Below are 70,958 nucleotides of genomic sequence, written 5' to 3' on the forward strand. Positions count from 1 at the left end.
GCAATGTTTTCCTTGCAAAATAAGCAGATCCATGTTTTAATTTCAGGCTGGCACTCTAACCAGTGGTTTGGGGTTTTTTTTCAAAATTGGTTCCTTTGCTGCATGGATTCCTGTGATCTAAAACCACAGTGAGATATTTCCCCTGTTATCAGTATGCCGCTGGTTGCTTTAAATCACTAACTTCTGAAACACTTTATCAAACGTGCCTGAAATAGAATGTTTCATGTGGAAATAAATGAGTTTGTGAAACCCTTTTAATTATTTTACTTTAGTGAAAAGATTAAAATCTAATTCTCTCTTGCTCCATGTTGTAACCTAAAAGAATATAAGAGAGATTAATCATTTTCATGCCAAAATGAGAACAAAGTCTATTTTTCCGTTTCCCCCACACAATCTGAAAGCCATCAAATTCGCCCGCCCACCTACTGTGTGTATGAGCTGAACATTGTCAAGTACAAATTAAGGATCTGATCTAGCAATTGCTTCTGAAAGCAGTCTTACAGAGTGGGGCTGGCTGCGGTGGGGAACCACAGGGTTGATTTAAAGCTTGCAGATGCACTTCCCTAGCACGCTGCGGATCTAGGCTCTCAGAGAAATGAAAAGGCTCTGAGTCTGCAGATATGGCCCATCTCTAGTTGTACCTGTAATAAAGAATGTTACTGCCTCAATTTTAGAAAAATGTAACATCATCTAACAATGAAACAGCATGATGAGTTTTTGGAAGGGAGGATGTGCTTGTCTTGAGGGGCTGTTTGGGAATCAGGTTGGTGAGAAACTACACCTTAAGAATTGTGTCTTTTTGAGTTTATATTCAAGGCTCAAGTTTGAGCCTTGTAGTGCCATTTGCTCCCAGTGAACCTAGTAAGACTTCTGCCCCACTCCCAAGGAAGCCAGTTCCTGGGAATAGATTAAAGAATAAGGTCTTATATGTAGTCTACTGGCCCTGGGGCTACAGCTGGTGAATACCATGCCACACACTGCAGAGCCATGAAAACCTTGATTACAATTTGGTTTGCTGTAATTTGCACTTTCTATTTGTATTATGCATTTTAAATCAGGTGTGCATTCATGCGTCAATTATCAAGAATGAACATCACAGTGTCGAGCTTTTTATGAAGATCTATTCAAGGCTAGCAGATTTTTAATGTGTGTGATTAGTTGCAACCAAAATTACAGTAATTGAAATAAAATTATATACAAAACAGAATAGGAGGCTTTTACATAAGAATGGGGCAAATGATACAACAAATGCCAAATTGATTTCTAATGCCAGTTCAAATAAAATGTTTATAAGAATTACTTACGCTTTGATCTCAGTACTGAAAAATGTGAAGATTTTGTTTATTAAAAAATACTTGAAAGCTATTAAGCTCTCTGTTATAGGAGGGCATGTCCATATTTGTATATGCTTTAGAGTGACACTAAAATTGGGAGTTTCTTTTATGCAGCATAGTGAGCATCATTCACAGCAACAGAGGAATCCCAAATGTTGTGGGGAGTTCTGTATCTCAAAGTCTCCAGCTCCCAAATGTTGAGTCTGTTCTCTGAAAACCGTAATTTGAGCTGAGGATTCTACAGTGCTGGTTTTGCAAAAGGGTTCTAGAAATCATGAGGTCATATGCTGTGAGGCAGCCCACACATTAGGACTACTCCTAGGTAAGGAAATTTTGACGTCTTCAGGAACACTTCTTTTGCTGAGCAGCCACAGAACAAACAGGTCCTAGACATTAAACCTAGTAGGTAACTTGGTGAAAAAAATCCATCCACTCGTTCAGCGCCATTTTTGTGTTCCTGTGGATATTTCCCAAAGCAGATATATTAAATATATATATATATTTGCTTTGATTAATTGTTATTTCTCAGTCTTGAAAATGCTGCTAAAGAAACTCCCAAGCAGCTGTCTTGTGGAGGCTTTACACAAGAAATAATACTTAGTACCCTTGAATCCAGTCCTAAGCACTGCACTGCTTTAGACCAATTTATCCCCAGAATCTTCTGTAACATCTGGCTGATTGTTGTCTGTTTTCCCTGGCTCTGCTCCATGCCTTTGAGTAATTTCTTTCACCAGTTCACTCAGTGGCTTCACCATGAAGAGATTTCCTGCTAAGTTTCAGATTTTTCCTGTGCCTCTCAGGTATTCTGGGTTACCTAATGGAATTAGTCTGGGGCCCCTGGCTGTGATTTGACTGATAGGAAAAAGGGTTTCTGTTCCTTGGACTCCATATTTGATGTTTATTCACCTGATTTTCAGTTCATGCCTGCTGCATGTATGTTTCAACACATTTCATCACCTGCTTTCCTCTGAAACACTGCCAAATGCCACTTCACTTTTATAGGAATGTAAAGGAACTTGCATTAAACTTGCTTCTGACCCCAGGGAAGCTGACTTCTTCTGAGTTAACCCGTCTACCTCACCTCCAGTCTCTGCAGCTGGAGGCATTGACATGACTCTTCTCCTCCCTTCAGAAAAGACTGAAGGAGAAAGGCACAGAGATCGCCACAGAGATCTCACTGCCTGATTTTCTTCCAGTACTGCAGGCCATGGAGCTGGTTGGTGCTTTAGAGCCATGAATCCCAGAATGAGCTCCAGCTTCAAGGTGCTTTGCCAGCACAGGGTGGTAAAGCAAGGCAGGCAAAGGGGCTGGGGGCTTTGGGCTAAAAATGCTAGCCCAAAGATCAGGGGTTCACTGTTACCTTTCCTCCAAGCATCCTGTGTCCTTCAGCATGTCAGTGCAGGTTAAATGATACCTGTGCCAGGAGATCCGCCTAAGTACTTATCTGGAGTATTTACCTGCAATGTACCTATTTCCCCATGACTATTAATAATCTAATTAACAGTGTAACTAGCTACTCCTTTTTATCTCTAAAAATCATTGTAAATTAGAGCTGTTTGAAATACCTGGAAAAATTACTAGTAGAACTCTACTTTGTAGAGGTACTGCTCAGAGATACATGCATAAAAGTTTGTGTGGTTCTCAGCTCATGTCCTGGGGGCTGTAACAGTATCAGAGGCAATTCAAGCATGGAAAAATACTAAAATGTGGAAAAAGTAAAATCAATAGGCTACTTTCACATACTTGGGGGTAGGATGTTTGTTGCACATTTTAGAGGTTGACTGTGAACTTGTTTATCAAGAGAGACAGGCCTATGACACAACTAACCTTTACTAGAACTATAGACTCAACTGTGGTGGTAAAGGGGATCTGCTGCTTTGGCCCCTGGGGAGTAGCTGATATAGAAATGACTCTGTGCTTATTTAGAATTGAGCATGTAAAAAACTCCCTAGGCCATAGGAATGAGGTTTTGAGCCACTGAGGCTTGATTAAAGCCTGAAACGTGTATCTTTTGTAGCCCATTTTGGTTTTGTTTTTTAAGGAAGGCCAAACCCTTAAGAAGTTTCTATTTGATGTCACCTGCTTATTTCTCATTATTAAAAGTAAGTTCACTTATCCTCCCTGCCGTAACAAGTAACAAATGCAAGGTAGTGCATAACAAACGCATATTTCAGAGCACAACTTCACTGCGCAATTTCACTTGCGACGCTAGACGAGATGTTAGTCTGTCACTAGAACGATGCCAGATTGCAGCCAGTGAGGATCTGACTGCTAATTTTCCACTCCGAATGGTCTGTACTATTTTGAAAAGAAATGATTTTTAAGGAAAATTCCATTAACATTTTTCTCTTTCACTACCGTTAGCTAAGAAGGTTCCGTTGACTTTATTATAAAATCATCTTTCAAATAAACTTATTCTGATGTCTTCTTGTTCTGGTGATGAGAAAAATCTCTGAAGAATGTGAGGGGAATAAAAATGTGCTGCCCTTCTTTTTCCGTAAAGAACATATTGTAAAAGATACCAGCTCCACCAGAACCACTTCTGTGAGAGCATTTGTGGCTTCCTTGATAGCAGGGCTGTAAGACAACTATTTTTTCCATCTCAGAATGGCTCTCTGACATATCCCATTTGATACCTGATGAGATTGCACAGCCAGTTTAAAATGTTCAGCACCAGATCCTCAGCCTGTGTAAAAAGCCCCAGCTCCGTTAACTTCACTGGAGATGTGTCTATTTACACCAGCTGGCATAGTGTGAAATGCAGCTATTGTCTGTGGAGCGGAGAGGATATGAAATGTCAGAGAGGCAGCCACTGACAAAGAGATTATATTTGACAACAAAAGAGGAGCAGAATGAAATCTCCATTACTTTTTTTAGTGCTGCTACTAAATGCTTTCCACTAACTAATGCCACAAATCTTTTCCTCCTACAAGCAGCAGGCTTGTGTTAGCACAGATCACAATTTACAGTGTGCCAACAACTTCTGAGTACTCTTCTAAGGAAAGTCTTAAGGTTTATTTAACTCTTTTACATTTGCAAGTTGCAACAATATTAGACCTAAGATCCACAAGTATTCATCCCAGATGTTAAAAAGTCAAAATTTTCTTGTCAAGGGTAAAAAAAGAGCTCACAGCAAAATACCTGGGAAGCCTGTACACCTACTGAAGAGTGTTGGGTAGGCTTCTTTGCTTTGGCCACACCATGTTCTTGTCCAAGACAATAAAGCCCTGGGGGCATACCATAGAGGCAGCAATCAGTTCATCCCAGGCATGTCCAGCTGCTCATTTGGTGGATGACAATAACCCTAATTCTCAGCAACAAGCTCTTTCTCTCTCTAAGCGCAGTGATTCAGGGGAGCTGAATCTTTGTTTTCTTTTTATCAGATGACATTCTCTGTTTCTTCTGCCATGCAGCAAGGAGCACATTGCTGATTAGAAAATAAAGGTTTTTATTGCCTCCTCTCTGCAAATGTGATAAGGTATGACAAGGTACACATCACCTTTATCCTTTCTGTCCTGCTAATGAGTTGTCTATATGTTTTTTTGCAGTCCAAGCTGCCCCTTCACTGCAATGGAAGTGGAAGGTGAGGCAAGAGCATCTGCGGCTGCAGTCAGCTTCAAGCAGAGGAGAAATCTCTGCCTGAGTTTGTTCCTACTTAGAAGCCCATGGAATGCATTCAGTCATCTCCTTCACCAGATATGGGTCAGATTTATGAAGAATTGCTATTTTTGCATCATGGCAATAGGTCAGTTTAAAGGTCTCCGGAATTGTTTTATTGATGAAAGCTAAAATGGTTGAAAACTGCAAAATTAGGAGACCTTAACAGCCTTTGCCCTAATCTCCAGATCTGTTGTAGGTCACATATGGGGGAATATGGTTTCACACAATTATAAATTAATGAGGAGTATGTTATTAGTGACAATAAACTCTTTGTGGTTTATGGTTTGCTGAAGAATGTTTTTAAAAAGAAGACTTTGTGCTCTCAAAGCAATTTATGTTGGAACAAGAGTGTCTGTGAACTGCAGGTGTCTCATTAAATTCTGCTGGTGATTAGAAGAAGCAGCCATGTGCAGAGATGTTCATCAGGGGCTCCATGGTTTGTGCTGTCATGCTCATTTTTTCCCTAATAGTTACACATTACTTAGCATCAATGCTCAGCTGCTGTGAGCAGAACTCTGCAAAAACAGTCAGTTTCCACTCAGAAGCGAGTGGCATGGAGCCAGCTATTGATTTATAGACTGACACATACCCCTTCATAATGACCATGAGAATGTTTGCTACTTACCTGTTACCTTTCTTCAGGAGTGCATTAAAAATAATTTTCCACTTGGTAAACATAAGCACACAGCATAATATTTTTACTGTTCATTTTCATAGAGAGATCTGCAAGGGGCTGCTTTATACAGAGAGAGAGGTTGAGGAAGTTTGTCAGTATTCCCAGTTCTGGTTAAATGGTTTGGCCTGAAGGCAAGATGGATACATGCCCATTTCTTCCCAGCATCAACATGCGTTTGAAAACAGCAACTTGGCATAATGCTTCAAAAAACCCAAAACTAAACACAAAACAGCAACCCTTTTGTATCTGCCACATATTCTACTTCTTGGGGGTGAAAAAGCAGTAGTATTCAAGCTTCTAACAGAAGCAATACATTATTTAGAATCTTGTTATGTCTTACTCATCTGAGCAACTAAAAGGTACTTATTTTTATATTTCTGTGGAATTTAGTTTATAATTCTCTGCTAGTCACATGACAGCTACCTTTTGAAGTCTTTGTGCCTCCAGTGCTTGGCTGGTCCCTTTTTGTCCTTAATCTCGCAATTGTGCCTAAGATAAAGGAGGAGCAGTGGGGTTTTCTTACCACTGAGGTTCTGTCTGGGAGGAATAATCTAAGTCACAGTAAAGGGCACAAAACTATTTGGCTTGATTCCAATTTTTTCTGATGTTGAGGTCTTTCAGTGGACACAGATTATTCTCTTGCCCCTGAAGTACTTTTACAGAGCAGGTCGGAGGGGTCCAAATGTAAATGTATACTCAGGCATTACCTATTATTGCCCCTGTCCAGTGCCTAGCACAATGACGCCCTTATCCACTTAGCCTAATACAGTCAACAAAATGTTTAAACCATGACCAATTTGTCCTAGAAGTTCAGATGGTGACTAAGTTTTGGGATTCTAGAATTTTACAGAGGATTCATCCTGTTGGCAATGCAGTTCCTTGGCATTCATAAAACTCTTGTTCTCCCCATTCCTCAGCTTCCATAGGGCCTGAGTTGGCTTTGGCTAGGCCAGAGTGTGAAATCTGTGCTTCAGCTTAGTGTAGAAGATGCCTACAAACAACTGCATGGGGCATTTGTTAGATAGAGACCAAATATGTGCTTTTGGCTCCTTCCCAAGAAGAATAGCCACTGTCACAAGAAACATTTGGTATTAATAGTTAAAAAAAGACCATTATGGTTCTCTGATTTTTAAACCATGGTTGGCATTTTTGAAGGACTGCATGCTAGCAGTGAGACATGGAGGTCCCCTAGTCCAACCTCCTGCTTAAAGGGTGCCGTATTAGACCAGATTTCTCAGGGCCTCGTCCTGTCAAGCTCGACTATCTCCAAGGACACAGAACCCACAACCTCTCTGGGACCCTGTTCCAGTTCTGAACTCTCTTCACAGCATAAAATGTTTTCTTAGAACTGAGCGGAATTTCCCATGTTCCAGTTTGTGCTGGTTGCCTCTCATCCCACCACCACACACTTTCAAGAAGAGTTTGGCTCCATCTTCTTTGCATGTTCCCATTAGCTGCACACAGCAGTCACTTCTGAAGGCTAAATGAGCCCAGTACTCTCAGCCTCTTGTCATCCTTGTGCAAGGGAGAAGCTGTATTCTTTTGATATGCCTTTTTTTTGTAATGAATAGACACCATTATCTTCTGCTTTTAATAGCACTTCAGAGCACCAGAAATGTCCACAGAGATGCACACAAGCACCCTTTAAAAGCCCATACCTACTGATGTGGCATTGCTCCAGCTCTGTTCTGCCCTCCAGTATCATTTGCAGCTTGAGAATATGTACTCAGAACAGCTAGTTTAAATATTTATAGCTGTGTAGGTGCACACCCCAGCTACCACACTTTCACCCAATGCCCTAGCAGGTATGTGTGCCTGCACTGAAATCCCTGCTGGTTCCAGAGAGTCCATGTGACCTGGCTGACAGCTTTGTGAACTCCTGGACTACAGATTACACACAGCCTTGCTATTCTTTGCTGTCTATAATATGAAAAGATAAAGGCCAACAAATTCTTTCTATTCCATTGCGCTTTCCAGAAAAAATGCCTTATTTTGTAGTGATTATTCAGACGATTCTTATCTGTTTCCCACATGGAAAAGCAGATAATATTAGATTCACCACTCTAATCTTTTTGCAGCATGCTATGTATGAGAGTAGGTCTTTCTCGGCAAGAATTGTGTGAGGATGTCAAAATTCTGGAGCTGTGGGAACAGGATGTACTAAATAGATGAGGAACTTCCATGGTGCCACGTTTGTGTACTTTCATTGCCCTTTTGACATGATGCGGTGTTCCTCTGAAGCAGCAGTCTCAGTGTGGGAAAAGCTATTGAAGCCCACTACAGAGGAGCAGGAGGGCAAGAAGTGGGGTGAGCTCCCCACACAGAGCCCACCATTGAACTGGGACTGGGAAGACTCCCAGTTATTAGACTTTCCTGGAGGAGACACCTCAGCACTGGGAACAGTGCTAGCGACTCACCTTCCAGCACTCTATGAAGATGCATTAGAGAAGCAGCTTTTATTTTCCAGTGAGCTTGAACTGAAGGACTGAGGGAGTGAATGCTTGTAACTGCTTAGTGATCATCGCTATTGATCTGTCTGCTCAGCACCCAGGTGGAGAAAAGAAGAATCCATGCATGCCCCTGAGCTCCCTGCCCTGCCCTCCAGCCGAGAGCAGGTGTCTGAGGTGGGAGCAGAGTTGCAGCCTCATTGCCTGCATGCTAGGTGCCATCACTGAGCCAGCAGTGTGGAGTAGTAGTGATGGACTGTGTCATGGTCCTTGAGGAGCATCCCTGGATTTTTTCTGGGGTGGCACAGCCGTGCATTGTCTTTTCCACAGAGATTTAAGCTACGGAAAGAAAAAAAGCTCTGGGCTATAGTTCTGTACTCTCACATTTATTAAATAAGCTTATTGTTCATATTACTCCTACCTCTGCCTATTTAAAACACAAGGAGCTCCTCCTCTCCTGCTGAAGTGAATCACAGAATCATAGAATCACAGAATAGTTAGGGCTGGAAAGGACCTTAAGATCATCTAGTTTCAACCCTCCTGCCATGGGCAGGCACACCTCACACTAAACCATGTCAAGGCTTTGTCCAGCCTGGCCTTGACCACCACCAGGGATGGAGCATTCACAGCTTCCTTGGGCAACCCATTCCAGTGCCTCACCACCCTCACAGTAAAGAACTTCTTCCTCATATATAACCCAAACTTCCCCTGTTTAAGTTAAAACTTGAACAGGGGCACACACCAAAATGGCAGTTAGTTATGCTGGTGCAAATCCAACTTGAAACTTAAAACAGGCTAGTATCACATGTGAATTCATGTAAGTACGTATGCAAGGGAAAATGAATGCAAAATGAATGAGGTGGGGATGAAGATCTGTCCCTGCAGAGCCTGTTTGCTGGCATTTCAGTAGTGCTTATCAGTTCTCTGTCCAACTTTTGGCTTAATTTTTCTGCTTTGAGAAGTATCTATTGAAATGGCAATGGAACTTCACGCAGTATACTTGCATTATCTACTGCCTCTTCGGTGATATTGCTTTGGCCAATATGATACTATTCATCCAATATTTTCTAAAAGTTGGAGACTAGAATCTGATCCAAGAAGCTTAACTCTTTAATCACTTAGGAAGGCTCAGTGCAATCAGTGTTAAAAATGCAGAACTTGATTAAACCTTCTGTTAATTGTTCATTGTTTCTATACACTGTCTTATGCTCATTCACGTTGCCAAATAGTCTTGCATTTTCCTAATTTATACAGACTGTAATAGGAAAAATAAAAATACCAAGCATTTGTGGACTATTCACTGAGCATTTGTAATATGAAGTTACAGTTCAAAGAACAGATTCATAAGACTCTCTGTGTGCACATACTGCCTTTACTCCACAAACAATTGAACATGATGACTAAAAGAAAGAACATGGATATAAGTTTGTAAAGGTTATATTTTTTTCCTCTATGCTCCAGTTGAGATACACAGTCTTACCAAAAGTCAGTTGCCTCAATCCAAGTGAAAGTGTAACAGAACGTAGGTTGGGCAGAGCATTTACTTGTACATATGTAACCTGGACTCAGACTGGGTAATACTGGTATCTTTACAATAGAAGTAAAGTTCTGAGGTCTGGAGTTATCACATGGATATTTATTTATTTATTGTTACACACTGAGTCCATATTTGTTACACAAAGTCCTGCTTTGCATAATAAATATTTAGCCACTGAAAACTGTCATTAGATTAGAATAGTGCTTAATAACCCTTGAACAAGAGAAAAATTTAAAAGCATATTTTCCCAGAAATTCATTTTCATAGGATAATGGAAAAAATTAATTTCCTAAGGACAAAGATATAACCTGAAATATCTGACATAGTAATGGGAAAGAATTGACATACCTGTAAAATGTGGAGTAGTAAACATGTTTTTCTTTTTTCATTTTCTTTTGAATGGGAAAGAAGCAGAGGGCTTTAAATTATACAAATACAGACAAATGTTAATTCATAAATGTACATGGGGTATTGGTTGAAACATGATTTTTCTCTGCTATTTACATTTAGCCAGAGAACTTCTTTAGAAATAAATATTCACCTCTGTTCTTTCCTGCAGCTTTGCATGTCGTACCTTTAAGAGAATGAACCCATCCTGAACTTGATGCAGTTTGGTCTTTTCCTGCTGCTGATGAATCTTGGAGAGATTATAACCAATTTAAGCAGGATGGGGGATTCTGTTTCTAACTAGCTACAAGCAACCGCCAAGGAACCAGCGAGGGAAAATGAGAGGTATTCACAACAGTCTCCAGCTTGGATTACATGTATCTTGAAAGCACTAGCAGCAGATGCTTGTGGAAGTGATTATGCACTGGATCATATGCACATCCTTCTGGCTGCTGTCACTACTTAGGCACATTTGCAGTATAAGAAGAAGCCCCTCCAGTTTACAGAGAAAAGAGCTAAAAGTATATTGCAGAAGGCACTTGTAACTGCGGAGTTTAAAGGAGACCAGAAATCACCCTGCTACTTAGGGGCCCAAGCCTGCAAGATCAAAACTTTAAACAAACTACAGGATTATGGACTGCAGCCCTTCAGGGATTTCAACATTTCCACTTATGTTAATTTATAGACATAACAACATTTCTATTGAGAAAAACACTCTTTTCTCCTTCTTTGGGGGGGGGCTGTTACTAATTAGGGCAGTTTTCTGGATTTATGTAAATAGTAGTTCCAAAAGCTTTTGCTAAATTGTTTTATTCTGTCTACCCTTTAGGCTGAAGATGTCATTAGCTCTGCTTGACAGATCCTTAGACACATAGAACAAATGGCTTTGGAGATGCCTGCACTATATCCCCTGTGTGCTGCACTGTTTCATTTTAAAGAACTGTAATAGAAGTGTTTGGGATTTTTTTCCCCCAATCAATTTATTGACATTCACTGATTTTTTTAGTATTGAGTCTCTTAGTTGCTTTGCTGGGTTTTCATTCTTCCAAGCAACTTATTCTTTCCCCTTCTACGTATTGCTGACTTTCTGCTACTGAAAGCCTAGTAGCCTTTGTCCTGATTTCACTGAGGATCCAGGAAAGTGGCAGTGACGGAGGCTTCCGCAGAGTGATTTCGCTTATTGCTTGGACTTGCTTCAGGTCAGCCCTGACAGAGAGATTTCATCATCCGTCTGTAAGAGGCTTCCAAGAGCATGTGCTGAGATTGCTAATCTGATTGTATGCTTCCGCTGATACTGGTCATGGGGTTTTTTTACAAGGCTCCAATGTTACAGCCTGATACTCATTAAAAGCTGCTGTTTATCGTCTTCCTGCCCATTACATACAACAATATGAGCTGCTGAAAGACAATCATCATGTTATGTAGCTTCTTCAATTATTATTTTTTTTTTTAAACTACTGAAAAAAAAAAGGCAGCTTGGGTCTACACTTTTTAACAAAGGAAAACAAATGCTATCTGTGAGGAGTCCCTAACTCCTTCCAAGTCATGATCCCATTTTTCATAAAGTCATAGAATCATAGCATGGTCAGGGTTGGAAAGGACCTTAAGATCATCCAGTTCCAACCTGTAGACAGTCTTTCTTTCATTCAGTATTTCTAATCACAAGAAAACAAACCCTTCCCTCTCTTTTTCCCCAGTCCCAAATATGTAGTTGCTGGTTGCTGCTACCAGCAGTGTATCTGTACGCTGTCACTGGAGGTGGCAGTCTGTGAATTCACTCTAGGGATTAGTAACCTCTACTATGGCTATAGCAATGACCTGCTCTTCTGTGTTAGTCACCATTAACTCAGCCTCAGAACACAAGGAGACCACGTAAGTCCTTTGGGGCAAGGAGTTTTGCTCTGTTTCACATCACCCTAGTGCAAGACTATTGTTTGCAGATGTTTCTGCAGAGCATAAAATGCCAATTGGAAAAGAATCTGCATTTGAGAAGTTCTGTGAAAATCTTGAACAAAAGGTTGAATTTATCATTCCTAAAGATTACGAAGTAGACCTCCAACTGGATTCACCTTTTGTAAAATGTGGGAAAAGACAGTGTATTTAGATTATTGCAGAGTTGAAGCACATGCTGCTGAGATGCAAATAAGGAATAAACAATGACTTAATGCCATTCCTATTTCATAGAGAGCTATAAATATGGGGAGAAAGTTGCTGAGCAAAGCACTAATTCAGCAAGTGGTAGAAATTAGTCGATAGTGCCACTTTTATAGAGTAAAAAGGATTCAGGAACAGACTGACCGAGCAAAGAGATAGGGCTGAGATCAACTGAATGGGAACAGACTTCTTGGACTAAGTGGCCATTCCCCGCCAAATGCTATTAATGAACCTATATAAGAAGAGTCATCTTTCATATGGAGGGAGTGAACAGGATGAAGAATCATAGAATCATAGAATAGTTAGGGTTGGAAAGCACCTTAAGATCATCTAGTTCCAACCCCCCCTGCCTTGGGCAGGGACCCCTCACACTAAACCCTGTCACCCAAGGCTCTGTCCAACCTGGCCTTGAACACCGCCAGGGATGGAGCATTCACAACTTCCTTTGGCAACCCATTCCAGTGCCTCACCACCCTTACAGTAAAGAATTTCTTCCTTATATCCAATCTTCCCCTGTTTAAGTTTAAACCCGTTACCCCTTGTCCTATCACTACAGTCCCTGATGAAGAGTCCCTTCCCAGCATCCTCAGAGGCCCCCTTCAGATACCAGAAGGCTGCTATGAATCTTAATGGTCTGCGATTTCGCAAAGATGCAGTGAGCTAGATATGAAACAGGGATGCCAGGAGGCAGATGCTTTGGAGATACCTGCAAGTAAGTGAAACCAAGCAAGCAGAAACCCTTGCAGCTCAAGTTCACAGCACAACCAGTATGCAGAAATGAAGTGAGAAACAAAGGTGACTTCAAAGGCTATACGTGGACCTTCCCTTTTCTGGATCTGTCCAGTGGGGTTAGGTGAAAAAGTCTCTTTAAAAGATTTTGAGTTTTTGTGAAGGTCCTCATCTAAATCAGGATGAAAAGTAAACATCAGAAAATGCTGAAGGTACTAAAAAGCTTCATGGTGTAGATCAGACAAAATACTGGGTTTTAAACTGTGATTCTTTTCAATCTTTGTCTTTTTGCTTTACAAACCTTTTCAGCATGAAGTAACTAAAATTGAGAAAATAATTTGCAATTTTTCCATACAGAAACTGTCGGAACTGACAATGTTAGCCATTTTCAAACTGATGTAGAGGAATTTTAAATGGGGAGTTTGGGTGTTAAAAAACCCCAAACAATAAACAGCAAACCAATACTCCTGTAGTACATGATTCATTTTCTGAACACAGACCAGGAATGCTTCTCTGGAGAATTCCCCAGCTATCATTGCTGGCTGCTGCATTGCAACAAATGGTGCCAACAGCCCAGGTTCAACAGCACACTGGACTCTCATTCAGTACCCATCTGACCTGGCCGTGTCCTCTGAAGTACATGCCAGCGGCATATATCCCTGTGCCAGGGCTAATTTTGGTGGGCAGTGCTGCCAAGGCAGTATGAAAAGGTCTTTGTGGGAAGGGAGCACCAGGCCACTTTAAAAAACACCTATGGAGGTATTTACACAAAAAATGTGGATGTAAAATAATACAGGCTCAAGTGATTGCGGTTTACACTTGTCTCCTTAAGGTCAATGGCAACTAAACACGTCTCCATCTTCTTTTCTTTCTATCCCAAGGAAGTAAAGCCACAGCTACTGTTTTATTCCTGGTTTGGTCATTGGTACCCTGCCAAATAAATTGAAATATTTAATTTCCTTCACTGGTAGTATTCTTCTCTTCTTTTTCTCAGGTTTGAATGACTTTACAAGGCACATGGGGGGCAGTGAACAATCAAGCACTGCATTCACACAGCCTGTCAGACTCTTGTCTTTCCACTTGCTGATGAATGTGTACCAAAGCCAGTCAGAGCTGGCTGCATCAGTGGTACGCAATCTCTCATCCCAGCCAAGTACAAATGACCCATTTGTGTTGCTCTTCAGAGGTTCCTGAGGATTATTCTCTGTATCCTGAAAAGAAGAAGTAAAACCTAATGACCTGGGAATGTGTGTGGTGTAGGGGAAGGACGTCTCTGCCAGGTGGACGTGGCTGCAGGCAGGTCCTGCGGGGCTTGGAGAAATCTGTCAAAGGCAGATTCCCTTCCTAAATCCTGCCAAGAGGAAGGGCCTTCTGAACAGGGTGACATTCCACCAGCATCTGGCTGCCGCCAGGTTTCATTTTGCTGTGCTTTTTTCAACCTGGTTTAAAACTGAAACATTGCATCTGACAAAAACTCAGCCTGTTTGAAATGCAAACCTGAGAACGGGAAGGAGAGCCCTGCCATGGTGGAGTGTACACTGCTCTGTACCCTCTGGGCTTGGGAAGGAGGAAAGAATTAATGGAACCAGGGAAACAGGACAATGACAATGTGTAAGATCTTCAGGTTCCAAGTGGTGTTTGGCATATATACTGCATCACTCCTGAACCAGCAAGGATCAGTGCCTTCAGCAGGGCGGTCATGTGGGGAACACACAAACCCTGATCACACCACCAGCCTCTGTAGCATCATTTCCACAGTCGATCTCTGTGCCTTCCCTTCTCAGGGAACCCCACGGATTTGCTCATATAAGGTAAAGGAGGCTTACCTTTCCCCTGTCTCAGAAGGATAGATTTAATTGTGAGGGAGTCACAAGAGCACAGACATAAGCTGGTAATAGCAGGATCACAGGACTTGGAGATGAAAGGCTACCTCAAGGCAGGATCATAGATGAAGCTGCATGTACGTCATTCCTGAGAGGCACTCGCTCTTGCCTGTAGTTAAAAATCACAGCTTATGAAGACTGAAGTTTTCCCAAATGATCTGTGCCATATCTCCACTGTTACTATTAAAAACCCTGTAACAAATGTCTAGCCTGAGTTTCTCCTTGCTACAGCTAAAGCTCATTGCTCCTCATACCCACAAAGAATATGAATGGGGCAGTTATTTCCTATTCTCTTTTTGTCAGCCTTTCTGTTTCTGAAGAGTGTTAACATGCTTCTCTTCAGTCTCTTCTACCTCTCACTAAATGCCAGCTTATCCAATCTTATATCATAAACCATGTTTTCACAAAGCAGGCCATATTTTTAACCTATGTCTTCCTATTTCTCCTTCATCTCTGATTCCTCATCTTCTCTCTACCTGATATTTTACCTGTCACAGAGTCACAGAATAGTTTGGATTGGAAGAGACCTTAAAGATCATTTAGTTCCAACCCCCTGCAATGGACAGGGATGCCTTCCACTAGACCAGGTTGCTCAAAGCCCCAAAACTACCAGGGATGGAGCATCCACAACTTCTCTGGGCAACTTGTGCCAATGTGTCACCACCCTCACAATAAAGAACTTCCTTATATCTAATCCAAGTCTAAATCTAAATCTGAATAATATATTACTGAAGCAAGCAGCAGCTTATCTTCAACAGCTCCAGGCAAGGCAGCTGCCCTTGCCCTTGCCACGAGTTTTCTGAGGGCTTGCAAGTTTTTTAAAATTATGGTAGTTTATTGCAAGAAATAGAAAAAGCGTGTGAACATTTGAGCTAGTTTTGGGTAAGTGCGTGCCAAGGTCTGCTAAGCAGATCACGTTTTTCTGATCACAAGTTTGTGTGCAATGAGTGCTCACAGGCTTCAATACTGTCATAAGACTGAGGGATACAAAGACAAAAAAAGACCAGGTGTTGTTATGTGTCTCACATCCACAAACCAGTATTGTCACTGTTAACACTGGAAAGTCCTTCTGAGCTGAGGGCTGTCATAACCTGTTGGGTTTTCTTTTTGTGGGGTTTTTAATGTCTTCATGCAGTAACCAGCTCATGAATATATTGAACAGCACTGGTCCCAAACACATGCAATATCTGAACCCATGTGTTAAGATTCTCCAGCCACAGCTACTCACACTTGAAAGGCAAATTTAATATCTTAAAGTTAATCAAGGGATCTTTATTTATGTAACTTATTGCAAGATAATGAATTGTTGCATAATTTTTTCCTTTAGAGTGTTAAAAAAATACTGCGTAAGAAACCTCCTGGTCTGGATATTGTTCTGTTCAGTGCAAAGGACAGATTGTTGGCATTCCTGGGTAATTCAGCTCTCTGGCAAAGGAGTGCTTCTTATCAAGCGCTCTGATGTACAAGTGCCTGAGGGCTTGTTCACATGGGAAAATTCAGGGGCATTATTCATACCTCTCCACTGCAGAATATGAGTACCCACATGGGAATTCAGCAAGGGTATTTTGCTCTTGAAAAGTCCTAAGTACCGTTATATAATTTCTCCCCAGCAAGGTAGCTATGGAAAAAGGTAATACAACACACCAGAAAAAATGCACCTGGGGACATCAGAAAAGACTGCTTTGTACGAAAGCAACTCTTGACTTGTGTGACAATACATTTCTCTGTTTGAGCCAGTTTCTTACTCTGAGCACTCCATCCCTACCTAAAAAACACCCACCCATTCTACTGAGAAATTAAAACCAACACGATGCATGTACTTATGCACACCCAACCACCCGCTATTTTAATTATTGATATTAGTTTTACTGCGCTTATACTTTTCTTCTGTAAATTCATCCTTACTCTGAGCACCACACTCAGATAGATGTTATCTGAGCAGTGACTACAGCTTTTGGTAAGCAAGCAATGTGCTGAATGCTGATGGAGAGGGCTAAGGTTAGCTCAGGAAAATAAGCAAGAACAGAATCCAGGTAATATAAAACAATTTCACACTTGAAAAGATATTAACAAGACATGCTGCACCTGCAGCCATGAATTTCGTTTGCATAGAAGAAAAACAATCTGTGTTGTAAATGCAATACAATGGGTAGGAGGGATGGAAGAAAGGAAAAAGAAAACACAGGCTGCCTCATACACAGTGTTCCTTAGCAGTGGCTGTGATGTGGCCTTTGCAGTTCTGCCTTCTGTGTCTATTCTGCTCTTTGTAGTTCTTGCTGAGAGACCCGAAGCAGATGGTATAGCTCGGAGAGAGATTTCAGAGTCTTCTGGTGCCCAGCAGCACCCACGTGCCCTGGCTCAGCACACTCCTGCACAGCTTTCTGCAGCTGCAGCTGCAGGGGGAGGGAAACCAATGGCCCTCGGAGACCTGGGGAAAACCAGCGACGGAATATTTTGTCACAAATTACCTGCGGGAAGGAGAAACAGCAGATTGTTGTTTTTCAGGAGCTACAGCTAATGTACTGTAGAAAATGTCGGCTGGATCCAGAATGCCTCCAGCCATTCAGACAGGAAGGTATAGAAAAGGAGCATCCACAAAGGATGAGGAATTGCTCTTCTTCTCAGACTGCTCTCACATTTCTGCATGACCAGTGGTGAGGGTGTAGAAGAAGCAGGCAAAAAGCCACCAGGCTATGGTCCCCCAGCCCCTCTGCTGCGCCATAGCCTTACACCAGCACAACCTGGGTGAGCTATTACACACCTCACCCTGGGCCAAGGACCCCATGGATTCACCTTTCCACTACATCCACCTGCTACATCTGTATTGTGGAGAACTACAGGCACTGCTTACACCTGATCAGCTCTGACTTCACCATTAGCAGAGACAGCAATACTAATCCCCTTCCACTATTTCCTTCACTCCCCTCTCTGAGGCATTGGGCTACCAGCTACACAAACCCAAAGCAAATAAACACTAGTGAGTATAAAGATCTGGTTTGTGCCCCAAGATGGGATTTCTGAGCAGGACTGGCACTTAGGTGGCCATGTTTAAAAACATGACTATATTCATCTCACGGTCTCCTGGTACGTACCACACATTTTATAGTCAATGTGACTTTAAAAGAAATGGATTCATAAAGCAGCTGTGTCTACTCACTTGCAAGTTGTTATTGGCTCTCTGTGCTCCACATTTTCTGATTCTCAGATTGCACTTTGAAAAGCAATCAAAAAAATTACAGTCTTCATCTCCCGTGCAGTTCTGTTCGAGGATGTCCCTCATTTTGGGTTCAAAAAAGGCCATATCCACATCAATGGCCACCACCTGTGGATCAGAACAACCCATCAGACTTGTGGGACAAGGCTGAGCAAGCATTCCTTGCTGCTTGCTTTTGGAAATGCTGTGCTGAGAACATCTGCCAGTGGGGAACTGGAATCACAGTGAATGGGCTTTATTTTGCTTAACTGGGCTGTGTTAGTCTCATAAATACTACTTTTTAAGCAAAACCAGCCAATGCTTATGACACCAGGAAAGGGAAAATGATTTGTGGCCAATATGCAACCCTGAGGTCAACTGTGTTGGGACTTCCAACTTGAACATTAATTTACTTCTTGTTGCAGCATATGCAGATGGCACCTCAACATTTTAATTATATGATGGTGCAAAATTATCCACAGGCCAGATGGTATCATTTCATAATCCACCATTCCAACTAAACCCTTGACTTTACCACTATGGAGAAGAGCAGTGGGATGCACAGAATTACCTGCATCTGGTACAACTCCTGCAAGCCTGCCATTGCCTTTAGTGGGTTTGAGCCTGTTCAGCTGTAGAAAGAGATCCCCAAGGTTGTTGAAAGTTGGGGCTGCTTTGCCCTGTCCTTTTTCTATGGTTTGACTCATTCATTGCGCACGGTTCTTGTTCTGGTTGTCCAGAAATAGAGCCCAGCCAGCAGTTGGTCTCAGCAGAAAAAACAAGGACTGAACGGATCAACCACTTTTCTCACCCCGACATAAGGCTTGCTAAACAGTGAATACACAGCACAGAGGGATCTGCAGGGCTGCTGCCCATGCGAGGTTGCTCCCACTCTGGGAGCAAAGGGCTGTAGCCTCAGTTTCTGCCAAATGCCACTCCACTCATGAATACCTCCTCTAAAAAAAATCACGGCAATAAATATGGAAAGAGAGGAAGCCAGTAATGGGATAGCAGCTGCTTAGTGTGAGACAAGCTGTGGGTGACCACAGTGAACACAGCCTGCCTTCAGTGCGATGGATGGATGCAGCAACCAGTGTAGGTTCAGAGCTGCACTTAACACTTGACAATCGGGGCAGAGATATTCCTTTGCAGCAGCGGACACACATCTTCATGGGGGGAAATGTCTGAGACCTGGGCAAAGCAGAGTTACTTGGGCTAAAAGGGTAGTCTCATTTTTAGGATTCAACCTCCCATGTAACAGGGGAAGCTGAACTGTGTGGCTGAAGCATCTGGATCAACCACAGGAACAAAAAACGTCTGGACTGGTAGAAGGCCAAATAAACCTTCCACAGGCAAAAGAAAGAACACAGTTTAATCTTCATTTTATTCTACTCTTTTCTCCCTGTGGAAAAAACAGATGAGGCATAGCTTTAAAAAGTATTTTTAAGCTTCTTGGAGAGCTTGATAATGACATAGCCTAAGGAATTTTACATGTTTGGACAAGCAATTTCTTCTTTTCTTTTCTTCTTTACTTCCTTAAGCTCTCTGCAGTCTTGCTGTTCACTTCTTTGGAAGGTTTCTCCAGTCCTAGGGTTGCTGCATCATCTCCAGGTGTAGTTTCTGCCAGCACCAAGTGCTTTTGACAGCCTGATTGATTACTCCTCTAGGAAAACCAGCCCTGATTCCCAAAAGTGCTGCTGCCAAAGGGTTCAGTGTTTTCACTGAAGTTCATCTGTTACAAAAATGTGCGGGCATGCAGCCAGACCCCGCAAAGATAGATTTGGATGACATTCTACCTATAACCAGCTACATTTTGGTGGGGTTTGTTATGATTGTAATTGATGGTGAAAGTAGATGAGGAAATGCAGGAAGGATCCAACTGATTTTAAGTCATGTTTAAGGTGCTGTAATCTTTCTAATAGAGCACTGTATTCACCCAGACCTCTTCCTAGCTCTGTAGCTGCATAGCAGTTTAAAATTCTCCTGGATGATCTACCAGGCAGTGATCTCTCCCCTTCATGCTACAATAACAGCATGTAAAGGCTGGAGTGAGGGCTGGAGGCTTATCCCCTCCATTTCAGAACAATCCTCAAAGAAAAACTATTGCACTCCCCAGGCACATTTCTTCGAGCATTAGCAGTCTCATTACTAGGATGAGGAATAGTAGTACTATTATGGGTGTTTGTTATTACCCTATATAAGGCACAAGAAAGTGAAAAAATTGCTTGAAACAAATGTATGTGACAAAAAAAAAAAACAGACTGCTTTGCTGTGTCCCCATTCTGGAACTGGTTGATAAAATCATCTAGAGCTTCTGCTTCTCACTCTCCTTCCTTCACCGATCAGAAGGTCTCTCTGTCCCATCCTGACTGTGTGTATCTCCTGTCTCCCAGTCCAGTGGGGTGAGAATGGGTGATACCAACAAGCTGTAAGTAATGTATAACTGGGAGAGCCATGTGTGAGCAGCAACTCACATTTTTCTTTAATTAGTTCTCCTAAAGCACTTAATTAGAACATTTTCCTATACCAGAAGGTGACTGCTGTCTCTTTGGACCCAGAACTCACAGGAAGATCCTGGAGAAGCAAGCCTTACCAAAAAAGAAAGTTCATAAGATAACATAAGGAAACCGTCCATAATATACTATAAGGAAAGAGTCTTCCAATATCTTTCTCTTTTCCTAAATGAAGCCTCTTTTCCTATAAGCAGGCTGTAAAACAGATGCTCTGGTGTGTGGTCAGCCACATGCAGTCACAGTCCTGCTTAACTGAAAAAGATGGGCAGAGCCTGCCTTGAGAAATCCCCGCTGTACCCTACTCTGCCTAAGTACTGGTACACATGCAGTTTCTTGCTGTAGCTCCTCACATTCCTCTTTCTGCTGCTGTATTGCACCTGAATAAACAATGGGTGGGAAGAGAAAGGTGAAAGAAAAGCACTCTAATTGCTCCTAATGGCTGTATGTTTAAGCAATGTTTGTCTAGTACTCTGAAGATGATGTTATATTAACACTCTGTGAGTACTGAAAATAGCATTCACTCAGAGCTCAGAAACTCCGCTGATGTCACTGCAAATTGTGAGGCTAAGTTCTAATACACACTCACTGCACAGTGCCCCCAATCCCTACACACAGCTTGCACCGAAACCGGTGGAATTTCTGTCTGCAGTGTGAATGCAAGATACCTGCAGCAATGTGGTGCTGAGCCTCATCACTACTTGGAAAACATGCATCGCTATTCAGGTCTGACTTACAGCTGAGAAGTCAAAGAATAACGGTGCCAGCGAGTTTCAGGTCACTGTCCTTGGATCATTTCTATACCAGATAAGCTGAACACTAAGCACAAACAGGTGGATTTGGATGGGGGAGTTCCTCTTGTGTCAGGACAGAGAATTCAGCCTTAACTTTCAAATTCAGTTTCTCCTTTCAGCACCACTCACTACCAGAAATAGTTGCTATGATTCAAATTACATCTTCATTTACAGCTTTTGAGATCTCCTTGCCTTCAGGAGGTATCCCTCACCACATCCAAGGGACCCTGTCAGTACCGGTACCTTTGAGGAGGTGAAACAAACCAGAACTGAACAAGCTGTTCTCAAAACAAGCAGCAGGATTTAGTGCTCAGAAATGTGGCCTCACAAACTACAAAGAGGAGAAGCAGCAGAGAATCTCCCTTGTTGCTTGTAAATGCATTGGCTTTGCAAAACCTTGGCCAAAAGCTGCATGAGAAGTGTCATTTTTATATTTCTAGTGTCATTTACACTGGAATTTGACCTCACCCTGCTGCAGCAGCACCCCAGAGACGCAACTCACCGTGAGATCATGCCTGATAGCGAAGTTTTCTGGTTTGATGTCACACAGGTGAAGTGGGTGGGAGAAATCATTATCAAAATGTTGCACCATGTCCAGAAAGCTGAGTGCAATGTCAACGATGGCTCTCACCCTGCTTCTGCGGCCAGCAAAGGTGGGACTAACCACATTTTCCAAGGGAAAAAGAGTTTTGTGCCAGGCATGTCCAGCTGTGAGATACTCCACAGCATAGAAGTGTCCACAGGAGCCAATAATTCGTAGCACGTGTTTGCTGAAGTCCTGCAGCAAACTGAAGTAGATATATTCTTCCTGCTGGAGCAAGGACCACATGCTGGCCACCTGTGCTTTCCAGTTTGGTCCCTTCTTCCTTGTCCACAGGGGCTCCATGGTATTGTTAGACAGTTCTAGCCCCAGGACGTTTTTGACCTCCAAGGCTACCATCAGCAAAAGCTCTGTTTCAGGAATATCTTCTGTTTCCACTTCTTCTAGCATGCTGAGATGCTGGTAGCTGGAGAAGATTTCCTTCTTGGACTTCAGGATGATGGGCTGGCCTCTCCAGTCAGCTTGGATGACCTTCTTACCTCTGTCATAGTAAAGGCAGTGTTTATACACAAGATTCTGTGCCACACACAGGTCCTCACAGAGGTCACCAGTCAGGGCTCCACTGCTGTAGTCAAGGCACTGGAGAGAAAGAGCAGAATATTCATAGAAGGACCATATGCCCATGGACCACACAAGAGAAAGGCAAATGGTCAGAAACAGTTCTAAGCTTGAGAGGCTTGCAGCTGTACTGCAAGAACGCACGTACAACCACTGGTGTGCTCACCACTGATTTGGTGTTTTTTCAGAAGTCTATAGAGACCTTTTACTAGCAGGGGTTTTGTTCCAAGACAGGGATTCTTGGGATGGTAAAGGACAGTTCTTGACACGTATGAATTCAGTGAAACAACCTTTGAACACACTTGGCTGTGCTATGTGAGATTCTGGGCTGTAAAACTTTAAGGCACAGGAGATAATTTCCAGTGTAATTCAGGACTTTTCTGAGAGGTTCAGGGCAACAAAACTTTGACACCCCTCCTTAAACTACAGGAAAATCCATGGGTAACTGGATTGCTGGGATCTTGCGCAGCCCTGCATATTTTAGCCTTGCACTCAAGCTTCCCTGATTGAAGCTGTAAGAACCTTCCTCTGCACTACCACAAAGCACAGAGGTTGTGCTCAGTCCTCTTGAACCAAGAGCTTTCTGGATCTTTAAGTATGTAAATGCTGTAGAAAAAAAATTACTTTTTAGTTCTTATATGTAATTATCAAAAGTGACATTTTAATATTAATTGCTTAAATACTTATTTTAACTGAAAAAAAAAATCAGCTGGTGGAAACATAGGAACTGCTGCTTGATAGTTAAATGGTCACTGCAAATTCACACAAGAACTGCAAGGAATCCCTCACCAGTCCTTCCCTTGACCCATAATTATTTCCATATCATCATTTCCAAATGTGTTAGCAGTCAACATATTCCTAGGGGCATTCAGAAGTGCAGCTGCAGGGACTGCTTTGGGTGAACCAGTAGAGGGGATGAACAGAGGTCCCTGTTGGAAGAGGAATAGACTGTGGTGGTGTAGAAAGCCAAACATCTGGGAGGCAGCTTGACAGTGTCAGCCTTCCTCATTGCTTTCTAGCATTTGAACCTTCATTTAAACCAGCTGCCAGCTCCCTGTGCATGCGGAGCACTTGCAGTGGCTGCCTGAGTCCCACCCTGTTTGTGTGACTTGCTGTTATATACACAAGAAACATGATGACAAAACACAAATGATGCATTTGCTTAGGACAGTGTCTAAGATGTGCACCAGAGGAGTATGTACTGATGCTAGGCAGCCTTCAGAGTCAAACCTTAAACAGGACACTGAGGAATGGGTGGAGGATTAAGTCTGAAATCCAGGAATGGTGATAAATTGACTAAAACTGCTTACTGAGGGCAGTTCAGACAGACATAAAATTTATTTATACTCTGATGATCTCATGGGCCAAATGAGAACATTCAATTCCAGCAAGGAGAGCCAGGTAAGCAGTCTTTACCGTGAATGCCCTGATTCTGAGTCCAGGGTGATATACATGTGTAAAACACATGCATCTGCATGCACATCCACATCAGGGTAGCCTAGCAGACTTACTGGGCTGTCCACAGACTTCAGATTATGCATATGAATCTTCTTGTTTTTGAAAATCTATTCCTATGAATGTAACACAAACTTATGCTCCCCTTTTAAGGAGGAAATGTAGTTTCCCTGATAGCAGTTATTACTATCTGGAACTTTTAGAAAAATTACAAACTGAAGAAATTTTGGGGGTTTTCTTGGGAGCATAAGTACAACCACATTTAAAATCAGTGCCCTCCTATTGAGATCACAACCTAACTCTTCTTCTGCTACAGTAAGAGAATATAGGACTTAGTCCTGTAATTGAATCCACATGGGTGAACACTTGCCCCTGTGCACAATTTTACTGTGGTCCATCAGGTTCATTCTTAGATGGCCCACATGCATGGACCCCTGGCATCTAGAAGAATGCGTGCCCAGAAGACCTGTAGTCAAACATGTGAACACACAGCTTATTTTCTCATGTTGCCATCACATCAATCTGAATGACATTAAAAAAGCAAATAGTTGTGGAAAACAGTCTCACATTTCCCAGACATAGGGGATGAGTCATTTTTGAGCCTGGCTGCAGTTTAGGACTTGTCTGCTGTTCCACTTGAGCCCATAAGTCTTTGATTATTAACCTAGTACCTAACAAACAAGTCTCTGAATTGGATTGTTCTTACACTGAATGTATGCGGTGTTTTGCAAACTGGGATCTGTGAAAGGAGACTTGATCAAAGATTTCCTGGTTCCATAATGGCAAAACACAGATCAACCTTCCAGAAGTAACGCTCTCTCCTGGCGACCAATACAAGCAAGAACTTCAAAAACGCTTCCTTAAATAAACAGGCAAGAAGTCTGAACAATTTTCAAGGTGTCCCTCTGCACTCACAAAATGTAGTGAGCTGTGAGTCACTCAGTGGCTTTAAAAATCTCCTCACCCTTCTGTTCATTGTAAACTGACTGCACCTTCACGTCCTCGCTTTCCCCCTCATTGCTCCAACTTCAAGTGTTTTATGTTTGCCATAAGCATAATACACTAAGTAAGCTTAGCTCCCTCCCACGATAATCCTTATTCCTGCAGCCCCTGGATGATTTCTGTGGTTTTATTCCCTCCCTGCTTCTTCTCTTCATTTTTCCCATCCTCCAGCCTTAGAAGGACAGACATCGGAACTGAATGCTGTTGTCCAGTGCTATAAAGGCAGCCAACAGCTCTTTCCTGCTTCTTCTTTTTGGAGACATTCTGAGATTATATTAGCCTTTTAGGCACAGCCTGCACTGATAGTTCATGTTGAAGTAATTATTTGACCCCTATGTCCTTTCTAAAGTCATAGAATTTTACAAGACAGTCTTCCATCCTATTAGCATAGCCTGTACTCCTGTGCTTCCCAGTATAGTAGCTTGTGTTTTACTGTACAAAAACACATTTTGGTGGACTGACAAAGTTTAGCCAGGTGATTCAGATTACCCTGTTATGAAAAGATGGTCTGTTTATTATTTACCAACCTTTGCACTAACTGCAAGCTTCACCATACAAGATTTCATATCATCACAATCACTGCTGATAAAAAGAATCAATTCCCCAAAGAACTCTTCCAGAAAGGGTCCTCCACACTATTATCCCTGTCTGAATGACTGCATTCTGAGTTCTGTCGATGAGGCAATTTTAAATCTACCTAATGAGCACCCTTTGAATGCCTCTAAGTGCCAGATTTTTAAAACTGAAATATGAAAGTGATACAAAGCCAAAAGCTTTATGGGAAAGCAGCTATACTGCACAGAAATGCAAACACAAGCACGCTTTAGACTTAATAATCTTTCAGTTTAATTTGGCTAGATAATTTTAAATACCCTTAGTACACTTACCAAGATATGTTAAAAAAAAAAAAAGGGCTTAAATCAGCATAAAAGTTTAAGTTCATGTAAACCCAGCTAAGGATTCATAGAAATTAAAATAACTTACTGTACCCCTATCAGTCAGGCCTGAGGCTGAGTCCTGCCTTGTCATCAAGTACTTCTCTTACGTAAATGCAATACTGAGCAAGGCTTTGGAAGGCATCAGAATTAATTTATTTCTCTGGAGAAAACAGAAATTGATTGCTGTGATTTAGTGTGCTCAGTGTGAATGAAGATGAGACAGGTGTTAAGAAAGAGTAAGTAATTTTTTTGGAGAGTTAAAGTTCGTCTCTGCAAAATGCCCAGTGCTACTTTGGTCTTTCCAGTGTAGTGCACAGCTGTACAGATGTACATTTTGCTCAGAACAAGGAAATAAACCTTCCAAAATACCACTTGCAGGTGTGTGCAACCATGCAGTTTTCACTCACTTGCTTAAAGTAGGTCATCTTATCTCCTGCTGAAAATATGTCAGATGACAAGTAAAATAGTTTCTCTTGCAAGTCAAATTTTGCTTAATAAAAGGCATGAAACTGAAGCTATCAAATAATTTGTTTCACAGATCAGTTGCACTTTCTACAACTGCAAAACTCATGCTGTACTCTGAAGATGTATAAATCCTTATTTTGGGGCTGTTGAAGATGAGCTCATTTTCTGGTCATTCCACTAGAAGGACAATCGCTTTCAAATATCATATGGAAAAACTTGCTTGCAAACCTTAAATATGCTGTTGAAAACTCACCTATGTAAACAGATGAGCACAGCAATCTCAGCTACTCCTCCTCTGGAAGGAGGGCCTGAAACTGAGCTGTCACACAGTGACAGAGACAACTTTGCAAGCTTGTGCATAAACCTGATCCACGCCAGGGCTTTTGAAGCACTGCCTAAAGCTCTCCAAACTGAAAAACAGCAACAGGTCTCTGTGCATCTGTTTGCTGGAGAGCGTGATGGCAAGGGCCTGAAGTGCCCTGAGCTTGGTGGCTCTGTGCACCTCCATACCTCTGTGCCCTTCCCAGCCATGAAAGGAGCTGGCAAGATTCACTCCTTCAGCTGCAGTTCCAAGCTCAGCTGCTCTTTGAGATGGAGTAAAGAAACTGCATCTCACTGCCATTAAAAACACACTGCCAGGACTGCTGTCTATAGCTTCAATTCATTACACAGAATTTTAGGGAAGTGTATAATCAGTTTTTGCTTGTGGTAGTAATAGATTATATAGATTAGATTTAGATTTAAGAAAGGAATTCTTCAATGTGAGGGTGGTGAGGCACTAGCACAGTTTATCCTGAGAAGCTGTGGATGCCCCATCATGGCAGCGTCCCTGCTGATGGCAGGTGGATTGGAACCAGATGATCTTAAGGTCCTTTCCAACTCAAACCATTCTGTGAGTCTATGAGGTCACTTTCACCAGCATTACTCCCTTCCCACCTAACCACTGGCACTACAAATATCTTAATTAGGAAACAAAATTAAACTCAGAAGTCAAACCCACACTGCTCCACTTTTCAAAGTGTTTCCTGCACAATTCTAAATCTGGTCTTTTTTCCTTTCTTTTCTTCTATTTTTTTTTTCGAGATTTTAATGAATACTTACAAACCCTTTCTTAAATTTTTAATACCTACATCTTAAATGCCAGCCCCTGCCAGACGCAAAGGAGGCGTCACATGCTGCGTGGCATTTCTGAGAGGTGACTTCTGTACAAACACCTTTGCGGATAAATAAACACAAAAACCCAATAAAAAACAACCCGGAGGAAGCTTCCTCCCCGCTTAGGAGCGTGCGGGGTGCCTAGCAGCCCTTTCCAAAGCGCTTGGGAAGCTCTCCCGCACCGCACGCCAGGACCGCCCGGTGGCCAGCACCTGCCTTGTCCCCGGGAAGGCCGGTAGGGAGGCAACTGTACAGCCGCTCCTCCAGCTCCTCCCGTCGGGTGCTGCGGTTCCCCCGGGCAGCCGGAGCCGGGCAGGAGCGCCCCGTTGACCGCAGCCCCGACGGATTCCCCGTCCCTCAGCCTGTCGGGCCGGGCAGCCCCCGGAGACGCCCCGCGTCCCGCCGAGGCACGTACCAGCCTCCCCAGGATCCGGTGGCTCTTCTCGTCCGTGCAGCGCTCGGAGAAGACGCTCCTGTGGAGGAGGAAGAGCAGGGCGCTCACCACCACCCAGCAGGCAGCCCAGAAGAGGAGGAGCGCCAGGGTGCATCGCCGCCAGATTTTGAGCCGCAGCCGCTTCAAGCCCGGGATGCCCCTCATGGTCGCGCCCGGGCTGGGCTTGCGCGGCCGCTTCAGCCGCTGCGGCCCCGGGGGGGCTGCGCTCCTCTCCCCGCACTCGTGTCCCGCTCCTCGCCGGCGCCCATCTCCTGCCGCCCGCTCCGGCCCCGCTCCCGCGCAGCTCCCCGGGCCGGCGCTGCCCTGACGGAGCCCCGAGCGCCCCTTTTGAATTTAAGCCACGTAGTTCCGCCGGCTTTTGTCTGCTCTCCCGGTGCCAAGCGGCCCCTGCAGCCTCCCGTCGGCTCCTGCCCGCTTCCCCCTCCCTTCCCCTCCGAGTTTCTCACCCGAGAATAAAAGGGGGGTTGAAGGGTGACGGAGGCGGCGGTGGGAACCCTGCCCGCCCCATCCAGGCGGCTGCCCGACCCTTGGAAACAGGCAGCCTGGAGACGGACGGTTCCTTCTGGTCAAAGCTTCGCCTCCCGTCAAATGGGGGGAGGGAGAAAAACAACTTGTTTATTCTGGAGCAACTTCTCCAGTTTTATCCGATTGCCGCTGCCGAAAGAGGAAGACAGAGCAGTGCTTCAGGTGTTCGTTCACTAACGCGCCCCCAAGGAGGGGCAACTCCTTGGCCCTCCAGCAGCTTCCACAGCCTCCCCCGCCACCTTGGTCCCGGGGATGCAGGCTGGCTCCTGCCCGGCACTCCAAGACCCGGCTCCCTCTGCAGCCAGGGGTGGGGAAGCCAGCGGAGCAGCCCCTTCCAACACTTTCCCAAAGCAGGGCAGGGTATACAGGGTCCCAGGTTTTGGGAATGTATACAGGCTGGGTTTTGGGAATGTATCAAGCCAGAAAGACTGACTGGGCAACCAAGAACTGAAAATTTTTAGTTCCGTTTCTCAGCCTGATACAAAATACTGTCAGAGGCTATCTCTGACCAGTTTTGGATGTTCATTTGGAAATTCCTAGGGCATGGAGTGGGGAAGGGCAAGAGGGACAGTTGCTTAGCTTTTCATCTGCAAGGAGTACTAGCTACATTTGAACACAGCCAACCATCACTGGCTGCTGCCTAGGAGGTAAAACTGCAGATCTGCCATGCCTATGTCAGGAACCATCCTGAGATGGATGCAGGTGTGTTTCTCATGGAAAAAGGACAAAGCTGGTGGGGGAAAATCAAGCATCAGAATATCTTCCTACAGTTTGGTCCTAAGATGTCTGGGTACTAGTTTAGACACTACCAAAACTGTATCTATTTTACACTTTGTTTTTTTCAAACGTGAATCTTGACTTCTCTGTATGTCAGCATTCCCCAAAGGATATTATGCATGAGTATTTCATGTCCGTGAAATCCTGTGTATGTATCATTTGTTTTAATGATGGCTCTGAAAACAAATATTAATTGCTCCTTTCTTTGAGCTAGGAACAAAAGATGGAGACTTCAGATCTGGTTAGGTGTTGTGGCTGAGCTGCTCTGATTGCTACTGAAAGGAACAAGCATATTCCCTCCTTCTCCACCATCACTTCCCTGCTCTCCCCTTGGTCTTGCCTGCCTGCCTCCTCCAGTCCCTTCTCCCAGTGAAAGACATGTCTTGTTGCCCAGTGAGTCCTCTCAACTCACTGCCAGGCCAAGACTTGTAAAACCGTTCTTTGCAGAGATTATTTTCAGATGGGTTAGAAAGCCCCAAGGATGCCTCCAGGCACACGAGTAGGGCTGCTGCAGGGCCAGGAGCTTGGGGATGGTGGAGGCAGAGCTGTCCTGCGGGCTCAGCTGTGCTGGATGTCTGCACCTGAAGGATGCAATGCAGTCTTGCAGATAAGGTGATCTAAAAGGAAATACTTGGTGAAAGGAACAGTCCTGTTCATACAGTCCCTTATGCTTCTGCTGCTTCCCTGGGAGCTGTATCAGGGTAGTTAGCCCCGCAGGCAGAACCCATAGGTTTCTGAGTGTGCTTTTCATTTCTTCTTAAGATACCAGCAAAAATTCCCTGGATTTGGGGGGATGTAAAGTTCCGACATCCTTCTCTTTGATTTGGGAACAGCTGCTGCACGTAGCAAGTGCAATTCTACCCTTAACATACAGGTCTGCTGCTTTAACATTATGGAATAAAAAGAAACAGACTAAAAATGTCTAGTTTTAATAAAGTTTTTAACAGCTTTAATTAATAAAAACCAAAAGTACATGAAGCAAATACAAGTTGCATGACGCTCACACTAGACTGCTTACTGGTTTCTTTTCATGGTAAATACTACAGGAGGCATGTGAATGGAATACAGCCCTGTCTTCCCAAAGATTTTGATACAGCATTCAGCCAGCAGAGAGACTTTGTATCTAGTTGCTCAATCTCTGACCTTTCAAATATCCCATTGACTTTAGTGGGAGTGAAGAGTTGGACAAGCCTGGTAAACGTATGTGTGTACACCTACACTTATGGATGTACCTGCATATATATACATGTCTTCAGAATAGATCAAGAATTAACCCAGGAAGCTTGTGTTCAGGAAAAGGTAAAAGCCTAGGTGCTTTAGGATCAGGGGACTTAACCTTTAATAACAATCTGTTGCTAGCTGAAAAAATCAAAACTAGTTTTAGATTTCCCTAAATTCCAAGGTTCTTCAGACTAGCAGAATTAGTTCTAGTCCATCCTCTGGGAAGTATGTATCTAAGTGCCTCTCTGTCCCATAGGAATTTTCTTTTGAAAAAAACCTGCATCATAGAAACCTTGCTTCCTATACATATTAAAAGGTGACTTTCACGTTGCATTCTTGTATTCCTAAAGGAAGCGATGTTCTTGCTCTCATTTTAACTGAGAATTAAGCTTGATGAAAATTAATTAGTAGAAGTTGAATTAAAGCAAGTGATATCAAGGGCAGTAAAAATAATCCTGCATTAGTTCCTACCCAATTAAATTGCTGAAGCATTTGAATTACTGCTTCAAGCACGATGACAACATCAAGCTGGTCTCCTCTTCATGGCTGTGTTGGGCACATGACAAAATTACTCATCACCAGTAACAGTTCAGAGCTGGAATAACCACAGGCTTCAGCAGGCAGGAGTGTGGTGCCTTGGCAAGGCCAGGCTGAGGAGCCTGGAATGATGTCTGCCTCTACTGTCCACCTACATGTGGGCTCAGCAGCTCCTCAAGCCAGGACCATGAGGAGTCATGCCTGAGGAGCTGCTGAGCCTACTTTCTCACTGCCTTCAGACACAAACTCTGTTGCAAAGACTCAAGTTGTGTCAGGCTGTTAGTCCTTATTTTCCTGATTACTTAATTCATTATGAGAGTTTAGGAGAAAGAAAATAAATCTGTCGTTAAGAACCTTGGCACTCAAGTTAATGAAATATAAGACTGGTTCATTAGGAATTATTATTCTGTTTGATTGATTTCATCACCATCTGTCATTAGCACACGGTTGTCTACAGAAATAGGGTACGTTTCAGTTCATCTTTCAGAGGGCACACACGACTCGCTTATTTTCCTGCTAGAAGTTTAGGAAACTTTCAAGTGCTGTTCAAATCTACCTTGAAAATATATTTCAACATAAATATTTATTTCTGATTTCCTGTGGCAAAGCTGAGTTCCTGAAGAACATCACAAGGTTTAATGTAGGTTGGAACATGCACTATAAGCAGTAAAATTCCCCTGCAGAGTACTGAGTCTACCAGAGGAATCCAAATGTATTTTCCCATTTGTGCCATTAATCAAAAAGAATATGTTGCAAACTACTCACAAAAATTTTATTGCATCATTGTGCAGTGAGTTTATTGGGCCACATTACAAAACAGAAGCAGAAAAATGGCACAATATAACGTAGAGAGTATAGCTTTGTGGACAAGGGAAAAGCCTAGAGTAATTCACTGATTTAAACAGGGAAAGCACTTAGATAGAAAAAGCTTTCCTACATATATATAGAATAAAAAAAATTGTAATATATTTGTTCTGTTTGCTTTTTATTGTCAGCACATATTTCTTAGGCATAACTGCCCATGAAAGCCAAAGATTTTTATTTTCTCCTTCCCTTTTACCACTTTCTGGATTCCACACCGTAAATTTAAATCGTCCTATTCTTCTCATATATCCCCTTCCAATTAATCTCTTTATTAACCTCATGCCAGCTTTTCCCTGTCCTTTGGAAACAGTATTGCCTGAAGAAGCCAGTGAGATACCTTGGCAATGACTGTGGCAGATTGTGTCATGCTTATAAACCTTCAGATCGGATGAAGCAATCAAGATGTAAAGACATCCTGGAGTTTCTGTCCACATATCAGAAATGATGCCAAACACAGCATCACTTATTGTTTCTCTCCTCCATTCTTTGTCTTCTCATGCTACCAGTCACCAACAGGGAAAAGTAGCTTTATTAGCTGTAAGATGAAACTTAATCAGTTTGCAAGTGGAATTATAAGTGGAATTATCTTTGCCTGGGATTGGAGTTAGTGACCTGAGAACAAGTTTTCTAGCCTAGAGGATGCTTTCCAACAGAATCTGCTGCTGTGTGGCATGTTTCGTTTCTGTCCACAGCGTGTGAAAGGGAGGACAAAGAAGGGAAAATGCTGCGATTCTTTTTCCAGTCTTTCTAGATGCAGTTTCTATTCTCTGCACCAAGTTCAGGCCAAGTGATCTCATTATGCCAGTACTGACTCCGCCACTTTGTAGCCTCCCTTTATGAGTGTCTGAAGCAATTCCAGAATATTTTGAAGTTGCACTAAGGTTATGTAAAAGGAAAAAAAAAAACCCCACAGCATCTAATAAGCTAATTCCCTCTGGCCTCTTGCATTGTGCTGTTATTTATGTGAGTGATCTAAGGTCATTCAAGCAGGCAGATTATTTTACAATATACGCGTGGAATTCACAGGGCTGTGATCATTGAGATACGTGGTAACTCAAAAAGAAATAAATTGTCATCTTTTCTAGTCCAATGGCTAGATTATATATTTCAGTGTACTAAGAAGATGTTTTTATGGCTGATACTGTCTGGAAAGTTATCATGTTGTCATAGAGATTAGAATCAGTCCAGCTTCATGGCTGCAGACTCTGTAAAGTGAGTTTACTTTAGGAATTTGCACCAGGTTGGTTTTAAATTTGTTTCATGGGCAAGAGTAATTGAAGATAGCCATGGCCCACACCCTGCATCTTGTTATGCCATACATTTTAAAATGCAGCTCAGTTGTTCCCAGAGGTCTGCGTGCTCTCTCTTACTAAAAGAGGAATGGAAAGCAAGTAACTGATTCTTGGAGATGGAAACCGGCATCCCTATTGTAGGCACAAGTGACCACCAAGTGGACACTTTCGATATTGCACATTCAAGGTTTTGCAAGCTCTAAGTAGACCTTTCAAAGAGAATCTGTGTTGATTTTCTCCATTCACATAAGCAAATCTGAATTTTCTTTATTGCTTTGATTTGTTCGTTTGGCTCAAGGGCTGTGTACTGCATGCTTAAAAATCCAGTGAAATGCAGCTATCGCATGTGATAGCTCACAGCTCAGTTACAAGTGGGTACATCCATTTCCCGAGTTCTCTTCTAAACATACAAATCTGAAAAAAAAAAAAAGAAAAAAAAAAAAAGAAAGAGGATTTGGCAAGATCATGGATGCCTTTCAGTATCAGTTTTGTAAAACCTAATTACTTTCAGTTATTGCCTTGAAGCTGTTCTTAGCAGTTTCTTTGCAAATGATGAATGGCTAGACATGGAACAAGCTGCAAAACAATCCATTAGTGTAATTCAATTTTCTATCAGTCTTTGCAAGTAATTAGCTTTTCTTTAGGTAATGTATTGTTAGTTTGCAGGCATCCAAGGTTGTATGGCATTTGTTTAGGGAAGAGTAGATAACTCGGGTGCTGCATTCCTTACAACAAATATCTCGTAGTTATACCACGGTTATTATCCATTAGGATGAGTGACTCCCATATGTTACACCTGAGCAAGAAATATGTGTGTGGCATTCTGTCCAGGTGCCTGAGCAGTGGCAGTGCCCCTGATGTATGATGCTCCTACTGTTACATAGAAGCATCCCCCAGGAATCTGCGTGGTTCTTGTTGGCCAGGCCTGTTTCTGAGGGATCACTGCTACACAGGCATCAATACCCAATATAACAAACAAGGAATGCCATGGCACTGCCTCCTGCTTCAAGCGGAGTTGTCTGTTTCTGAGAAGCCTCAGAAGTGGGTTTCCATAGCTTCTTCCATAAACACCACCTTTGTAGCTGATGTAGCATTCCTCTCTATTTCTTCCTAAGCTATTTTAAAATCTGGCATTGAGTCAGCTCTTCCTACCAGGCTACACTGTTTTTTGTGAGCTGTCTTTTGGTGAGCAACTAAGTTGACTGAGAAATGCTTTATAAGGCAATAACGTATCTTTTGGACAAATTCATTATGTGCTGGAGCCAATGGTCACTGCAGTTAGTGGGAGTCACCCGATGGTTTTCAATTGGCTTTAGCACTATAGGTATCTTTCAGCTTTAAGGGTGTGTGATTGCAACACCCCCCCCCCCCCCCCTTAAGCTAGCTGTCCTGTTGTCCCTATCTACACTTATGCAATGGGTAATCAACATTTTGTCTTTTTTGTTAAAAGCAGACCTTCATATAAGCTTGAAAAATGCCTTTGTGTAATGAAGCTTTGGCTCCAGAACTTCTTATAATTAAATTGGCACTACTTTTTTGATTCTTTTTCCCTGAAGTGATGTGTTGTCATCCTTCTCTTGTCTTTTTTCTGTCATTTTTCTTCAGTAAAATCCCATTTTCTTCCCTACTTATATTTTTTCATTTCTCCTTATTCTCCAATGATTTACCCCTTCTATCCTTATTAGCCCTTAATTATCTACCTCCAACAGCATCAATCAGTCGTCTCTGTCCTCAGAAGACTTTGTGTGTTGTAGAGTGCCTCTTCCACATCCTCAGCAAGAGGCTTCTGAAGACAAAACCTGACACCTTAATTTTGACACGGTATCAGTGGAATTCATTTTTATTTACACTAAGGTACATAAAAGGAGGAATACACACAGATGACATTATTAGACAGTATTTAATATTCCTTGTTTTTGCAGCTCCCTGTTTCCTGCATATAATTAAATTGTGCTTTCAGCCCAAGCTGTACAGATGCACAGGCATCTGTTCTTACCCGAAGAGCCCATAGCAAGTCTCCCATAATGAAAAACAGGGATTGAATTATTCTGGATGTGATCCCCAGTTTAGGAAGAGGGGAGATCCACCAAAGGGTGGGGGAAAAGAAGCACGGTGAAACCACAACAGACACTGAAGAGCAGTCCTGCAGAGTTGCAATCCTGGAGGAAAATTCCAGCTGGGGAAGCACTTAAGCTCAATTTCATTGAGGAGAACATGCAGGACTGGCCAAGTCTCTTCAATATTTCTCTTTCACTTTGGCAAATCAACAACTTATAAAAGACTGAAATAAGGTCCCCCAACACTCCAAAATGTATTCAAGGAGAAATTGAAAATGATATCTGCTCATGCACATGGCATGTTCTATGCACTTTCAGCGTGGATAAAGAGGGCATGGTGTTGGGACAAAGCATTGGATGAGATACAGGGTAGTTGAGATTAAGTTGCAAAAGGGTAGGGGTTTTGGCATTTCATCTCTGTGGTCATTCCAAAGAAAAGTGCTGGACTGAAGCAGTCTCCAAGGGCCGTGGTTCTTATTTGCAGTCAGACTGCATCTAGCCAGGCTGTTGACCCTTTGCTTGCCTGTCTAATAGACTTGCTTGTGATATGACACACGTCCCACCGTTCACATGTGAGCCACTTCCTTGTTCTATTAATGCAGGGTATCAGGACAAGCAGGCAGAAGTAGAGTGTTTTGTGGACTCTTAGGCAAAGGAAGACATTGAGCAAAGGGACACAAGTGCCTTTTTTAGTCCTTTTAGAACACTGGCACATTGAAATCATTTGGCATGCCCATTCAGTGACTTTCCAAGATATTTTGGCTGTGCAGTTTGTGAGCCAACCCTCCAAGGTGCAGGGGAAAAACAATTTACTAACAGCCTCTCTCACTGTTCTTTCCTCTGTGCCTCAAAATCAGAAGAGGGAACAAGAACTGTTCACTCTGAGCCTAAGATCTCTAAAAAAAGAAAGACTTCCTGTTCCTGGCCAGCATTAGGGCAGTGCAATGGGGAATGTGCTGCCAAAAGCACATTGATATTTGAGCCATCTGTACATTAAATTTAGAAGAGGGGGTTTTGTGTGTGTGTGTGTCTGGCTTTCTGACACTCTCTAATTTGAGAGTCTCTCCAGCCCTCTAGACAGGTTATCTTCAGGTTTATCTCCTGACAGAGACATTTCCAACAAGTCACTGCTGCATCCTGACAAGAGGGTGTGGAAAACACAGATTGCAGTGAAGTGTACAGACTCTATACAAACTCTATACAGACTCTATACAGTGAAGTGTACAGACTCAAATAGCTGTTACAAGGAAAAAACTGCCTTTTATGAAGCTAGGAAGAAAGGAGTGAAGAATCATCCAGCAGTGCACAGCAAACTCCTTGTATTCTACTGTATGCTGTCATGGTTTGCAGATAAATCCAGTGCCTAAAGTAAGATTTATAGTGTCCTGAATTGGCTTAGTTAAGCAACTAGTGACTACTAAAGGCTTAGAGTAAATAAGTTTTGTTACTTTTTGGAGGCACTGGAGAATCTGAAGTTGCAGCAAGCTTCTGAATGTGCTTTTTAACAGGAAAATTACAACCATATTGATACAGGGGCTACCAGAGTTGCAGAGAGTCTGAGGCATCAATCACTGAGCCAGGAGGCAGGGGGCAAGAAGAGGTTTGTAGGAATCAGTGAGGAAGGAGAAGAATCCTGAGCATCCTGAGCAGCCCACCATTGCTGGGCACAGTGGGGAGCTCCTTGGCTCCTTGTGCCAGCCAAGACGGGAAGTCAACATAGCACAGCAGCACAAAGCCACCCTGTTGTAGTGCTGTTCTCAGGCAGGCTCCTCCGTCTGCTGCACGGTGGCCTCACCCTGTGGGGTCTCATGGGGGATCAACGCAGATGCCTCTGTTCTGAGATGGACTGGATGGAGCTGCAGGGGATATGCGCCATTGGAATATAAATCCTCCACTTGCTAGGCTCAGTGTAGTGAGATGACACTGGAGGTGATAAAAAGCGCAGCTAATAAACAGTGGGGGAGAGGAAGGAAAGGAGCAAAGAGAGGGAGAAGTGTCCTTTAGTATTTGTTATTACTTGTGAAGCTGAGCCATACAGGCCATGTTTTGTATTGGTGCCCTATTATACAAAGATGAGAAGCAGGATCACAGGATCAGGACTCTAGACTTAGATTCAGCTCTTGTCTCAGTTGAGCATTCGTCTGGGTCCACATCTTTATCCACAACAGCAAAAGCTGGGTGCATAGCCCAGTGCAGGACACGATTCACTTCAACAATATACTGACAAAGGACTCGAGCACACAGAAATCCCATGCTATGCTCTTTCACATAAACATCAGCGTTACCTACGTAGGATAAGTGTAAACTAACCCTTTATTTTGAATTAATTACTTATTAAGAAAAGAAAACAGTATTTTGTTGAAAGAAGCTTGTGAGGATCAAACTCATGAATGGCTATATGGCATACATGCATATACATAGACAAGGAAGGTCATGAACATACCTAAATATTCTGTACTCTACGATTATACAAGCCATGTAAGCAGCTCTGCTTTTTTTTGGAGGCCAGAGCAAGGCTACTTCTGAAGCCATAGTACTGACTGGAAAAGGAGAGTAAGGGATACTTTGATTTGGTTTGGTTTAGTTTAGGGCTATTCTTCTAAATCAGTTTGGACTCGCAGGCTACATTCTTCCTAGCTCTTTATTTTGCATGGTTCTACTAAGGTAGGTCACAAGCCCAACTTTCAAAACATCAAGAGCTCACACTACATTGGATGGATTGCTAGACTGGAAGATTATATCTATGAATTTGCAGAACAATGCTCTTACAGCTTTTTATGTGTTTTTTTTTATTTTTCCCTTCAGAAGTGCAGTAAAGTAGCTGATGTGTATTTATCGCTCTCACGAGAAAGGACAAAGAAACTGAGCAATGTGAGATTTTCAGATGCCATACACCTGCATATGAGATTCATTTCAAAAGAACTGAGGGTGAGATTTTGTACTGTAGCATCCATAGGAGCTTTTCATCAGTTCCCATTTAATTGTTTCATGTGGAATTTTCCAGTGAGGATGGCCGGAGCTATTAAGACAATGGTACCCATAGCCTGCAGCTTTCCTGCAAAGATGATTAACACAGTTGTCCTCTCCTCAGATCAGTGCTTAGGTTTCAGGCCTCTCACCTACTCAGCTGCTATTCCTTCAGCTGCCTCATACCCCCATGATTCAAAAGCAATGGCACAAGTATCTACAAATGATTTCTTTAGAACAAAATAAAAAGATAATATATTAAAAGAAGAAATAGAGCAGCTTAGATGTTTAGATAGCTTCACCTGGACCAGAGAAGGCTGAGCATGCCTATATTTTCTTTGAAAAGCATCTCGCTTTGTTACCTTCTCTCCCTAAACCATTTCTGATAAATGTGTCTTTTCCTACCTTCCTTTCTCCTCTGTTCCCGAAGGATTTTTATGTATGCATGAATTCTTTTCACCTCCAAATTACCAGCCTTGTAAAACAAAACTACATTTCATTAAAGACAATTTACAAGGCCCTCAAAGCTGATAATTGGGCCTGTTATCTTTCAAAAAAGTTGTTGATGTTTTCGATGGGGTAAGTTAATGTGTGGTTTCAGTGTTTGTTCTTCACAAACCCTTTGTGGATTTTAGATCAATACAGGTTTGCAGAAAACACTGATAAAGCAGTATGCAGTATTTTCCCTGTATGATTCCCTAATGCTTTTTATTTTTTCCCCTTTTCTGTTTTTTTTTTTTTCTGCTTGTGTCCTTGATTCATCCTTTTTGTTTGTGGGATTTGTTTTGGATATGAGAACAAGCTACCAAAATTGACTCCTGTGTAGGAACGTGGGAATGGAAATAGGTCACAAGGAATCTTTCCATGTCATGTCACACACCTTTCATAAACGCAGCAGACTGCTTTTTAGAAGCAATTTCTTTACTTCTTAAAAAAATCTTCTTCTTTCCTATTGCTCTCCCACCAACAACACGGAGCAGTGCTGGGTGTTGGTGACAGAGGCTCCCCGGGGTCTGGGGTGCCAGAAGCAATGGGGGTCCCCATGGGTGTCCATAAGGACAAGGCTTGGCAGCCAGGGGAGGGGATGCCCTCAGGCCCTTACAATCACTATTGATAACTACTTTCCTACCCCTTGTACCTTAACCCCAGCATAAAGCATGCTCAAAACCATGTCTTTTGTCAGTCTTTTCTGTAGGCTACTTAAACCAAATTCTTATGCTCAGAGACAATTCGCTTCTCTGACCATCTAAGTGGCACTCCAGAGAACTGTTGCTGTAGTTTCAGCCCACAGTCCATGGGTGACCGGAGCTGTGCCTGGCATTCCATCTGGCACTATGCTCACCACAGCCTTTCCCAAAGTCATAGCACTAACTTCACTCCCCCAGGCACCACCTGCCAAATTCCCAAATCATAGAATGGGTTGGAAAGGACCTTAAACATCATCTAGTTCCAACCCCCTGGTCATGGTCAGGGACACCTTCCATTAAACAAATGACATAGTTCTCTCCCCATGGCAGTCCCTGGTAGCTCATGGATTTTCCATGACCAGCTACTATGTCCCACTCCTTTCTAGCTCATGAGCTCTCAGTTACCTTTCTTTGTTCTGGTTTTATTTCTGCCATCATCAGGGTCATCACTCCATTTTCCAGCTTGATCTCAACAATGATCTCAACAAATTTTGTCAGCACATTTCTGTGGCCAATAGGTTGGACTGAGTGGTGAACCTTCCTCGGTAACCCAGGCAAATAATTATACTACAGCCTAGGGCCAATCCCCATTTTTACAGTTCTTTGAACAATATCTGTAAAACGGTATGAGTTCCCAAATTGTTACACCCATATATGGTTCACAGCTATATGTATCACAGCTGTTCAATTACCTGTGAACAAAAGCAGCTTCAGCAGTTCCCATCTTACAAGGACCTGCCTCATTTAGGTTAGGCAAAGGGTAATAGGAAGCCTTATCTGAATCTTTATACTTCTGCACATGGAATGACTTTATGCATTACTGCCATGGTTAAGTTCTAAGGAAACTCTTCACTGGGGGGAATCTTACTTCACTGTTGCATCTTACTCTTCATGTTACACTTTCCTTATCTAAACCACATCTAAATCGATTTAAATCTACATAATTTATCTAAACCACAAATGTAGGAAGGCGATGATGATACTTCCATCACTGGTTGGAATAATTCAGTTATCCAGGCAGACTCTGTCCAAGATCCCCCACATTTCTCCGATTTTATATTCACCTGTATGGTATCCCCTCTTATTATCTCCCATATAATATCTCATATCTCTCCCCTATTATTCACGTTCTTGCTCATCACTGGAGGGTGGGAAGCTCATTACAACTCGAATACCTGGAGGTAATGCTCCGCACAGCAGGGTGACCCCACCACCCACGGTGACACCCCCCCCCCCCCCCAGTCGTGGCCCCGGGGCGCTGTGGCGCAGTGCAGCCGCTGGGGGCGCTGCAGAGCAGAGCCTCCGCCTCCCCAACAGGGCGAGCCCCCCCCAGACCCCGCCCCTTCTTGCAGCAGACTCTTCGGATTGGCCACCGCGGCGTGCGGCGCGGGGAGGGGCCGGAGCGGGGGTATTTAAAGCGCCTCGGCGGCCGCTGCTCCCTACCTCAGGGAGCCGGGACGGTGCGGGAATGTGAGTGTGGGGTTGGCGGGCCGGGCCGGGCCCCCTTCGCGCTGTGCCCTTTCCGTGCGGCAACACCGGCGGCTGCCCGCAAGCCGCGGCCTTGCGGGGAGGCGCGGGAGGGTGCGGGTGGGCGGCATCCCCGGCTGGCCGGGCCTTGTCCGGCGGCCCGGGTAGGCGGTGCCTGCCCAGCCTCGTGAGGCGGCCGTGCGCCGTAGCTGCTCTTCAGAGGAAAGGTGCCGCTGCCCCCCCGTTCCCCACGCTCGTTCTCGGGCCCCGTGAGCCTCCCTCCTCCTTCGGGTTCGTTTCTCTGCGGTCACAGGGCTCGGGGCTACGGAGCTTCCCTTTTCCTCCAAAACCGTGTGAAGTCCTAAATCTGACTTTTTAAGCCAAGAGCAGGGCCTGTAGCGTGGACGTGAGGGTGTATGTGTGCTGCTGCTTTTAGTGGAGACTGGTGAGTGCTGTGGGGTGGCCTTTCCTGACCTTTCAGACTCGATTAAATGCATTCAACTGAGGTACTAATCTGGCCTGTGGCTGCAGGTGGCTAAGTTTTTTCTGGGAAACCAGGTTTCAGTGAGAAGCATTCCTCTAACTTGGTTATGTCTGTATCGTGCACTGATGACCCTTTGGGTTATCGTATTTCATAATGTAACTGTTTCAGTGGTGTGAAAAAGGTAGAGCTGTGGAGCCTGTTCCGTATGTGGGTAGCAAGGCTAAAATTTTCCTGTTCAAGGGACCTACAGGAACTTCTAGCTCTGATTTTGAAGAGGGGAGGTGAAGCAATACCCAGCCTTGTGCAGTGCAGTAAGTGGTATGTGCTTTCCCAAGTCTGAAGCTTTCTGGGGCAGACTTTGCAGCTCTGCCATGAGACTTGAGCTGTTCAATGCCCCTCTAACTTTTAGGAATATTTAACTATGTTTAAGACAAGACTTAATGTAGTCTCTGACTTAACAAGTAGCTCAAATCTGCATTGGACAGAACATTAGCCTCCATGTAATACGTTGTATTTTGTGGCTGTGCTGTGAAGCTAGAGTCTAATGTTGCTGTAGGGACTTCCTGTGTGCTGGTTTCTCTGAAAAGCTCCAGAAGAATCATGTCTGAGCTCTAAATGCATGGGAGGATGGTGGCTTTCCTGGGGAAACCAGGCTTCAGTGAGAAGCATTCCTTTAACTTGGTTATGTCTATTACAGTTCACTGTTCATGACTATTCAAGGGAATGCTTAAGCTGTCTGGTAGTTTGGGGTTGTTCTAATTGGTGTTTAAAACTTGGTATGCAAATTTAAACCTGATGGATGCTGTAAATTAAATAGAAGCATTCTCCAGGGAGTGAAAGGATTTTTGGGTATTGGACATTAGTGACCTGTGTAAGTATAACCCTGCTTGAAAGAAAATGTGTTCTGCAAGTCTTGTAGATTCAGGGTGGTAGGATGTGCTTATATTGCAGTATGTTGCGTGGGACAACCTGCAGATTGAAAGTGTTAGTTTCAGTTATGTGGAGTAGTCAGCTGTTCAAGAAATCCAAAGGCAGTCAAATGTTCCAGCTATCATACTTGTCTTGTGACTTACGTGCAGAAGCAGAAGAAAGGCTTAAAGGGTCTGGCATAAAGCTGACTGGACAAAATACTGAATCACAGCAGCTGGTGCTGCTGAACAAACATGTTCAGTGTGTTACACAGACACTGGAGTTTTTCTCATAGTCTAGGTGCTTGGATTTCAGAGGATGTATTTGCAAAGCTCATTATTTTCCTGGCTTAGAGGAGGTGCTGTGTCTGTAGTTCTACTTTGGCAACTAAATTTAGGCTCATTGGTTTTGCTGGTTGAATGGACAGTATGTCTCTTTAATACGGACTTTCAACTGGTAAGGAAGACAGAAAATCCAAGACCTCTCCCCTGCTGAATTTTCTAACATGAATTTCAGTTGAAACTAAAAACTAGGAAGTGGTAGCACTGAACTAGTCACTGATGACTGGCTCATGGGCTGCTGGGACTGGTTTCTGTTCCTCTGGCTTCACTCTGACCTCCTTTGATGGTGGCAGGTTGGGACTGTAAAGCTGGAGAAAACACAGTTCTTAGGCTGCCTACTTTTAACTTCCTTTGTAGAGCATAAAGTGTGGTGCTTCCTTGGGCCCAGCTACTAGCATTCAAGCCTATGGCACACAATTAGTTGAACTCTTAAAATGAAATCCATTCTTTGAAGTTACATTTTACTTAACATTTGGCCTTTAAGTGACATTTTACTTTCAGTAACATTTGTAAGTATATTACTTGATTGAAATATTTTTATAAAGCAGCTTCCTCAGCTTAAACTCCAAAGGGCTTTTTTTTTTTTCGGGGGGGGGGGGGGAGGGGAGAGGCAGAAAACAATGGTTTTGGGGTCAAATATGCTCTTGTTTAGCCACTTCACTGTGTGTGAGGGACTGGCCTCAAGCTTATATTAGCACAGCTTGGTTTATGGCCTTAGCAGTTGAAAGATGAAAGTCTTCTGTGGCTACTTGATTACTGATGCTTGCTTCTTAAACCTTTGAGGACTAAACTATTTTTCTATTACAGAATCTTCAGCAACACCGTTCTAGTCAGAATGTCTGCTCTTGAAACCCTCTTTCAATACATTGATGAACACCAGGACCTCTATATTCAGGTAAGTTTTCTTTGAATTTTGCCCTGCAGCACCAGACAGGTATAGTATATTAAATGTTAGCTTTATGCTTTTGTAACACCTATATAATATGCCTGATAATAGGGCCCCCCCATATGACTGAGAGGGGGAGCAGGCCGCAGGTATGACTGACTTGAGTCAAGCCAGAAAACTTTGGTGTAAGTTTAAGCATAGTTCTGTTCAAAGACCTAGATCTCCATGGCAGGTTGATTAGAAAATGCTCTGTTACTGTATAGTACAGGCAGTGACTTATGTAGAGGTACAAGAAGTTTGATGCTGTTCCTCAATGTCAAACTAGGTCTATACTGTCCTTCCTGTTTTGAGATGGGACAGGAAAGGTAGCAACAAGGCTGGAATAAAATTTTCTCCTATGAAACTGTTCATATTGGGCTACAAGGGGAGAGGTTACTTTCTGTGTTTTGCTGTTTAACCTGCTCTTTAAGTGCACCTTGTATTGCAATCCCTGTCGTGTGTGATGGAGCCAGTGGTATAGCATGGTAAACCCTCGGGCAAGAACTATGTCAAATTTCTTCTGCCAGTTGTTCTCACTGACCTTGCCTGGGGAGAAGGAAGCTAAGGTGACCTTTCTGAGAAGCCTGAAAGACATTTACTGGTTCTGGATACTTTAATGGCAACCAGTAAGGCATGATATGCACAAGCTGTCATACTCTTAAGCTTACCTTATGTATCTGTAGACTTTATGCTACACTGCAGGGGCAGCTGTAGGAATGTGATGTCTTGGGGAGCTTTTGAGTGGAGTACTAACAGTTAGAGTACTCCTTTCATGAGAGGACAAAGCTGATTTGTCTCAAGTTTAAGCTCAACTTTTAGTTGGTTTTAGTTGGATTGCAAGGTATTGCATTTGTATAGAGTTTCCCATGGCATAATTCATGTGTAATTAGCTTCAGTTTTTTTCTGTCTTTTTGTAGAGGCTGGCAGAATGGGTGGCAATCCAGAGTGTATCAGCATGGCCGGAGAAGAGGGATGAAATCAAGCGTATGATGGAGGTTGCTGCGAAGGACATTGAGCGTCTGGGAGGCACAACCAAACTTATGGATATTGGGAAACAAAAGGTACATGAGCATCTGAATGTCAGCTTACTAGAAGTTTTCTCTTTAGAAAACAAGGTGTTGCACTAGGGAGTGCTGGCTTCCTATAATCTTGCCAAGAAAGCCACTTAGACTCCATAAAGTATCATTTAAAATGCTGTTTATGCTAACCTCTTTCTAGTGGTAGCTCTAACAATCTTATGTCCCTTCAAATATGGGGAACCCCAAGCTATATAGCATCTAGTGGGCATCCAGTAAGTGTATAGCTTTATTCTGTGCAGATCCCATTCATGGGAATGTTATCCCATTTTTTTATTAATGTTGTTTAATTCCACTTCCAAACAAAAGGGATATTCACATGAGAAATATTTGCTGCACTTTTATCTAAAGAGAAGGACATGCAGGTTGTGTAATCCTCAGTGCCAAGTGGGAGCTGCCTGCCAGCTACTGTCAACTGGCTAAGTTTATCCTGCAGCTCAAGGATATGTACAGTGCAAAGCAGGCAGGAAGTCAAAGCTGTGTGTGCAGCTTAGCACAGCACAGGCTGGAGTGTACTCAGGCTAATTATGTGGTTCACTTACTTCCTTGATGTCTGGTCTTCTACTCAGGATCACCACAGAAGGGTCTTGTGGGTAGTGGCATAGAAAAGCAGTAGCTGTTGGGGTATAGGATAATGTCTTTCCTGACACGCATTCTGAGCTTCCTTGGGTTCCAGATCAGTTAAGCATGTTGTGCTACATTTTGAACTATGTATTAAATGTGTTTTAAATACCTGTCTAACTGAACATGGAGACAGCACCTGCAACAAATGTTAGACACTTTTAACAGCAGGCTAGTGTTGGACCTTAGACTTGTAGTGTAAAGATACTGACTGAAATCTCAGGAAGTCTTACAAAGACTTTCAGGTTCTTCAGAACTGTTACATTTGTCACAAGGTTGCACTGCACCCTTACCAGAAACAAAAGGATTAATAGGCTGACTCCTGTCCTTATTTTTAGTGATCTGAATTGCTTTTATTCAGCTGAAAAATGTATATACTTATGAGAAATATGACAGTCTTATACTAGGGAACAATCCATTTGATATGTTTCTCCTCTGAAGAGTCTGGTTACTGCATGTCGCAGAATAAGACCCATACCAAAATTATTACATTAGCGTTTAAATAGTGGCATTGAAAATGCTATTCTTTGCTATTTGTAAGATTGTCATTGTAGTTGGTACTGGTGACTGCTGGGTGAAATCTGTGTGTATGAGGACCCTCTGGGCAGTTCCAGCTTTTGGTAGCTGGAATACATTTGTCGGTAGCACTACAGGTTCCAGCAAGAAAATGTCTGACTTCAGGGTCCTCTTGGGAGGGAATCTGTAGGATAATTCTAGTTTTGCTACTACCTACAGCTGAAAATCCTGTCAAAAGTATTTTGATTAATTCAGACACAAACTTTTTCCTCTAATCAGTGTAATTTCGGGGGGGTAAGAATTGATTTTTAGTTTATTACAAGTAACATTTCCATTAGGAATTCTTGCAGCTGGATTAAAGTTAACTTCAGTATTTAGTTTTATATTAAGTATAGACAAAATTAGTGTATTATGTACATTGCTGCTGTATCAGTGAAGGACAACATAAAGCACCTGTTGAACTTGTCTAATCTTAGTTTGCAGCTACACAACAGTTTGTACTGTCTTGATTAAATGTAAGTTCTTTCAGTAATGCTTTAATTGGAGCTGCAGCTATCCAAGGACTATGTAACCTGTTGATTTTTTAAAAAATAAATTGGAACTTGGAGCCCATGTGAGCAGAAAGTCAAAGCTGATCTTAATCTGCTGCACAGTGCTGACCAGTATGTTCACTGAGAGAAATACATGCTGACTGAGTAGCATGTCATAATTGCTTATGGGGTATTCCAAAGGACTAAGCAAAGTCTAGGTCTTGAACAAAGATCATCAGCACTACCCTGCCCTTAGTTTAACAGCATAGGCTTGTATAGAGAAATACATCTGTTGTGCTGACCTTATTTGGGTGGAGGCATGTGTTATACTTGGTGATACCACTGTCGGGAAACTTTTGTCTAGAGCTGTCCTGTGTGCAGGATAAAAGTGCAGTGACAAGCAATACAAAGTGTAATATTGAATGGAGTTTATCACTATGCTTAGGTCAGCATTAGATACGGCAGTATGGCATGCAGACAGCTTTCTCTGCTAAAATCTGATATGGGATTGCTAGTTTAAGACTAACAGTTCTGAGTGGCTTGGAACATTTTGACTATTATTGGAACTTGTCAGGAAACTTACACTGCTTCTGGCAGTTTAGCTTAGTTATGTTTAGCTGTCTATATGCCTTATAACCTCAATGTTAAAGTAATTGGTTTATCTGATAAAAATGTGCCATTCTGGTGTTCCACATTTGAATAAAACTTCTTTCATCCTATTTCTAGCTGCCAGATGGATCAGAGATCCCTCTTCCACCAGTTGTTTTGGGAACACTGGGCTCAGATCCAAATAAAAAGACTGTGTGTTTATATGGCCACCTGGATGTTCAGCCAGCATTACTAGAGGACGGCTGGGATAGTGAGCCCTTCACACTGGTAGAAAGAGAAGGTAAGAGCAGTGGACTTCAACTGATGAGCAATTCTCTAAGAAGTATAGTAATTTCTTAACTGTTCTAAAGTTGTGCCCTTGATTGTAAAGGGGGAAGGAGAGTAATAGCAGACATGGATACTTTTTATACATTGGATGTTTATACATGGATACTTTTTATACATTTTATACTGTTGAGAAAATATGCAGGGTGGGAAATGGTAAGCAGTAGAGTTGCAACATTTTCCATCTCCGATAGGCTGTACTTGCGTGTAATCTTCCTTGCAGCTACAGCAAAGTCTTAGCTGCTGTCTTCCATTGTAACAATTTGTTGCCAGAAAGCTTTCTAGACCTAGTTTCTTGTGCTGTTCACAACTTGCAGCCTGTGGGGACTTTGGACCACTACAGTGGGCAAAACCTCAACACAGCTGCTTTTATGCCTGGTAAAAGAAGTGGTATGTCAGCCTCTCTGGGTTGCCTTGTGTTTGCATCCAGTGCTATGATGAGTACTGCAGAATCTGTTTTACAGAGCTAATGCCCAGACAAGTGTTCCCCTCCCATAAACAGGGATGAAGAAATTGTACAGTAACTCTTGTTGAAACAACACATTGCCAGTAGACAAGAGGAGACTAAAGATTCCTTTTCTGTTTAAAGCTGGTGCTACCCAGCCTTTTTCTTATTTCATTTGCTCAGTGTTGAGTGTCAAAGGTCATATGAATAGAAGGACATTAATCATTCTTGTTGCGTAAGCGTTAATCATTGCCAAGAGAAGAAGTATCTGTGGTAACTAGTATTTGTACTTGGGCACAGGCAGTAGAGCCCAAGTTACTAAGTCAGATTCTCATCTGAGTAAGAGCCAGACTTGCTTCAGGCTGTGGTTTATCTCCATGCAGCCTGGCAGTGTAAGAGACATATATACCTAAGGCTTCTTCCTTATTCTCCAAGTTGTTGGGCCTGTTCTGTCACTGTGGTTACAGCTAGTGCTTAGGGGCTGTAGTCACAGCTGAGTTGCTGCTATATCTACGTTTACTGTGATCCCGTGTGCTACATTTCCTGGGACTTCCCTGTAGCCTGTAAAACTGGTTTTTGACTAAAGCCCTTTCTGGGGAGACCAGCTTTTACCTGGAGAATCCAGAGAAATGATCGGTCACTAGCTACTGAACTCTTTGAGCAAAGAATTATTGAGTTGAAGCTAATACTGCATAGTTTCTGTAAAAGGAGGTAACTTGTTTATTGCTGTGTTCATAAAAAATGATACTATTGTGAAGGACATGGGAGCAACATGGTGCAAGGCAGTTACATCTTTTCCAGGCTAATGTTCAACTCCTGTCCAGGGAGCAAGTAGGGGAAGAGGTGGAGTAGCTTTGGAAGTGGGGAACTATTGCAGTCCTGCGCCTTTCCTATTTGCGTGGATGTATAAAGCAGGATGTGTAAACCCACTGATTCTTCTGAAGTAGAAATGGAAGTTAATAGAAGCAGGGCTAAAAAGCTTATCTGAAAAGATGTTTTCCCCTGCAAGCAAGAGATGACAGAAACTTCATCCCAATTTATCTTCACACTAGTTGATTTGTATCTACAGGAAAGTTGTATGGGCGAGGATCAACAGATGACAAAGGTCCAGTGCTTGCCTGGTTGAATGCCTTGGAGGCTTATCAACAAACTAACCAGGTATGTGCTCAAAATGTATCCTGTTTTGCATACAGCTGAGTCTACCAATAAATGTTATCCAAGCTGCAAACCCTTGAGGCAAGCCTGCTTATTCAGCTGATCAGAGAAATGATGCAATAGGCTTGTAAATTTGCTGATGTCCCAGTAAGGCTGAGTTGACTTGCTGACTGCAGGTTGGTCTTGTAGATGCTTGGATTGCACTTTAAATGTTTTTTTGCTTTAACAAAATGTGTAAGAAGGAAAATATATATGCAGTCATCTGGTGCAGGAGGAATAATCAAATGTGATTGCTTTCATGTAAGGATATCAGATTAGCTTGGCCTTTAGCAATGCTTAATGTCTCACTGCCACTGATCTCTAAGAAGAGATTAACTTAGTAACACTAAACTGGGAGTTTTGGTGTTTCTGTTCAAGAAAAAGCGCAATCAGAAATAGCTCAGGTTGTCTGCATTACCTTGCAAGACAAGTTGCTGTTACTTGCAAGAAGAATAACTAGTTCTCAGATGCTGTCTAGGCATATAGAATATGATAGACTGGATAGACAGGGTTGCTCTGACTCCTACTGTGGCATGCAGTTTCTGTGGTTAGTATTAATTTTCCTAGCACCGTGACTTAACCTTGGCAACAGATTTCTGCTTCATTCCCACAGTTAAGAGGATTGAGAAGAAGTTGCCATTGAGTTTAGTTAACACTTTTTGCGTATTTGTGCAGTCCAAACTTGTTAATTATACACAAAATATTATTAAATTCCACTGTCATGGAACTAATTTACCTGTGTCTACTTTTCTGCTTTGTACATGACATGGAAATTACTGATTGTTGAAGGAGTCCAGTGTTTTCACATATTTAATTGTTCTTGGTTTTAACTTTCAAAGGAGTTTCCAGTAAATATTAAGTTCTGCCTAGAAGGTATGGAAGAATCGGGATCTGAAGGCCTTGATGAACTGATTTTTGCTCAAAAAGATGCTTTCTTCAAAGATGTAGATTATGTTTGCATTTCTGACAACTACTGGCTAGGCAAGAAGAAGCCTTGTATCACTTATGGCTTGAGGGGTATCTGCTATTACTTCATAGAGGTAAGAGCTAAAGTACACTGCAAAACCAGTACTATTAAACTGGATTTTCCACTAAAGAGTGGTAGACATTTTCATGCCAATAGCCTTTAAGAAAAGGTGAAACTGGCTGAAATGGAACAGTTTCTACTAAGTGTCTAAATATCTTCCTTTTACTATTCTAAATGCTACTTAGGTGGGAGGGAAAACTTTCAGATGTATGAAGCAAGATATCCTGGTACCTTCACTGGAATATTCTCATGGCATAGATAATCTTCAGATCTTTACTTAAATGCAAGAAGAGATGTCACTGAAGTCCCCAGGGTTGGGACAGTCAGTACTAAGGGCTTGTACTCCACAGAGCAATAAAAAGCATATCTGCTTTAATTTATTACAACTGGGTAGTCTGGTTCCAAAAATAGATGTATTCTCAATATGTGCAGCAAAAAGCTAAGGCAAAAGTCTCTTCTGTACATTTGACAGTACCTTCATGCTAAAATAACGCCAAATCTTTATTCACTTCAAACCAGGTGGAATGTAGTGACAAAGACCTTCACTCTGGAGTTTATGGTGGTTCAGTACATGAAGCCATGACAGATCTCATTACTCTAATGGGTAAGAAAAGGGAGGTTTCACTGAATGCATCTAAAATAGGAATAAGCCATTAAAGCACAGTGAGCTTGCAGAGAGTGAGTTCCAAAGAGCTGCTTACACTAGCAAAGCAATGACTAATGAAATGGTGCTTGCCAGGTATGTAAGGCTGATGCCTTAGATGCCGAAATATGGTCTTGCCAAAAAGTTGTCTGTCTACTTTAACTCCCCCTAAAACCTTGCTGCAGACTTGTATGTTAATTAAATTGGCTGTCTTCTGCACACTTGTCTACAGGTGTGACACTAAACTCCTTGGGAATCCTGCCTTCAAACAGCCAGCTAAACATGTAGCAATAGAATTATAGTTGCAAGGAAGTGAATATTTTGGGTAGCTGCAGATTCCATAAGTTCTTTCCGTGCTTAGTGGTACAAGCTCTGGAAGGGAGAGGTCAGAATTTCATGACACCTTTATGGAATTTTCAGAAGGCAAAGACTACTATTTCCCATGGGAAGTGTTCTCAGCAATGACATCTTTTTTGTCCTAGTTGAATCCTGATATTAGGTGCTTCTTGTTTACAGCTTCTCTTATAGACAAGAAAGGGAAAATCTTAATCCCAGGCATTAATGAAGCAGTTGCACCTGTTACTGATGAAGAGCTGGCACTGTATGAGAAGATTGATTTTGACCTGGGAGAATATGCAAAAGATGTAGGAGCAACAAAACTATTGCATGATACAAAGGTATACTGCATCACTCCCCGTCTACCCTGGCTGGCTATATTAGATCAAGCTACCTATATTAGTAGAAGGCAGAAACAAGTTTTTTGTGGCTACTTGTATAGTTACAGAGTAATTTAGTAGGCAGAGAATTAATTTAATGTCTTTAAAATGGTGATATTGCTTTGAAGATAATTTCACCTGGTATACAGTTGACTGTGCTCTTAATATTAGCAGTTCCTCTGCAAGGTGTTAGGTGCTTGGAAACTTAAATCTCAGTTATTCCTTGTTTAAGGGAAGAGGTCTAGACAACTTTAAATTTGCTCCTTCATCTATATATAAATAACATTTCAAACTTGTATGGAACTTTATCTAGTGCTGTTCTCTTAATGCTAGATAAGAACTGCTAGCACTTGTTCAGAGGTCAGATACCACATCTACACAAAGCATCTGACTTCCTACATCTCTAGGAAGTTCAGTGGGTTATCAGAAAGTAAACGGCTTACAGAGATGCCTTCTCATTAGGTGAGAAAACAGCTTGATCTAGCTGTGATGAACTTAAGGCTGACATACTGAATGTCATCTTAGACCTAGCAAGCAAGGACTGTTTTGTAGCCATGAACTGGGCAGCTGCCCAAATCTTTGAACAGCTCAAGTTCAATAAACTCATGTCTGAACTTCTCAAATCTTTACCCTGGGACCTCTCCAAATGAATGCTTTTAAGAGCATTGAATCCTGCAAGGTATAGGTCTTGCATGCTAATTTTAAAGCATTAAACCCTAGATGTAAATACATCTCTTACCATAAAAAGCAGAAACAAGTCTTGTAAAAGACAAGTTTACATATGCAGGACTGTTTTCTGTCCTAGTACTGTCAGGAGGAGACTCAGATGAGTATGAGTAACAATTTTATATCCTCAGCCTTGTCTTTACATGTTCATCTTTGTATCAGCTGGGAGCACACAGACTTCCTTGTGTAGGCTTGTCCTATAAAGTAATGGATGAAATATAGCTTGTGTATAAGGAGGAGCTTTGATAGCGAACTAAAGCAGTTCAGTCTTAGGCTGAAATCCTAGCTTAACTTACCAAGGGAGTTTTAAGTTGTGTGCATGCAAGAAGAGTCTTAGGGCCAAGGAGAGAGATGGGAGCAAAGGCTGTAATATGTGAGAAACGCTGCTTGAGAGATTTGAACTGTGGCGGTTCAATTTGCTTGGGGAGTTCAGAGGCAGGTTGTACCTGGAACAAAGCAAACTGTGAACATAAAGGCCACAAAATTTCCAAGTCTAAAACCGTAAGTTCATGCTTGAGATACTGTAGCTGTCTTTATGGAACACAGATGTGTTTCAGTATCCAGTGTACTGAACAGCTGTGTCCAAGGCAGCAAGAAGGAAATGCAGGAGCATAGCTGAAAAAGGCAGTAGTACTCATTTTAATCAACCTGGAGTTCAGGCAGTTTAATGCAACTGATGATATAAATGGGGAAGGAGCATGCTGTGTGCCTCAGTCTACATGTGGTGAGGCTTTCAGCAAACCTGTGATCTTCATAAGCATGTGACTCGGTGAAGGCACCTGCCTGACTGGAGGCAGTGGGGACTAGACCTTCCAATACACTCACTGCACACTGTGCTTGAGAACCTATATATATGGAGTATAGGTAAGGTATGCATAGATATATCTTACGTATGTATATACATATCAATATATGGTATTTGTATCCTTGTCAGAAACAGACCATTCATGTTCTAAAAGTTTCATAGAACCAGGAGAATTAGAACAACCCAGCTGTTTTATCAAATATGTGCCTAATGGGAGTAGCAGCTTCTGTTTGTAACTGAGGAGTCTTGAACAAACTGCACTTCTGGATGGGGGAAAGCACTGTTTCTTGTGAAGTCTATTAGACTGAGGAAATTATTACTTTGAGGAACTCTGTCAAACCTGATTTAACCTTTTGTATTTCCCTTTGCTTCTGCAGAGAGATATCCTTATGCATAGGTGGAGATACCCTTCCTTGTCTCTCCATGGAATTGAAGGAGCCTTCTCAGCCTCTGGAGCCAAGACTGTGATTCCTAGGAAAGTGATTGGGAAGTTCTCAATCAGACTTGTGCCAAACATGACTCCTGAAGAAGTCACAAAGCATGTATGTTGAGACGAATTGGTGGTGTCAAAACAACTACTGTCTTAATTTTAGTTCTTCTCCATGCTGAGGGGAAAAGTATTTGTTTTCTAAAACATTTGTTTACTTCCATTTTTCCCTGTTCTGCACCTCAACTTGGGTAATTGAGGGAATTGCTGTATGGCTCACATACAGCAATTGTATGAGCATTGTGGCCTGAATAGTCAATTTTTCTTAAAGAAAGGGGCTTAGGAGTAAAGGCTAATTTTATTGTAGGGCACTTGGATTGCCAGAAGTGCATATACAGAAACATAAGTTTGATATACTGGCTAACTGTTCTACAGTATACTGTTAACTTGCCTAAAGGAGATATTCTGATTTCGGGGCAGAGATACATAGGAATAATATGAAATAATAGTAATGGGAAAAGTATTGCTGCACAGTAGTAGTGACCTGCAAGTCCGTAAGATGCTTTTAGTATACAGTCTTTACCAGAGTTCATAGAATTGCTAACAGTAGGTAAGATTGTTTGATCTTTCTCATAGGTTGAAGAATATGTGAGCAAAAAATTTGCAGAGCTGCATAGCCCCAACAAATTCAGAGTGTACTTAGGCCATGGTGGAAAACCCTGGGTGTCAGACTTCAACCATCCCCACTACATGGCTGGCAGGAGGGCCATGAAGACAGGTCAGTGCGTTTTCTGCTTGCCATTGGGAGAACTAAAACTTTTATTCCAGCACCTCAAGAAATACTGAGGAGGTTATGTTTGCATAATACTTAGTGTTCTGCACTTAAGTTCGTCTAACTTAAGTTATGAAGCATGTCATGTGCAGTCCTTGAGTCTGATGTACAAGAAGGGCAGAAATGATATCAAGCTCATGCCTACTGTACTGGAACAAGTCTGATGGTACATTGTTGCTTTTGTGTATAGGTGGGACTTTCAGTTCAGGTCACTTGCTTAGCAAAAGCCCTCAAAGTTTAGTCATCCTAGCATTCCTCTTTAGCTGTCCTAGCATAACTGATAGATTGCATAGGGCAACTAGAGCAAATCCAACTTGTGTTGGAGTACAAACAGGCATTTGAGTGAAGTGTTATTTGTGGAACTGTTTGGACTGAACTTTGAAAGTTACTCCAGCAATACATCTATGGGAAAGAAGCTCCACAGTTCTGTGGCCTGTGCAGTCTGGCTGATTAAAACAGGAATTGACCAGTACCTGGTACAGATGTGGTTGGTACTTAATGGCTTAAGTAAGGTTTTGTTAAAAACTACAACTCTGAACTGACTAGAGTATCACTTTTCTAGTTTTTGGAGTTGAACCAGACCTGACAAGGGAGGGAGGAAGCATTCCTGTTACACTTACTTTTCAAGAAGCAACAGGCAAGAATGTCATGCTGCTTCCTGTTGGAGCTGCAGATGATGGTGCTCACTCTCAAAATGAGAAGCTAAATAGGTAAGAGAATATTTATCCCTGTGCCAGGCTGAGTTTACCATGGGTTTTGGCATGTATTATGAAAAGGACCAAGAAAAGTTGAGCTCTTTTTTCCTTAATTTTCTGGAAGCCTAAGTGCCATTTCTCTGTAGCAGGGAATGACTGGTTGGATAACTAGTCTATAGCTGAATCTTGTTCTCCTTGCTTCTGATTCAATAAATTTAGAATCGGGAGCAGTTTTTATACCTTGGGTCTCCAAGCTTGGTTACCCCCTATCCCATGGGTGGCTTTCCTCCCTTACCAGGGGAGATGTGGGAAGGCTGGGAATAGTCTGTTGCCTGCATCAGAAATGTCTGTAGTCTGTTGTGTGGATAGGACTGATTGCAAAAAGCACTACAAATGCAGCTCAAACTAAGACAGTGCTAATGAAAGCTATCTTCTTTCCAGGCACAACTACATCCAGGGGGTGAAGATGCTAGGTGCATACCTTTATGAAGTTTCCCAGCTGAAGGACTAAGTTAGACAATTACCTTTTGGTTTATGGATCAGAAGTCTGAATTATCTTACAAAGAGTCATCAACTACCAAGTCTCACATGGCTCCCCTTTTCCACCAACACTCCTCTGCCTTGGTGGGGGAGAGGGAAACATACAGTTCCGCTTGAACCAAAAATATTTCCTTAAATGCTTACATCAAATGACAGACTATTCTTTATCTGTCCAGCAGTACTGAACTGCATCTTTGTCCCCTCTGTATCACATTCAAGTTGTGGTTTGCTGTATTCATCTACTCTTCCTGTAAAGCAAGAGGAAAGGTTTTCTCTCAACTGTTAAAGCAGCCACCTCACTTGCAGAACTGCTAGTAAAGTTTAAAATTCTTATTTCTGGATATGTCCTGGAAGGAAGTAGTTGAAGTGACAGATTATAGGGCTATACTGGAATGTGTTCAAGGTGGAGTGAGGCATCTGTCTTACTGAGTGATTTGGAAGAGCAGTTTGTCTCTTACAGCTTATACCTGATTGCAGGTTTCAATTCACAGTGAATTGTGTTTTAACAACATTCACTGTGGTAATAACTACTGGCCATCTTTTTGTAAAGCTGTCTTTGTACTCCTTAAAAAGGACAATAAATAATCATGCTCTAGAGTCTGGCTCTTGGTCTCTAAGGATTAAATAATGGGAGGAAAAGCAACTTCAGGTAAGTTGGGAGGAACTCTTCCATGGCCACAGAGGCAGATGAGCAGCATGACTACAAAGACTGTACTTTCATGGAATCCAAGTTTTTCATTCCTTAGGATCTGGTGCTTTAACAACTTGTAGACTTGAAACAGATGTTGCTAAATCCTGATCTTCTGAGAGAAAACAAGCTCAGAAAATATTCTATTTTGGCTTGAAGCCACACTAGCATAGCTGATGGTACTGCAGGGGAGTGGGGGGAATTTGGAGTCATAAATAGGGAGAGGAGAGCATCACTCATTGCCACTACTGACTGACATCCAACTTCAAGCTGTCTTTTGGAAACATTAAAGTCCAACACTCCTGGTATTATGTCAAAAACCAAACCCTCTTACATGTGTGCTAATCTGAACTGGATTTGGCTCACTGACTGAATTACCTGACCAGCACTAGCAGTCTAAACTAGGTAAGTATTTGAAGTGATGATGTCTTGCTCTGAGAACTGTCTGAGAGCATAGTGCGGTCCTGTATCCTGACAAATAAGCAAGCAGCATGTGATGCTTCCTCCCCTGAAGGGCAGAAAGCACAAATGTCTTGTCTATCTGGTTTTCGCTGTTGCTTGATCTGGAGTCTTTAACAGTGGAAGGCTGTTGGGGCAAGGAGTTGTCTTCTGTTCTCACAGTGAAGCTTCTAAAGCTTCTCTTCTGGTTTTGTTCCATTTGGTTTGTCATGGAAGATTATGGCTGGAAACAATCTGGTATCATTAAACTTTGCACTTGCAGCTCTGGCGCAGTCTGAGACCCATGTCATATGCCTGTGATAGGACTGGCTAGCACCAAGTATCTGTACACACACTGGGCTGCTAGGCTCTCACCTTTCAGTGACAGTGGGGCTACTCTGCTATGGTATGTGGTCCATACAGAGGACAAGACTGGCTTGCCTGGATAATTAGAGGTCATCTGTATGCTGAGATCAATTAGTTATACATGATAACTAGTCCTAGCCGTAAATGTGTTTAAAGCAGCATTCTGAGTTACCGAGTTGACATCCCAGATTACTCATGAAAAGACAATTTGCTGGCTGTTGGTCAGTTTTTATTGCTTACTTTCTACCTACTGATTTGAAAAGCGTGGAAGTCCAGTTCCTGGGCTGAGGTAATACTAGTTTCTAACAGTGTAAAGAAACAGCTTATTTGGGAAAAAAAAAAGCTGATTTTTGTCATGGACTGTGTTCAGCAAGTGAGCATGTCTATAGTTGTCTTATTTCACTTACACCTGATTCTTGAGAATCAGTCAATTAGCTCAAGTTTTGCACTGTTGACACCGCATCAGATCCTACGCTTACCAAATAAGTACAGCATGTCAGAATTGTGAAGCATGGCAAAGACCAGTCTCTGTTGAAGAGGAGAGTGTCACCAGGACGAGGGCAAGACTGCAGGTGTTTCAGGTGGGTTTGGTTAGCCTGGGTAGCTGCTATGGTGTCCTGGGTTCAGCAGTAGCAGTCATTTTTCTCCTTCTTGGTAGCTGGTGCAGTGCAGTGTTTTGACTTTCAGCTCGGGAACAGAGCTGATAACGATGTTTTGGTTTGGCCAAGGACTTTGTGAGCCTCATGCTCTGCCAGGGAGGAGGGGAAGCCGGGAGGAAGCAGAGACAGGACACCTGACCCAAACTGACCAAAGAGGTATTCCATACCACAGCATGTCATGCCCAGGAGGTAACTGGGAGTTAGCCGGAAGGGCTGGGAGACTGCAGGGTTGGAGGAGGTATCGGTCGGAGCTTGGTCGGGCTTGGGGGGTGAGTTATCGGTCAGCTGGTGCTGAGGTGTTGTATTCTCTTCCCTTGTTATTTCCTTTATCATAATTATCATTGGTGGTAGCAGTAGTGATTTGTGTTATACCTTAGTTACTAAACTGTTCTTACCTCAACCCATGGGAGTTGCATTCTTTTCGATTCTCCTCTCCGTCCCTCCGGGAGCAGGGGGAGGGCAAGAAAGGGGGGGAAGTGAGCGAACGAGTTACCTGACTGGGTTTAAACCTCGACATATGGTTTTAACTTGAAAAACAGGCTGTGGTTCAGCATAATGAGTTTGGATGCACTAACTAAATCCAAATTATTTTTCCATAAGGTTACATGATAGGCTGTCTTAGGAAACTTTAGCTTTGTAATCTTGACCTTGAAGCAGTATGAAGAGTGGAGATAACAGAGCTAATTTAGATAAAGTGAGATGCAAGTTTGTTCATTCTGTCAAAGTACTAACTTAAAAACATTACATTTTTTTTTAGTGTTACCTGAACTCAATTAAGCTAGGATAGATTCATGTATTAAATGTACTTTTTACATTTAGGAGTCAATCTGAATAAATCACCTTCTCAATAATTAATGAAGTTCTGCAGGGGATTGAAACTATTCCTCAGTGTCTGCTTAGACTATACAGGAAAGCTTAGCAGTGGATAATTTTGATTCTAGTTCCTAGCCAGCTTGAGCATACCATTCTGCATCATGATGTTAGGTTATTACAAATTCTGAATGCCAAGATATGTTTTTCTAGTACTTTTAAATATTCATCTTTCTATTATTTTGCATATCCTTAGCAATTCTGAGGTCTCTTGAGGCCTGCTTAAAGCACATGCCAATGAAATATGCCAGCTGATGCTGTCACATCGGTATGCAGTTTCCTCCTCCTGTCTGGGCAGGCTTATGTTCTTCTCAATCATAAAGACAACCTAAGGGCCTCTTATATTTCTGCCCTTTAGACTGAAAAATGAGATGATAAATACAGTTGGGCAGCTGTTTTTTTGTCAGTGTTATTGCGCTCTGCTCTCCTTTGGAAAAGAAGCTGTCCTGTACACAGTTGATCATTTGAATTGTGAGACCTGCTGCAGCCTTGGAGGATATGTGGTCTCTTCACAAAAAATAAAACCCCAAATATTAAATATGTGGTTATAATCTATAGTGAAAAATCTAACCCACAGCACAAAGTGCCAAGTGTCACTTGAAAGTGGAATATGTTAGTTATATTCAAGCAAGCCTTTGTATAGAGACATTTCTTCTATTAGCTGTTGTTTGTGAATGTGGAGGAGTGTTTTCTTGTTCTTTTGGATAAAGGAAACGGAACTGCAAATCTGGGCTGTTAATATATGCAAAATTGTATCAAATTCCTGAACTTCAAGGTAGCTGCTAAGATATATGATGGAATTAAATTTCCTGTTTCTGAACTGCTTAATGGATTTAATGTGCATGTAGTGAATAGTGGAGTCAAGGTTAGAGACTTAATAATAAATGCTGTCTTTTGAGCAGTTAGAAATTCTAGGAGGGAGAATTTGAAGGGGGGCTATAGGGATGCTGGGGAGGGACTGTTCATTAGGGACTGTAGTGACAGGACAAGGGGTAATGGGTTAAAACTTAAACAGGGAAAGTTTAGATTGGCTATAAGGAAGAAGTTATTTACTGTTAGGGTGGTGAGGCACTGGAATGTGTTGCCCAGGGAGGCTGTGAATGCTCCATCCCTGGTGGTGTTCAAGACCAGGTTGGATGAGGCCTTGGGTGATATGGTTTAGTGTGAGGTGTCCTTGCCCATGGCAGGGGGGTTGGAACTAGATGATCTTAAGGTCCTTTCCAACCCTAACCTATGATTTTAATTGAGATGCTGCTGCTTAATTTTAAGAAAGCCTATTAAACTCTTCCCTAGACTTCCAGCAACTTGGAAAGCAAAATATAACTAAAATGTTAAAGTAGTAGAGTAGCTGCAAGAGTCTTTTGCAAGCTAGAATGCTGTTTAGTATTTATTTATAAATACGCCTTTAAGGTGGTGTTTTAGGCTGTCTTACTGAAACAGTAATGGGTTGACATCTTCTGTTACCAACTGTGTTCTGGTGCATCATTAGAAACCTTTAAATGCAAAAAATCTGTTTCCTTTTGGACTTTCCAATAGTACATGCACAGTACAGAAGACCTGGCCTTTGCCTCCCACGTTCTCTATTACTGATGTTCTTCCTGCTCCCACTCTCCTGCTAATTTTTCCAATCATTCACATTAGTGGGGCTATTCTTGCAAGTGGGGCTCACAGCATTTCCCAGCAATACAACCAGGCTTTCACTTTATAATGTAATAATTATATGTTGAGTGGACTGAGTGTCATCTTTTTATGTTAAGACTGTGATTCTTATCATGCTATTGTGGAAAATGCTAGCCAGCAACGACCTTTAATTTCAACTTTATTCTGTAATTGCCACTGCAATAGTTTGCAGTTTCTGGAAGCTGGCACAACAATATAGTAACACTAAATGGAGTGGGAGAAGGTAACTTCTTATTTCCGAATTCCTCTCCATTAACTTCTTTACTATTCGAATGACTAGCAACATGTAAAAACTCTGGCAGAAAAGCAGCAATTTCTGCAAATCCACTGGATGGAACATACTTTTTAATTTGTGTAAATGCCAGAAGTTTAAGGCATCAGACCAATGACACTTGGAAATAGTTGCAGGAGGATCTCTTGAGGTTTTTCTATTGTGTTCATTGAACACTTAGCTGGAGAACTCAAGTTCAAAGCTGTAAGAATACAATATTAATTCAAAATACAGTATAGGCTGCATGGAATTTTCAGGAATTGGTTGTCAAGCAGAATTAATAAAAAGAAAGCAAAAGATTTATTTCTGCACAGCTTTGAATCTTATTTGTATGTCAGAAATATCCTGTAATGTTTTGTCAGCCGTATCCTAAACTTTTGTACAAGGTGGCACAGTGCTGCTTGTGATTATTTTAAGGCAGTTTTAACTCTGAGTGGATGGATTCAGAAGCACAAATCAAGAAGGAGGAAGAAAGCAGCAGGAGCTCAGGCGCATATTGGTAACCTATTGTTATCTGGCAACAGAATTTCAATGTAAAAAGACATGAATAAAGTTCCCTGGAATGTGAAGAAGCTGGGGAGAAAGACTAGTAGAGAGCAGGCTTCAGAAACTGAGTGAAAGGCTTCATGAGAAAGGGTGCTAAATGAATGTATAGATACATGTTTCTAGAGCATAGACAGCCAGAGTTTATTAGGTTTCAGGCTTTAGACTGCTAATATTCCTTTGCACTGATGGAAATGATGTTTAATGGAATTTGTCTGGTTATGAACTTTAAGTTTGTAGAGCTGTATCTAATTTTTGGGAGCTTTACTTGGAGTTGTCTGACACTTACAGATGGATTTTTAAATACCTTGAGACCAGCTGAGAAGCTCCTATTTAAAAGTTAAAAGGAGTTTTGATGAAGGGATTTGAGAAATGGGAGAAAAAGTCTTGTCTTTAACTGCAGATAAGTTCATGCATTGATTGGCTTATAATAGAAATACACTAAAAAGTGTTATCAAACTCATTTGAATCCCCCCCCGCCCCGGAAAATTGGAGCACCAGATTTCCTACTGTATTACATTGCCCACTCTGAAAGTGTTTCTATAGGATATGACAGGTAATTGAGTCATCAACATAAAATATTAATAATTTAGGATGATACATTCCATTTTCTTAATGCATTGTAGTTCCACATCTATCATATGTGCAAATATGACACAGATTTACTGGGACACAGCAGTCACCTTGAAGCTGTGCACAGTAGCAGCTGATTAGCAATACCTGTTCCAAATGTAAAACAAGTTCAGCTTCTCTGATCTCATCAGAGGGAGCTGAGAGCACCTCAGTAATAAATGCTCCTCTAGCACCTTCAAATAATTTGATGGCTGTGGAAGAAAGCTTTAATGACACAATCCCTGCCACTGACAGACCAGCAGGTCCTTAAGGATGTAGAAGAAAGATCCTGAAAATAATTAGATTTAGTACTAAAGTTAAAATGGGGGCTGGCATAGGAAAATGTTATTTTTTCAATAGCACACAGCCTGCAATACAACAGTTTTGGAGGGATTTTTTTTTGTTTTCTGTTTTTCCCACTTAAATTCTTAGACATCGATACAGAAGGCAAATATATTCAGAAATGTATGGTAATCTGTTCACAAACTTAGATATAAGCACCTGTTTGCTTTTGAATTTGAATCACGGAGTCTGCACCTATCAAAAATGATCACAATCTGGCACACTATTTAGTCTTTAATTACTGAATGTAAGAATTTGGGGTGATAAAATGTCAGTGGTTTATGAATCGAAGATTCTCCTTTAAGTCTGGATATAAATCCAAAGTAGAGGATACGGTGATTTTGAACTGTGAAATGTTCAGAAACTTGTTTGTTTCAGTTCAGAGCAGGACAGCAAGTTTTCACTTCACACACTTTGCATAAAATTATAATGCAAAAATACAGATTGTAATTAATCTGTTCCAAATACAATTTTATCTGTGTTGATAGAAATCCCTGTGTCATCCTGAGTCACTTAAACCTCTGAAGTTATTCTGTAACTCAAAACTAGAAACAGCAAAATGGTATAAAAGCCTCTTTCTTGTAGTCTGCGACTGGAAGGAATTGGTTATTTCAGGTAAGACAGGTGCATTCATAAATGATGCATAAGCTTAGAAGCTTGATCTGACATGCATTTTTTGCATAGATTTATCAATATTCACCGAGTTTTCAAAATTGGCAAAGGGTGACTTAGATCTTACTGTTAGCAAAGGAACACAGCAAATGCCAAAAAGCCCACTCTCTGAACCCCTTGTTTCGGTACTTAGTGGCACGTGTCACCTGGATAACATCCATTTGTCTTTCAGTTTAAAGATCAAAAGTTCTTTCTGTGTTTTCGCAGTGCTCTGAATTTGAGAGCTTGATCCTGCTAAATCCGTTCGCCAGTTTAAAGCCCAATTATTAGTCACAGGAACAAATGAAATCTCCAGATAAGATGACACCATGCTGAGATAATTCAAAAGGAATCAGTCACACTACTTCAGGCTGACATTTCTCCTTCCTCACCCCCGCCTCGGCCTTGAAATGTGGCTCTTTGTAAACTGACTGTTTATGAGAAGCAGAAAAAAAACCTTCTTTTTCCCTTAGTTTGCAGGATTCATCTAAAGCCTCAACTGTGAGAGCTGCGTTATCTTTTTAATATCTCCATATCTCCACAGATCACTTTCTCTCAGCTAAGGAAGAGCAAGTCTAGATAGATAAAAGGCATGTTTACTTGTGGCTGGGAAGGGCGCACACCAGTGAAGGATCTGACATCTCTGACACCTTTGTATTCAGCTAAGATTTCTCACAAAGTACTAAATGGATGGTTTGGAGTCATAAAGTTCATTTTCCTGATTTAAGTTCCTCTATATGTTTTTTTTTAATGTAATTACTACTATGGAAATGAAGGTATGTGCTGCCTCTAGCAATACTTTTAATAATGACTTTTCCTTTATGCCAGGAGTGAATGATCGAATAGGTAAAAGGAAACTTGCTGCAAGTGGAGAAGACAAGACTGATGTTATAAATCTATTTGTACTTCTTTAAATGAGAGGGAAAATATAGGGCCATTTCATTGAGTTCAGTCCCCATTTTCTTGTGCTAAATTACATGTATATGTTGGTGTGTGTGCTCCTCAGGTAGCTTTTTTCCATGAATCCACTTGTCCAGCCATTTTCCCCATAGGTACAAACATGAAAACAAACTATTCTAACCTCTATAGCCTTAATGAGGGAAGGCACCACGGGGAAGTAAAGAGGATATCAGGATATGGGTTATTTGCTATAGTCTAGGATAATGACATCTGGCATAAGAAACAGAAGAAACCCGCTACACAAAAAGTTTGTGTTCTGAAACAGAGGCATAGCCAAAGAAGCAGATACTGTGTGCTTTCCACATAGGCAAGTGAAAAAAATGCTGCCTCTAAATTTCCAGCATTTCTTTATGAGTAGTTTCTATGTAATTGCATATCATTGAGATTTATGATTGGACTCAATGGTCTTTCCCAACATAAATAATTCTATGGATAAAGGATATCCAGCTGTACAATAGCCTGTCTGTCCCAACATACAAGGAACCAAAAAACACAGTGTGGTTGTGCAAATAAATGTGAAACAAAAGCTGTAGGTGTGTCAAGCTGATGTGGTTTGTGGTTCTGAGTCAAACTTTGAAAACTGGAGTAGTTTGGTTATGCTGCCCAGTAGCACTCTGCTACTAGGGAGGGGTTTGGGGATTGAGCGGTTTGGGGTGAGCATTGGACAAGAGCCTGGAGCCCTGCAGTGGGAAGCAGTGCATGTAGCGGTGTATAGGACACAGCTCCATGCTATCAGGTGTTTCTGCTAGGGGAGCAAGCTGAGGGCCGCCCTGAAACTTAGCTCAGTGTGGCAGGGAAAGCCCAGCACCTTCTCAGAGGTAGGTGAGAAATGAGGCATTTGGGTGCCTGAGCAGAACACCCTCATTTAAAACAGATGAAAATCAGAGCTGGTGATAGCATTGCTCACCTGGAGGGCAAGCATCTTGTGACTCAAGAATGTGTCCAGGCAATGTGCATCTGTGATGTGATTTCCCCACCCCCCCAGCCTTCCCATTGCCTATCCTTCAGGAAAGGGTGCATAGTTTATTGCAAATGGGGAGAAAATACTTTTCTTCCTGGTCAAGCTGAGTTCTTAAAGATTGGCTTCCAGGCAAGAAAAGAGGAGCACATGGTGGAACCATTCCTTTAACAGCTGTTTGTGCATTTGAGCTTTCATAGCTTAAATTAACTTTTAAATATTATCATCATTATTATTATCATGGCATTTCTTTTTTTTTTTTTTTTTTTTAGTTCACCTTAAAGTTTAACTCCCTCTGAAGTGCAGTGAGTGAGGGGATACAAACTTTATCCATCTTCATGAATTATTTTAAATATTTCAGCCACAATTTCATAACTTCTGTAAGGATTTAGGTGCTCAGCATGTGGGATTAATGGCTTATATCCAAACTATTGATTTGCAGAACTGTCACTTGCTTCAAAGTTAAGAGCTATAGCAGTAGCTCTAAATGTTCTGATTCCCACAGCACAAAAAACGCAAAGCCATCGTTGCCTTTTAAGCCATGTCAAGACACATGCTACACTTCTGTTGAAAGGCCTTTGAACATGTGAGAAACTTCTCTGCTTGAGAAGACTGCAGCAAAGAAAGCAAAATATATGTCTGTAGGGAAAGTATTTTAAGCCTAAACCCTGGTGGGATGAGTAGGCGCCTGTCTTGCATTTTTCTACTGTTTTGTGATTGTTGAGACACTATTGCATCAAAACAGCTGCTGATGGCATGACTTGCTTTGCATGTGAAGGGTGCAGAGCCTCAGTTTAATGAGTGTCTGCTCTGGGCACTTGAAGCGTGTGCTTTACCCTCGATATAGTCAGTAGAACTTTGATAGGAGCAACATGCTATGAAATATCTCATGCTCCTCCTTAAGGTCACAATCACCTTGCAGTGGTAACATCTGTTGCCTTGAGATGCAATGGTATTGTGTTTATATATAAGTATATACAGTGGGTTCCTTTCTAAGCTATTTAAGAGCAACTTGTATTCGCCAAGATAAGAACCTCTCTGCTTGTTTTGGCCTTCTCCCAAATACACTTCAACAACAGGAGGGCTGCAATGGAAAAGTACTCACAAGCCTTTCTTCAGAGGCTGCTGCCTCATACCCAGGTGGGATGCAGAAGTCAGCAAAGTGTGAAACTAAGTTAACTTTGTGGTGCTCCAGACACATGCCTTGAGGGACACCATACACACCACCACCTCAGTGACTCATTCCCCGCCAGTTCCTGGACCACATGGAAAGCTGGGAAGAGGCAATGTGAAGAGCTGCATAGACAAAGTACTGCATGGTTAGTATCTGCTTCACCATGTGAGTTCCTAAAGCTGGTCTCTGATGTCTGTTTGGAAATGACTGTGAATTTTCAGCAGAATAAAAACCTCACCTGCACAGAGAGGTCACCCTTAAGGGAATGATGCTGTTATTTGGCTGAGTAAAGCTGTCTGAAGGACATCAAGATAGGAATAACCTCTTGCCTTTGTTTCAGTGTGATTGATATCTGAAAATACTTTTGCTTAATTGTTAAACAAAATGAATTTACAGTCTTGCGCTTGGAAAAACAGAGCAGCCTCCTGTCTCAGCATTCAGTGCAGTATACTGGAAAAGGTGCTGGACAAGAACAACTTGTTCATTCCTCCCCAGGGTGTATCACTTAAAGCCTGCATGCTTGGAGATCTGTGTGCAGAGAGCTTGCTGATTTACCTTCTAGGCGGTGAGAAGGCTTTGTGTTACTGCTCTTCCTTTACAGAGTATTTCCAGTCCTTGTGGCCCTGCTCCTGGAAGGTGTTGTTCATCATTGCTCCACGTCAAGGACAGCCTGTAGTCATCAATGCTTGTAAAGCACTGTGTGATTTCTTGCCTGGGTAAGGGGGTCTTTTCTAAGTTAATCTCTGTTCACTGACATACCCAACTGCAATTACTGATGCTCAGGTAACTACTAATTTAGGGTTTTGGGGGTCTTTACCTCTCTAGCAGTGCAATCTCACTCCACTGTTGACAAGCTCTTGAAGCAGGCAGTATTGCTTATGATTGTTTTGAAAGGTGATGGCTGGGAAATATTCTTCAGACTGCAGCATGGAGTGGGAAGGAGTGAGGAGGTGGAAGAGCTTCCTCCTGCTGCACAGGGAGCAGATACAGAAATCCTTTAGGGGAGATATATTTGGGGGATTTACACTTCCAGGAGGCAATGAAAACAAGTTATACGAAGGCAGTATATTGAGAAATGACAGTAAGATGCAATAATAACCATTTACTACTGATTATGACATTATAATATCATTCTCATTTTCCTGTAAGACACCTTCAAGAAATAGAAAATAGCTGGTTTGAGCTAGAGGTAGCTACTTAGAGTCATAGGTAGCACTGAAAACCCTCATAAAATTTCTGTCAATGAAAAGGTGCTCCTAACAGCATATTTCTTACATGTTTGCTCATGCAAATTGTAATTTCTTAAGACAACTTTTTAATTAAGGTAACAGTTAAGGCATGCGAATTCTGCTGAAGTGCCAGTGAAATTAAGTTAACTCTTGTTTGCACCACCACTTTATCACCAACTGAGGCTGCTGCCCAGATGTAGTAATAGAAACACAAAGTAGGAGACCATCTCTACCCTGAAGAGCTTACATTTTCAAAGGACAAGAGGAACAAAGACATTGATGCTTTGTTTTCCTTATCCTATTGTTTTAGTTCTGCTCTTATTTTTCTGTAATTAACCTATTTCCTCCTATTTAAATGCTTACTGTACTCCAAAGAGGAGTTGTCCATGCCAGCACTCACCCAAACTATTCGAGTTGGTTCTTTAATTTATTGTAGTTTATAAGTTATCACCAGAGAGTGTTTTTATTGAGGAGATAAAGCTGAGTAAATTCAAAAATGCTTCTAAACAATGTTGGTCATGTTTACGTGCTTATGATAATCCATAAATGGAATAATGACTGAAAAAGAAAATAATCTCCTATACTGACTATAAACCCTGTTCCAAGTTATAGGTTATAAAATAAGGAGCAATTAGCAATGAAAGAACAAGCTACAAAGTAATCATTGCTCCCCGCCCCCCCCCCCCCCAGTAAGATAGATACAGTGGTAAATAAGCAAATAGCTGAATGACTGAATTCAGTTGACCTATTTCTTATCTCACTTGTGCTATCATAATTCAGGAGTAACATCAGTGTGAAACATCAAGGTGGGTTACATGTAAAAACAGAATTCTTATAAATAAATGCAAATAAACGTTTAATTTCTCCAAAACTTCTGCATTCATTTGCATAAGAGTTTATATATATTAAGAACAAATACTGAAAGGAAGCAAAGGTTTTTATAAGGCTCTGAGATAGGACCTTGACCTCCCTTGGAAAACCAATGCTTGTTACTGAATCTGACCATGTGAATAGCAGTTCTTTCAAAAGGGACAGAGGACCACAAGGATAGACCCTTGTATGCAAACACAAGCACCTAAAATTTGATATAAGTTCAGAGGCACTCTGGTATGGAAGAGCTATCAGCAAAAATGTGGTGAGGCTATCCACATGTAAGTGAACACAGTGCGCTTGGATGTGGATGTCAAAAGCCATCCCAGCAAGTCAGAATACAGGAAATATTCTTCACGTATACTTTAATTTTCGTTTTGATGCTGACTGTGTTTTAGGAGCATTCTGAACTGGATTAGTAGCTCAGCCTTATATACCAGTGCATATAGTTTGGTACTCAGCTGTACTTCCTGTAGTTGTTTCCTATTAACCTTTTTACTGTGAAAAGCGCATAAGAGAGTGCAGCTATCTTTCCAGAAGGATCTCTTTATACCAATGTTTATCTGATTGCAAACCAACGAGCAGTCAAGCTCATAAATTTTCTCAGGTGAGGAAATAGTGAATTACTTCTTGTCAGTGGGCACAGAGTGTAACACTACTTCCTGGGAGAAATTCTTAACAGATATGTATTCTTTTCTTTTCCCATTTTCAAATCAAAGTAACAAAAACCACGTCTCTTCTCCAAGTCCTTCAAAATACTATCATAAAGCAGCAGTGCTGAAGTGCTTTCTGACACTGTAATTCCTGCTAGGATTTAGGTCTTCCACAGAGAAAGGGAGGAGGAAAGGGATATGGGAAAATTTGCCATAGGTTGATGTGGTAGTGATTTGAATATCCTGCTTGGATTATTATAGGATAGAGAAGTAGACTTTAAGCATCTAAACCAAAAGTTAATCTTTAATTTAAAAGTAATCCTTCATAACTGCTGAACTTAACAGTGAACTGAGATGAAATGCCCCTGTTCTGTAGGTGGAAGAGGAGACCTTGCCAGTTCAAGCTCTCATCAGTAGCCATAAAAGCAGCTGCAAAACAAGAGCACAAAGAGGTAAGGAGTTTTTTTTTTCACTGTAATCTGTATTACAGCAAAGCAGAACTGATAAACAGGGCCTCACTTTTTTCTCTAAGGAGTCAGCTTGAGCAAAGGCAGGGCTAGTCACTTGCACTCTCTGAAATGCCCTTCAGGCAGCCCTGTGAGCTGGTGTCCATCCCTCTACATGTGTCTGGATCTCTGCAGCTCCTGGTCATTATCATGGCAGTGGCTGCACATGGTTAGAGTTGTGTTCAAGAGGTGCCACTCAAAGAGCTGCCATCCTCCTCCTCCAAGGGTATCACCTACTCAGCTGGAGAGATGACCGAGGCGCGATTGCCTTCTTCCACAAAAGGTAGGCCACTGATCAGTTAATGTTGCTAAAGAAAGTTAAATAATAACCATATTATCTCAGTTATCTTCCTTGGTGATGGTGGCTTAGAGGGAATGTTCCTTTCAGTGGATCCCACCACTGGTTTGGTAAATTAGCTTCTACTGCCATACACATTTTTATCTCCTTTCATGTCAAATGTTCTTTATGTTATTTGCAAACTAGGTGAATTCTGACTTTGTTTTATTCTGGGTTGGTTGCAAAATATTCCATTTTCATTGGCGCACTCCCCTTGCACACACTTTAAATGCTGCATTGCAGGGAGGAAGGCGTGTGAGGCATGCACTTCAGGAATGTCAAGGAGGGCAGCAGAGCACGTTCAAGAGCTGCTTCTCAAATGTTTGTAAGTTTAGTTGATATTTTATCAAAGAGTCATCCTAGTTAAAGAATCAACTTGGATTTCTTGTTAAATCACCACCTAAGAAGGCTAAGTTTTCTTTTAACAGTACTTCATGAGACAGGAGGGAGACACAAAATGTTCTTACTACCAAGGAATGAAGGAAGAGAAACTGAGTGACTGTCATGCATTATTTCTAAAAACAGTCATACTACATTTTTCTATAAAGCAGCAACTGCTCTTTAAAATGAGATCAAATAAAATACACTTGAAATTGAACACTGAAGTCTTTGTTTGGTATTTCCACCCCCAGGCTTTCTCATCCATTTTTCTCTTCCTTGTAACACTGAGCTATTTTAGCCTTGCCTGGTATCTTTCTACTGCTTTATTAAACTGACTCCCTTTTCTACACAAGCTTTCCCAGTTGCAATACAAATGCTTTCAAGCAGTACTGGCTGTTAGCAGCAAATTAACATGAAGTTCCCTCTGCTACTCCCCTCCCTCAAGTACAGCACAACATAGCTGCTACCTAATACCTGGTTTGAATTACCAGTATTTGGTGCACTCTGCTCATCTGCAGGACTGCGTAAGTATCTCCTCACATTCATTTTCCGAACTTAGGCATTGCTCATGCTTACTTTTGTTTCTGAAAGCAATTACTTCTGGGATATTCTGTAAGCTTTTCTCGAAGTCTGTGTCTCTGTTTCAAAAATATCACTGAATTATTTAAAATATTCTTAGGGTTTTTTCCTCATTTGAATGTTTCGGGTTGTTTTGTTTCTTTCCTTCAGTGCATTGTAGTTTCCTTATTTCATTTTCTGAAACAGTTAAAAGCTAATGAAACATGACTTGAAGACAAGTTTCTCATCTGCATCTTTCCGGGTCATTTGCACGTAACGTAGATAAAGAGGAAGATACCATCACCACAGTGCATGTTTCCTGTATAAGCAGCCCTTTTGTCATTCTAACCTTCATGTAATATTAAAGATACGTGTTTCTTCAAGTCATCATAAGGTATCAGCTATGTGTATACTCATTCTTCTCATAGTGAAAATGCATAGAATTTAGCAAAATTGAATATTTCAATGGAAAATCATATATGATGGAGACACACTTGTGCATCGCATGAGCTTTGTTACTCTAGTAGCCATGTTATGTGTAACCTGTGTTATGATCCTCCTTGTTCAAGTGTGGCATACCCAAGAGGTACTTTTCTGTAAGCAACTGTCTGATTTTCTATGGTAGGTTAAATGAGAGCACTTATAGTGGGCTCCATTGAAAACATTTTCCAAACTGAGGTTTGGAAATGGCAAAGTAGAAAGCATGAATAAAATACATGTGAAACTAAGGCATTTGCAGGCTTTGTGGAAAATGAAGGATGCTTCCCTCCCTTTGTTTATCATGCTTGGGTTTTCAATCTATATCTTCTCATCAGAGAAACGCAATTGAAATTATTAGTATTACCATAGCCTATCACCTTAGCAATGCATCAAAGTTATGGAATTGTGGATGGACCTGCAACTACACATTTTGTCACCAGTATAGAATATTTTTAGATTCAAAGTGTTGGGTTTTGACCTTGGAGTTTATCCCATTGAGCACCACAATACAGCAGCTATTC

General features: G+C 41.9%; 2 protein-coding genes and 1 long non-coding RNA gene across 6 annotated transcripts; 2 read left to right on the plus strand and 1 right to left on the minus strand.

Annotated features, from left to right (window-relative positions):
* Positions 1-14,716: 14,716 nt before the first annotated feature.
* CNDP2 (carnosine dipeptidase 2) lies at positions 14,717-55,808 on the plus strand. 2 transcript variants are annotated; one of them, XM_061448915.1, is made up of 12 exons: positions 14,717-14,735; positions 43,368-43,455; positions 44,403-44,546; positions 46,955-47,117; positions 48,676-48,764; positions 49,640-49,840; positions 50,347-50,431; positions 50,987-51,147; positions 53,095-53,259; positions 53,781-53,922; positions 54,539-54,686; positions 55,113-55,808. In XM_061448915.1, exons 2-12 carry the CDS (start codon positions 43,396-43,398, stop codon positions 55,180-55,182), a joined length of 1,428 nt encoding a protein of 475 aa, XP_061304899.1. In that variant the 5' UTR covers positions 14,717-14,735; positions 43,368-43,395; the 3' UTR covers positions 55,183-55,808. The 2 variants fall into 2 exon arrangements, with proteins under 2 accessions (XP_061304899.1, XP_061304898.1); XM_061448914.1 differs by lacking the exon at positions 14,717-14,735 and adding an exon at positions 40,776-40,829.
* Positions 16,634-28,665, minus strand: DIPK1C (divergent protein kinase domain 1C). 2 transcript variants are annotated; one of them, XM_061448918.1, is made up of 5 exons: positions 28,379-28,665; positions 27,894-27,951; positions 21,807-22,484; positions 17,965-18,129; positions 16,634-17,275 (listed from the first exon to the last, which is right to left on the minus strand). In XM_061448918.1, exons 1-5 carry the CDS (start codon positions 28,438-28,440, stop codon positions 17,060-17,062), a joined length of 1,179 nt encoding a protein of 392 aa, XP_061304902.1. In that variant the 5' UTR covers positions 28,441-28,665; the 3' UTR covers positions 16,634-17,059. The 2 variants fall into 2 exon arrangements, with proteins under 2 accessions (XP_061304902.1, XP_061304901.1); XM_061448917.1 differs by lacking the exon at positions 28,379-28,665 and having other exon boundaries at positions 27,894-28,340.
* Positions 55,809-65,339: 9,531 nt separating the features above from the next.
* On the plus strand, positions 65,340-67,338 carry LOC133267028 (uncharacterized). 2 transcript variants are annotated; one of them, XR_009742612.1, is made up of 2 exons: positions 65,340-65,568; positions 66,025-67,338. It is a non-coding gene; the product is annotated as an uncharacterized LOC133267028 (long non-coding RNA). The 2 variants fall into 2 exon arrangements; XR_009742611.1 differs by having other exon boundaries at positions 65,340-65,558.
* Positions 67,339-70,958: the final 3,620 nt, after the last annotated feature.

Source organism: Pezoporus flaviventris, unplaced genomic scaffold, assembly GCF_033815535.1.
Source record: "Pezoporus flaviventris isolate CSIRO_AGI_PZ_B2104156 unplaced genomic scaffold, CSIRO_AGI_Pfla_v1 ptg000007l, whole genome shotgun sequence".
Taxonomy (NCBI): Eukaryota; Metazoa; Chordata; class Aves; order Psittaciformes; family Psittacidae; genus Pezoporus; species Pezoporus flaviventris.

Coding starts and splice junctions, on each gene's coding strand:
- DIPK1C (XM_061448917.1), bottom strand. CDS start 28,076: ATGAGGGGCATCCCGGGCTTGAAGCGGCTGCGGCTCAAAATCTGGCGG. Junction 22,485..27,893: donor ACCGGATCCTGGGGAGGCTG/GTACGTGCCTCG, acceptor CTTTCTCTCCAG/TGCCTTGACTACAGCAGTGG. Junction 18,130..21,806: donor CTATCAGGCATGATCTCACG/GTGAGTTGCGTC, acceptor TCTGATCCACAG/GTGGTGGCCATTGATGTGGA.
- CNDP2 (XM_061448915.1), top strand. CDS start 43,396: ATGTCTGCTCTTGAAACCCTCTTTCAATACATTGATGAACACCAGGAC. Junction 51,148..53,094: donor AACTATTGCATGATACAAAG/GTATACTGCATC, acceptor TTGCTTCTGCAG/AGAGATATCCTTATGCATAG. Junction 54,687..55,112: donor CAAAATGAGAAGCTAAATAG/GTAAGAGAATAT, acceptor TCTTCTTTCCAG/GCACAACTACATCCAGGGGG.